The sequence below is a fragment of the Martes martes genome (assembly GCF_963455335.1).
Source record: "Martes martes genome assembly, chromosome: 5".
Classification (NCBI taxonomy): Eukaryota; Metazoa; Chordata; class Mammalia; order Carnivora; family Mustelidae; genus Martes; species Martes martes.
In genome coordinates this window covers 124870424-124937034 of record NC_137892.1, presented here as the reverse complement: position 1 = coordinate 124937034, position 66611 = coordinate 124870424, and the positions used below count along the sequence as shown (strand labels likewise).

The following is a 66611-nucleotide window of genomic DNA, read 5'->3' as shown; positions in this document are numbered from 1 at the left end:
CACAAGCCATTCCTGGAAATGGGCTGTCATGCACCACCTTTGGGGATATTTGTGTTGGCTGTTTTTATCGGGAAGAATTTTGTTCTTTGGAGTTTCTGCCATTTCTTTGTCCCTTCCTTTTCTCAGCCCCTGCTCTCTTCCTCTGCATTGTTCATTGGCAAGGGCACGAAACTGTGCTCCCAGTGACTCATTATTACTCACTATAGTAATCTACTCTCCTTTGTGAGACTAAATTTGGAAGATGCTTGAGTTGCCATTCCTGAGGAGAGTGGGTCCTAAAACACATCCTGTTAACTCTCAACTCCCCGTGCTAATGCCAGGAAGTACTGATACCGATCATAGAAAATGGCTTAGCTGCTACATTTCATCCTGGTCAAGCCCAAGGCCGCTGTTGAGCTTTTCATGATCCGTATCAGAGCATTCATTGTTACATTTATCTTGTGAGGAAGGTGAAGCTCTGGCCTTTTACCCAACACCACCAGCCTTTGAGAACCGCCCACAATCCAAACCACTGTTCTAGGATGAATGCCTATTCACTTTCACAGTTAGCATGTCGGGTCCAGACCCCAGAGTCTGCTCTGCATCTGAATAGGCAGCAACTAGCCTTAGGTACCTCAGTAGACCCACATTTGACTGAAACTGTCCCCCTCCAGCAGGTGGGCCCAGCCCATCAATAGACCTCTCAGTGTTGAAGTTCTGCAACTTGCAACTCCGGTGCTCTATCTGTGGGGTTTCTGACTTTCAGCTGAGCCTCAGCTCCCACACTTTTGCAGGCTGACACCCATCTCCTCCATGCCCAGTAGTCCCTGGCTCTCTACCTGGTGATACCTGAATTCAGCTATTTACCTCCATCCTCCTATCCCCACCAGCCATCCCTCTTAAACCACAGTTTATTTCTGCGTAATTCCTGTGTTAGTTTCTTCTGCCTCTTTCCCTTTCAGTTTCTCAAGCCAACTGATTTACTTAATCTTAGCTATCTACCAGACTTTCCAGCCCCTCCTTACTTCCTGCTGTCCCCTGAACCTGATCTGAGCTCCCATGACTGTTTCTTTTCCGTGTTCTCTATGCTAGGCAAATGATAAACCTAAGACCCTTTCTACTGAACTTCTGGCTCCTTCTAACCTACAGCAAGGTGCCCCAAGACTCAATTATTTTTATATTTTCTGTTGCTGCTTAGAATTTCGAATCCTATTGACCTTCTTAGCCTATATTTTCTCATCTCCCACTGTATCATTGATTGCCATAGCTTCTGCCCTAGTTGAAATAGGATATGTAAAAGCACTTCGTTTAAGCCATTAACCTCATACAAATATACTCTGCTGCTATAATATTAGGTAATTCAAGCCAGAGGTGACTTTTGCTAACCTTCCCTGTGGAAGGAGATGTGCTGTCAGCTGAAATAGGTACTTCACAATTCTTGTCCAAAGCCAAAAATAAGAGAAGTATAGTAATTATGGTACCACAACTGATCTTTTCATGTAGAAGATTACTTTTGACAAGGTCATCACCGGCTAAGACGTGTCACAGGAAAGAGAAATGAAATATTCTAGGCTAATCTAAGGGCCTCAGAAACTTCCTTTGAATCAACTTGAAGATACCGAGCTTTCAGATGACATCTACCCTGATTGATTTTCCAATGCTAAGATAATTAATTACTTTTAACATTTATACAGCATTTTATATAGTTGTATTCTTACCTGTATTATCTCATGACACACACAAAAAAAGACTTCACGGAGGAAATAATTTCATTGTTTTATTTTTTAAAAAGGATTTATTTATTTATTTATTTATTTATTTGAGGGGGTGGAGGGGCAGAAGGAGAGGGAGAGAGAGAATCTCAAGCACACTGACTCTTCGCTGAGCAAGGAGCCTGATGCAGGGCTCAATCTCATTACCCCAGAGATCACAACCCTGATATCAGGACCAGAGCCAAAATCAAGAGACAGATGCTTAACTGACTGTGCCACCTAGGCACCCCTTCATTGTTTCACTTTTTTTTTTTTTTAAATAAGCTCTACACCCAGCATGGGCTTGAACTAAGGACCCTGAGATCAAGAGTTGCATGTCCTACTGACTGAGGCAGCCAGTTGCCCCCAACTCTTCTAAATTTTTAGATGGGGCAGCTGAGTCAGATCTGTAAACCTGAGCTCTCAGTTAACTCGACCAAGTGCAATAAGCCAGGATGTTCCTTGCATTTGAACTCAGACTTTCCTGAGTCCAGAAAACCCTGCTTTTTTATATCTCCAGTCAATGCATCTCAGAACTTTAAAACACCCTGGGAAGGAAACTGCTTATTTATTTCCAGATTGAGAGAAGATACAAAAACAGACATTCACTTAATAGATCACAGAATAAGCCACAGAAGGGGACGGTCAAGCTGCGTCATGGTTTTCAACAGTTATACAATACTGCCACCTTGTGGATGGAGTCATTTTCTATTACTTTAGCCAACTTCTGTGGTCTAGCATAATGCATGGCCAGAATTACCCAGCAGAATCTGAACAGTCAAATGTAAAATGCCCAGGAAAGGGCTGGAATCAGGTAGCTTAGGATGACATTTGAGGGACTAGGCAAGTGTCAAGAGTTCGTGAACCTATGGTGCTTTCTGAACGAGATCAAACCCTGCATTATTATTAACTTTGTATCCTCTTCTAGTTTTATACACAGGATAGTTGTGTCCTGTTAGATGGAAGAATGACCTTGTTATTGTCTATTCAGAGACTCAGTATGGTTTAAGGAGATGCAGGTGGGTGACAAGTTGACAAGGAATGGACTTGTGACGGTTACTTTTAGGTACCAACTTGGCTGGGTCATGGTTTGACCAGAGATTGGGTCAAACGTTATTCTGAATGTTTCTGTGAAGGTGATTTTTGGATAAGATTAACTTTTAAACGGGTGAACTTTGAGCAAAGCTGAATGCCCTCCACAATGTGGGTGGTTCTCATCCAAACAACTAACGGCCTTACTAAAAAAAAGACTGATCTCCCCCAAGCAAGAAGGAATTCTGCCAGCAGACAGCCTTTGGTCTCGAACTGCAACTCTGCCCTGGGTCTCCAGCCTGCCGCCTAACCTGCAGATTTTGGACTTACTAAGCTTCCACAATCATGTAAGTCAAGTCCTTAAAATAGATGTCTCTCTCTCATTCTCTCTTTCTCCCTGTTTCCACACATACACGCACATCCCTGTTGGTTCTGTTGCTCTGGGGAACTCTAGGACACTTCCGTACTTCATTCAGATCACGGCTGAGATGTTCTCTCCTGAGAAACACTCTCTTCCTGACTAAATTATTTAAAATAACCCTTACCCACATCCCCTCAACATACCTAGCTACTTTTCAGGTCTTAACCCTGCTTTATTTTCTTCATAGCACTGATTAGCATGTGAATTTATATATTTATTGTTTTACTCTTTTGACCTGACCCCCTTCACTAGAAAATTCCCTCACTGAGACAGGAATGTTTTCTGTCTTATTCACTAGTGAATCCCCAGCTTAGTGCCTGACTCAACAGTATCACTTGAATGACTAATGGATTACATAAATGCATTATATAGATTTACCTATGTACATGTTAAGTGCATGGCTCTGAAACCTGTTTTTTTTTTCCCCGGTCGATATAAGGCATCTATAACAATATCCGTAACATGGACATCTTTACATATTGGTGGCTGTAGATAGACTTTATTCTTTTTCTTGGCTGCATAGTAGTCCATGGTGTAGACACACTGGAATTGAGTTAACTATCTCCTGCTGACAGTTATTTGGGCTATTTCTAGCTCTTTGATTTTGTTTTAAAAGTCACAATAAACAATTTTATGCATGTGTCTTTGTACACTTGTGTGTGGATTTCTATAAGATAAATGAACGGAAGTGAAATTCACAAAGGTTTTATCAACTTCCAGTCGGCCTTACAAGTTATTTACACACTTGTGCACACAATTGCAGATCCTTAAAAGGATTTTTTTTCCCTCAGGCAGTTTCCAGGGAAGCATTGCACTGACCAAGGGGACTTCCAACTAGAAAACAATGGATAAAAATCAGATATTAAAATAATTCAAACAATACTTGAATGAAAAGGTACTGGCCAAATATTTTAACTGTGGTTTGACTTGGTGGTGTGGGACCAGACTGAAGCACAAGAATCGAAAGAAATTGTTCACAAGAAGGTTTAGTAAGAGACTGGCTCACCTCCCCACTCTCTCTGCCTGCCCCTGCCCCGTCTTTTTGGCCAGCTCCCCTTCTTCTGCCTGCCCCTTGCTTGTGCTCACAGGTCTTTGCCCTTGGCCTTTTTCTCTTCACGTCCTTCCTGTTTTCCCAGGTCGACCTCATTCACTCTTACAGCTTCATGTACAGCAGGATTGCCAGTGACTTCCAAATCTGGGTTACCCATCCCAACTTTCCTCTCCCAGAACCTTATATCCATCTCCCCACTGGACACCTTCATTTGGATCTGCTCTAGGTGTCATCTAGTTTAAAAGTGATCTCATTACTTTTCCCCAAAGCTTTGTCCCAAACCTGTTCCTTCTCTAGGAATGCCCCCCCCTTTTTTTTTTTAAGATTTTATTTATTTTTTTGACTGACAGATCACAAGTAGGCAGAGAGGCAGGCAGGGGTGGGGTGGGGAAGCAGGCTCCCTGCTGAGCAGAGAGCCTAGGACTCTGGGATGATGACCTAGCCGAAGGCAGAGGCCTTAACCCACTGGGCCACCCAGGTGCCCCTAGGATGCCCTTTCTTTAGTGAAGATCCCACCATGCACCTAGTCGCCCAAGAAAAAAATCTCCGAGTTTGCCTGGACCCTCCATCCCCTTACATCCTGAAGGTCATCAGATATTCCTTCAACATTTTATTCTTATCCTTTCCTCTTCTACTTCCCTATTATTGCAGCCTTAACCTGAGGCCTTATTACCTCTCCCCTGGCTGAATACTACAATGTTCTAACTAGTCTCCCAGCCTTCATCCTTATATTGTTCTGGGATCCATTTTCTACTAGATGATGTTTTTAAAATTCAAGTAATCTCACGCAATCCCCTTTCCTCCATGACTTCCCCATTGCCTACAGAAGTGGTTTAAATTCCTTAGCGTCGTAGCTTGCGTGCCTTCCCCAATGTGGTGCCTGCCAGCAGCTGTCACAGCACAGCCCAACGTGTAGCATTCAATCCAGCTACAATGAAGTGATCGCGTTTTCTGCAAACGCAAGGTAGTTGCGTCTTGATGCGCACGTAGTCCTTTCTACCTGGCATAGCTTTCCATGCCTATCTGCTTGGTATGAATTCTCTCTTTAAAGACTCAGAAGAAACTGAGATGGCTTCCCATTTTCCCTGTAGATGGCCCACCCCCTCCTGCAGCAGACACTGGATAACAAGTGTAAGAGCTACCTCTTCTGGTTTGAGAGTTCCACTCCCACGCTGTGTTATACAGCACTTTATACAGATTCTACTCTTTAATTCTCTCTGTTCAGGGCCTACAAATTATTAGTAGACAACTGCATAATGGACATTTATCCTTTTCCCAATTACTCAGCCTCTAAATTGCCTTTATCAGTTTGGAGAACAGGCCACTGTGTGAGGCAGGGCCTGCATTTCACTTCTGGAAGCCAGAAGGCACAGGTAGCAGTTTTCCCTCATTACTGACTACTCGGGACCCAGTCAATCCCACCTGGATCGTGATCAGGAGACAGGAGCCCAGAGAAGCAGGCAATGTGCAAAAATTACCCCGGGAACGGTGGCAGGCGGTATGTGGCCGCAGCTGGGGCAGCTGGGGCAGCCACGGCCCCCATCCTCTGTATGTTGCCAGTGTCCGGCAGCAGCACTTTTCCTGTGGTGTGTTTTCCTCTGGGGGGTCTGGCCCCCCAGCCTCCCTTCATGTCTGCCTGTATTTCTAGCCTGGTTGTCTAGCCTGTCCATGGATTTTTTGAGCTCAAGACTGTTTCAATGAATTCCTTTCTTTGTTTCAGTCAATCAAAATTAGTTTTTATTGTTTGCAACCCCAAGACTCAGGCTGGTACATAATCTTTTTGGGGGGCCTCGGGGCACAAAGTCTTTAGGTAACCCTTAACTCAAGAGTCTGAGGCTGCTTTTTTTTAAAAGATTTTTTTTCAGTTTTTATTTCTTTAACTCATCTCTATACCCAACGTGGGGCTCAAACTCATGACCCTGAAGATCAAGAATTATAAGCTCTTCCAGTGGAGCCAGCCAGGTGCCCCTGATGTCACTGCTTTTAGTCCAGATCTCTAGATAAAGTCGTGGTCAAATTTGCAACTGGCCTGGGAGTTTCATCTGGGTTCCCGTGAAGTCCATACATCTCAGGCACAATGTCTGCTGCCCCATCCTAAGCCCCTTCTTCCTGTGTCTCCCACAACTTCTTAATTCACACTCACTCACCTACCCAGTCCATAAAGACGTATACAGTCCCTACTGTATACAAGGCAGGATGCTAGACACTGAGAGGAACCCAAAGGTCAATAAGCTGTAGTCCTCACAGTATATTTTAGAATTTCGAACAAGGTAAATGTATTTTCTTTTCAAAAAAGATATTTAAAAATTGATCACTCTGTGGATGGTAGAAGTGAAGAGGAACTCTATCTTTGAGTTAGTGTCACTGGGGGCAAGGGGATGTCCATTTCTTTGTACATATTCTAGAAATCAACCCTCCCCAAATAATTGGTTTGCTTTGTTACACAACGGTTTCCAGTTGAAAATAAACAAGTAGCTCTCCAGAGCATTGAGAAAAGAATGACTTTTCTGAAGTTGGCCATTAAATTGCTGCCCATCAAAGTATTTATGACTAGGATAAGAGGTGAGGCACTAGAGTGAGTACTTTAGGAATTTAATTCAAGATAACCCAGAGCCCTCAAACAGAATCTAAGAAACATCTGTTTCAAGTGAAAATACTAGCCAGCTTGTCTCCTTTTTCTTAAGTTAACAAATAAATACTTCTTGGGGCTATGGAACCCTGCTGCCTCTGGGACCCCAGGAATACAACAATCGCCCAGGGATTGTTGGCACTTGGGTCTGAAATCACAGAATACTCAACACAAGCAAGGACGAAGGGCACACATCAGTAATGTAAAGTGAAACAAGCAGAGCAGATGACTCCATACTCCAGAGAAAATGCTGGTCACCCCCCACCCCCCACAAACACATTACAGAAGCAGAACTGAGGCGCTGACGCTGAGCTCTCAAGACCCTTCCCACAAAAAGGAAGTCGATTTAGAAGTCAGCCTGGCTTTGGGATCAGGTCTTCATCCCCTAGGGGGCTTTGGATAGGTCACTTAGCCACTCTAGGATTCCATTTCTCTCTAGAATTCCTACAGAATGGGAAAGAAACCTAGAGATCTTTTTTTTTTTTTAAGATTTTATTTATTTATTTACAGACAGAGATCACAAGTAGGCAGAGAGGCAAGCAGAGAGTGGGGGGGGGGGGAAGCAGGCTCCCCGCCGAGCAGGGAGCCCAATATGGGGCTTGATCCTAGGACCCTGGGATCATGACCTGAGCTGAAGGCAGAGGCTTAACCTACTGAGCCACCCAGGCACGCCCCCCCCCTTTTTTTTAAATTTGAGATTGAGAGCATGAGTGTGAGCATACGGAGGGGTTGGCAGGAGGAGAAGCAGACTCTCTGCTGAGCAGGGAGCCGAATACGGGACCCTGAGATCATGATCTGAGCTGAAGGCAGATGCTTAACCCACTGAGCTACCCAGGAGCCCCTCTTTGAAGCATTTCTGATAAGCCTCTCTGCTTGAATGCTGACTTTAAAAAAAAATTTTTTTTTAAAGATCATTTGTTTATTTATTTATTTGTCAGAGGGAGACAGAGGGAGTACAAGCAGTGGAAGCAGCAGGCACATGGGGTAAGAAGGCTCCCCACTGAGCAAGGAGCCTGACGGGACTCCCTCCCAGAACCCTGAGATCATGACCTGAGCTGAAGGCAGTTGCTTAACTGACTGAGCATGCATCCCTTGAATGCTGACTTAAAATTTTTTTTAAAATTATTATCGATGTATAGTTGCCATACAATGTTATATTTTGGGTTTTGTTGTTGTTTGAAAGTTTATTTATCTTTTTTTGGGGGGTCATCTCAACACTCAGCGTGGGGCTCAAACTCACAACCCCGAGATCAAGAGTCACATGCTCTTCCATCTGAGCCAGCCAGGCATCCTGCAGTGTTATATTTTGAATGTTGACCTTTAGTGGTAAGATGCTCACTCTCGCACTCACTCACTGACGCCACTTTCGAAATGTTCTGTTAGAGAAGTTCTTCCTTACATGTTCCAGTGTGTGCTTATGGATTTCCCCATGCTAGTGACTTCTCAGGTCACACGCATGAAGTCTGATCCATGGATCAGAAAGCTCTCAACTTCCTTTGCTTTTCTTGTCTACAGACTAAACCACCCCTCTCCCCTTCTATTCTCATCCATCACATTCAAGACATCGCCCCATTTTGGTCTTCATGTTTTTTGTTTTGGGGTTTTTTTAAAAAAAAGATTTTATTTACTCATTAATTAGAGAGAGCACACACATGAGAGATCACAGGTGGTAGGGAGGGCCAGAGGGAGAAGCAGACTCCCCCACTCTGAGCAGGGAGCTGGAGGGGAGGCTTGATCCCAGGATCCTGGGATCATGACTGGACACAAAGGCAGACTCTTAACACACTGAACCACCCAGGCACCCCTGGTCTTCATGTTTTTGTGGGTGTAGACTAGTGTTTAAGCAACAGGAGGCCTCCTACAGTTTGAATTTGAATACTGGTCCTGTCTCTTAGTAGTTGTGTAACAGTAGGCAAATTGCTTTCATTTTTCTGGCCTCAGTTTCTCTAAAATGAAGATAGTAGTAACAGTAATGCTAAGAAGCATGCCTGTTTTATAGAGAAGTTGTGAATGATGTATGAGGAAACACAAGTAAAATGTTTAGAATAGTGCCTGGCATTTAGGAAGCCAAATTACTATTGCTATCACTAATAATAATAAACAAGAAGCCCTAATAATGAGAATAAGAATTAGAACCGAGAAGATATGGGAAAGTTAATCTAGTCGATTGCCGATCCCGCAAACAAGGTTTGCCTTCCCTGATAACGACACTTTTTCATAGCAATTTTCACTCTTCAATGTCAATGTTTTAAGTGTCTGACCAACCTCACACACCACCGCCCCGCCCCCCAAGGGGGCGGGGACCTACTTAGGGCCTAGAACAGTGTCCCATTTCACAGTAGGGAGAGAGTGGACGTACAGCTTTCTATCACAGGAGAGTAGACTGGGGTGCAGGGAGACTGGCAGATTTGTCTGAGATTGAGCTCGTGGGAGAGCTGGGTAAGAACTCAGAGGTCCTGGGCAGCGGACCCTGGGAATGAAATCGAGGTCCAGCCCTAACATCTGGTGTTTTGGGCAGAGCCACGGATACACAGATTGTCAGTGATCCAGGGGTCAACATTCCCACCGGATGGCCTAAGCACTGGCCCGTGTTTTGGGGGCGCCGAGGCCGGGCGAGCAGGCGGCTGAGCGGGAAGGCACGGGTGGGTGCTCCCGCCCTCCCCGGAGGCGCGGCGCTCAGAGCCGCGGCAGCGCTCGGCGCTGGCGGCGGGCCAGGGCCACCCCGGGCCGGGCCGGGTCCCGGGCGCGGCAAGTGGAAAACAACCTGGCCGCAAACAATTGACAAAGGCGCGCGAGCGGGCCGGCCCTCCGCCGCGCACGCACGCACGCAGCGTGGGTAGAGCCGCGCCCTCCGTGGGACCCGCGGCGCCCAGGCCCAGGTGCGGCGCGTGTCGGGGAGCCGGGCGTCCTCCCGCCTCGTTGGCGGCTGGGATGCGCCCGAGCTCCGCGCGGGGAGTGCGCCCCGCGAGAGGGTCGGGGTGGACGGGCCCGGCGCCGAGGGGCGCGGGAAAGCCGCCGCCGCTGCCAGCCGAGCGGGAAGGTGTGGGGCGCCGGGAGCCGCGACGCCCCGGTCCAGGTGGCGCGGTGGAGCTTTGTGTCCTGGGGCCGCATGGAAATGCAAGCAACCTGATCCACGTGACCTTTTACAGGTGGGCAGATAAGGCCTAGAGAGGTAAGGTGGTCTGGAAAAAAATATTATTTCTTGCGTCGGTTTATTTATCCCTGCCCACTTCAGTGTAGGATTTGGGGTGACTTTTTTAATAAGAATCGATAGGTTGAAAACAACAGAAAAATACAAACAATGTTAAAGGATCCTTGCCAAGGAAAATATAATTATGACTACAGGCGGGTGTGGGGGGAAGAGAAAGGAAATTCGAAGTCGCTGTGTTGCGCTTTCTTGGCCAAGGACACGCCGAAAAGTGCCAGAGCTGAGACCAGAAGCCTGAGTGTCAGGCTCCCCCGGGGCTACAGTGCTCTGGGCCCAGTGAGCGACCAGAACTTTCAGGGGAATAGAGAAACAGCAGCCTGCCCGCGGGCTTCACCTTCTTGGGATTCTGGACCCCTTAGACACCTGCATCCCTTCCTACAGAGGGGTTCACACATGACCTTGCACACCGTTTCAGATTTGACACGAAGCATTCTGCTGTAAGAAATGACTGGAAGGCTGGCACTCAGGCTGTGCTATCAAGAGCAATTTTTTGCTCTTTTTAAAGGGAGGCAGCCAGGGGAAAAGTGAGTACCGGCTGTCAATCCAGTGTTCTGACCCCGCTAGCTGGGTGATCTTGGACACATCGTTTAACCTCTCCAAGGCCCAGTGTTTTGCTCTCTTCATTTTTTTCTTTACAGATTTTTAAATTCAAGTTAGTTCACTTCTCTAGTGCAGTATTAGTTTCAGTCCCAAGCCCAGTTTTATCCGTAAAATAGAGATGAGATTGTCTGCCTCCTCCTTCAAGTTATTGTCCGACTTAAGAATGAATGCTGATCCCAGTGTCTGGCACGTAGGGTGTGCTCAGTGAGCGAGCAGGTGCACAGAGCCCAGTGGCTCGCAGCTGTGCCAGTTAGGAAAGATGATGACATGGAAGACATTGGGCTGTCTCTGAAATAAAATACAAAATTAAAAACATTGTAAACCTGAAACTATAAAGAGAACCCTATAATGACTCAAAGCGACAGCACAGATCTTGGCGATCATCTAAACAAAAGTACAGCAATGCACCACGTCAATATTTGGCCTAAGGTGAGAGACTGAGAGGAGAAGCCACCAGACTTTCTAACAAGGACTGTTTACTGGGCCTTGTTTGCCTCTTTTGAGTGGAACCAGCACCTGCATAGCTTGTTTCTAAATGAGAGGAAAGAGGAGGGTGATGTGGGGACCTGGGCAACACCCAGTCTTGCCAGGTAATGTGGGCTCGGCTGAGTTCTGGCCGGGGTACAGGAGTTGCTGGCAGTTGGCTCTCATCCCTCTTGGATCAGCAGCTTGTTGTGGTAAACAGAGCCTTGGTTGACTGTGTTCTAGATCAAATAAATGGCTTTTTATTTAACCGATGGGGGTGTGTGTTTGAGTGCTCCAACTGAAGCAAAATAGTGTTTGTTGAGCTCGATTGTCCAAAAGCCTATAGCTTGTTTACTGGCAGGCTAAGGAGTTTTTTTTATTATTATTGATTTATTTGATTTATGGAGAGAGAGAGCATGCATGCACACACAAGGGGAGAGGGGCAGAGGGAGAAGGAGAAGCAGATCCCCCACTGAGCTGGATAGCAGGAACCCGGGACCACCACCCAAACCCAAGGCAGATGCTTAATTGATTGAGCCATCCAGGCGCCCCAGGCTTAAGAGTTTTAAAATCTGCAGATCCAAAATTGTGAGGACAGGGCCTGGGCAGGCCTACTTGCCTATAAAAAGAACTGCTCTTACAAAAAAAAAATACTGTGTTGTTTCCCTTCTGTGCCATTTTAGGCCTCGCAAATAGAGTCAGGGAAATATGGCTTAGGGCAAATAGCTGCTATTTAATTTGGGTTGAGACACAAATTACCTGTCTGGTGGGTTACATGCCTCTCCAGGTGTTTATAAAGGAGAGTTCTTCCTCAGAAACAGAGAATGTGTGTGATGTCTCTTGCCCCCTGTCTGCCTCCCCTCGAGCCAGTCATTTCTCAACCCAGAGAAGTCCTTTTTCTGCAAGTTCAATGACTTTGGCAAGTTCCTTCCCTTCCTGGCTCTGTGGCCTGATTTTGTTTCACAGTAGCTCTGTTAGAAAGTTGTGGGGTTTTTTGTTTGTTTTTTTAAAGTAGGCTCCACACCAATGGGGAGCCCAGGACGGGCTTGAACTCACGACCCTGAGATCAGATCTGAGCTAAGATCAAGAGTCAGTCACTTAACGGACTGAGCCACCCGGGTGTCCCTGTTTTGTTTTTTTAAAGTAAGCTCTACATCGTGGGGCTTGAACTCAGGACCCCAAGATTAAGAGTTGCATGCTCTACCAACTGAGCCAGCCAGATACTCCTAGAAAGTTTTCCCTAATTTGGCCTTTAGATTCTAAACATTTGGTGCTCATAGGATGGCATAGAGCAAACATACTCTCTTAGGCCAAGGCTCTTCCTTATTTGAACGTGGCCTGTGGATCTCTTTCATGTTTCTACCTCCAGACTCACTGCCTTCATTCTTTCAACATTTCTGTAGTAGGTTGAGATTAAAAGCAGAATTTTCCTAAGAAGTGATCTACAGACTACTTGCATCAGAGTCACCTAGGGGCTAGGGCGCCTGGGCGGCTCTGTCGATTAAGCCTCTGCCTTCGGCTCAGGTCATGATCCCAAGGTCCTGGGATCAAATTCCGAATCAGGCTCCCTGCTCAGTGAGGAGTCTGCTTCTCCCTTTGCCTCTGCTGATCCCCCTGCTTGTGTGTGTGTGCGCTCTCTCTCTCTCTCTCAAATAAATAAATAAATAAAATCTTAAAAAGAAATCACCTAGGGGCTTGTGGAAATGCCCCATCCCTGACCACCTGAATCAGAATCTTCAAGCGTGCGGACAAGAATTTACACATCTGACAAGGGCTCCTGGTGATTCTTATGCACCTTTGGTTATCTGTTTGGGTGTTGGGGGTGTGGATTGGTAGTGGGGGATTATTTACTCCTTATAAATTCTGTATTTGTCTAAATTATGTAATGAGTGAGAGCCTCTTTTGTAAATTGAAGAAAACCATGATGTCCAGGGAAAACGTGAGTAGCAAGTAAGCGCTTGAGAAAATGCTCAAGATAATTCATCATTAGGGAAATGCACATCAAAACCACATTGAGATGTCACTTCCTACCTATGAAGGTGGCTAAAATTAAAAAGACTGACTGTAGCAAGCTTGATAAGGATGTGGAGGAACTAGAACTTGTATGCACTATTGGTGCGAATGTAAAATGGTACAACCACTCTTTTAAAGTTTGACATCTATCTTGTGATCCAGACACCTATCATGTGATCCAGACACATCCCTAGGTCTGGCGTTATTGAATGAGAGAAACAGAGAACAGCCAATTGTTTGTCCAGTGCATGGGTAAACAAACCGTGCTATGTCCCTACAGTTAAATATGCTCAGCATTAAAAAGTAATGAACTGGGGCTCCTGGGTGGCTCAGTGGGTTAAAGCCTCTGCCTTCGGCTCAGGTCATGATCCCGGGGTCCTGGGATCGAGCCCTGCATCGGGCTCTCTGCTCAGCAGGGAGCCTGCTTCCTCCTCTCTCTCTGCCTGCTTCTCTGCCTACTTGTGATCTCTGTCCGTCAAATGAATAAATAAAATCTTTAAAAAAAAAAAAAGTAATGAACTGCTGACACACAGATAGATCTCAAAATAATCTTGCTGAAAAGAAAAAGAAGCCAGACCAAAAAGGGTACAGATGCTACAATTCTACTTATATAAAATCCAAGGGGAGTTGCTCTCTCCCCCCGATCTTAAACATTTTGGTGGCTCTCAAGAATTGTATATGATTATATTAGTCAACCTCCACTTGTTACAGTGTCATTGGCAATTTGATCTGCCAGTGTTTCTCCATTTCATTCATCCATTCAGTTAATCGAGTACCTACCATGTGCCTGATCTAGAGTAGACACTGGGTAATGTGTTGGTGAATAAAATAGACATGATCCATAGGGACGTCTGGTGGCTCAGTGGGTTAAGCATCTGCCATTGGCTCAGGTTGTGATCCTAGGATCCTGGGATTGAGACCCGCATTGGGCTCCCTGCTCAGTGGGGAGCCTGCTTCTGCCTCTGCCTCTGCCTGCTGCTCCCCCTGCTTGTGCTCATGCTCTCTCTCTGACAAATAAGTAAAATCTTAAAAAAAAAAAAATAGACATGATCCCTTTCCTTGTGGAGTTTACCCTTTATTGAATGAACCAGTAAAACAAATAGGATAAGAAAAATAGTTATTGGGGGAAAGGAGTGCTTCTTTGGAAGGGGGATGGGAATCAGAGAAAACTTCTTTGGGTTTCAAGCACGAAGTAAAGCAGTCAGTTTCTTTCTTTCTTTCTTTCTTTTTTTTTTTTTTTAAGATTTTTATTTATTTGACAGGGAGAGACACAGCGAGAGAGGGAACGCAAGCAGGGGGAGTAGGAGAGGGAGAAGCAGGCTTCGCTGAGCAGGGAGCCCGAGGTATGGCTTGATCCCAGGATGCTGGGACAATGACCTGTGCCTCACTCCCCTCTGGTACTGTGAATCTAATCAGGATGCCATTATACTTGTCCAGGAGAAAGGTGGTAGAGGTTTAGACTCAGGTGGTCTTAGAGATGGAAAGCATTAAAGGAACTGATGGATATCCTTAAACTGGACAGATCACAGAGGTTGAAATTGATCAATGTTCTTTGAATTATGTAGTTTTTTTGTTTTTTTTTTTTTTTAAAGGGGGGGGTTTCAAGAGCAGGAGGAGGGAGAAGCAGACTCCCAGCCAAGCAGGGAGCCCAATGCAGGGCTCCATCCCAGGACACTGGGTTCATGACCCAATCCAAAGGCAGACTCTTAACTGATGGAGCCACCCAGGCGTCCCTAGTTTTATCAGTTTTTAGTTCATATTACTCTACTATGGTCCCCTCCACCCCCATCCCCCCAGCTCTCAGCCTCCATCACCCATGTCTTGCTCCTTAGAGAGACTGCTTAGAAAGACATCAGCACCTTGCCGGGCTGGTTACACTAGCATATAGCATTCCTTTGATCCACTGGCCTAGTTGCCTTTCAGTAAGAGAATGAGGATAGTCTGCAATTACCTGTTTTTCTGTTTTGTTTTGTTTTGTTTTTTTTTAATCTATCCTGGCTCCCAGTGTTCTCTGTTTCCCTTTATAAAGGCTGCGGGACCATCTCTTTTACTCAAGTGGCAGATCCCCGAATGGCTAAGGCTAAAGAGGGTGGGGAAAGAAAATATATTAGCTCCTAAGAAAATCCAAAGGCAGGGATGCCTGGGTGGCTCAGTCGGTTAAGCATCTGACTCTTGATTTTGGCTCAAGTCATGGTCTCAGGGTGGTGAGATTGAGCCCCGTGTTAGAATTAGCTCAAGAGTCTCTCTCTCCCTCTCCCCCAAATCTAATTAAAACAAACAAACAAACAAAACACCTAAAGGCAGTCAGTCTCCATCATGGCTAGACTGAGTCATGGCATCAGGGCTCAGTTTCATGGTCCCTCAATCCTTAGCTCCATTTCTTGGTGTTTGCTGCATTCTGAGTCAGGCTCTGGTGTGTCATTCCTATTACTTATTATTATCATCATGATCAGCTGTTCTCACCTTCGGCTTGAATATGATCAGCCAAGTGTCCTTAGATAATGTCTTGACCCATTGGATCCATGGTAGTGCTATCCTTTACAGTGAAACAACAATAGTAACGAAGCAACTGTTAAAATTTTTGTGAGCTTACCTTGTACCACGTACTCTGTTAGACACTTTACATGGATTATCTTTTTTTTTAAGTATTTATTTATTTATTTGACAGACAAAGATCACAAGTAGGCAGAGAAGCAGGCAGAGAGAGAGGAGGAAGCAGGCTCCCTGCTGAGAGGAGAGCCCGATGCGGGCCTCGATCCCAGGACTCTGGGATCATGACCTGAGTCAAAGGCAGAGGCTTTAACCCACTGAGCCACCCAGGCGCCCCTACATAGATTATCTTATGAAATTTTATAATCACCCTGTAAAGGAGGTTAATAATTATCCCAGGAAAGCCAGCTGACTGATTGCTGAATCAGAATTTGAAATTGGGTTTTCTGGCTCTAGAGTGTGGACTCCAAGCCTTTACAGTGCCTCTTGAAGTCCCTCTTAAGAACTAAGAAGAGGAGAGCAAAGCCATCAAATAGTGTGCCTGTATCTTACTTTTTCTGAACATCAATCTTAAAATATACACGGCAATCGTAGTAGGGGCAGAACTTTGGAAGTTATTCTCATAATTTTGTCAATCTCTGATCCTTATGGGTTGTTAGAGTTTTGGGAGCTCTTCGTACAGGACCTCTCTCCTTGACAATTCAGTATGTCTATATAAACCAGGAATGTCGGGCGGGACCCCAGTGTGGCCACTCTTCTTTCTATAAGCATTTCCTCCCTTTGTTTTTCTTTTCTTTCTCTCTCTCTTTTTTTAAAGATTTGTTTACTTTTATATGAGGTGGGGGGCAGAGGGAGAGGGAAGGAAGAGAACCCCAAGCAGACTACCTGCTGAGCACGGAGCCTGACAAGGGGCTTGATCCCACGGCCCTGAGATCATGATCTGAGCCAAAATCAAGGGCCAGACACTTAATGGACTGTGCCATCCAGTACCCGTAGTTAAGACCCGTAGTCTTAACTGAGGTGGTGGTTACACAAATCTAACATGTGATAAAATGGCATAAAAACAATCATTCACGAATAGTAGACTGATGCCAATTTCCTGGTTTTGATATTGTGCTATATTTAAATAATAGGTAACCATCAGAGGACCCTAGTGAAAGGTGCACAGAAAATCTGGTACTATCCTTGCTACTTCCTGTTGAATGAGTCTGTAAGTCTTATACCTGTCTGTAAGTATTTCAAAATAAAAAGTTAAAAAGAAAAAATTACATAGCTTAACTTATCCACTATCTTTGCAGCTGTGTATGGACAAGCACCGCCCAAAAGCCTGGGAGAGCAGACTGGGTGTCCCTGTTCCATTTCCTGGTCTGGGTCTATAAGGAGGCTTATCTCAGAGAATAAGCTTGGGAAACATGGCTTTCCTCGTAGTCCAGTCATGCTCAGTCCTGGGATCTCTTTCATGTCCCATGATAGGCAATTTTTAAAAAAAGATTTTATTTATTTATTTGTCAGAGAGTGAGCACAAGCAGGGGGAGCAGCAGGCAGAGGCAGAAGTAGGCTCCCCGCTGAGCAGGGAGCTCAATGCAGGGCTTGATCCCAAGACGCTGGGGTCATGAACTGAGCCGAAGGCAGACACCTAACCAACTGAGCCACCCAGAAGTCCCCATGATAGGCAATTTAGAACTAAAATCAGTTTAGCCCTCTGCTCTCTCTCTCAAATAAATAAATAAATATCTTAAAAAAAAAAAAAAGACACAGAATTATTCCATGACCACAAAGCTCTCCCTGGTGTTCTTTCTTTATGGTCACACCCACCTGCCCTTCACCCTCATCCCTAGCCAGGTGACCACTAATCTGTTCCCTGTCTCTATAATTTTGTACGTGACATAAATGGAATCACACATGACCTTTTAAGATTAGGTTTTTTTTTCAGGCCGTGTAATACTCTCAAACGCCATTCAGGCTATTACAATTTATTCATAGTTTCTGGGTATTCAGTTGTAATGGATCTACTTTTTCTTTCTTTTAAAGCATTCACCTCTTCTTAATTATTTTTTAAGTAGGCTCCACACCTAACATGGGGCTCGAACACATGACCCTGAGATTAAGAGTAACATGCTCTACCGACTAAACCAGCCGAGTGTCCCTAAAGCGTTCACCTGTTAAACTCACCTATTAAAACAACACTTTGATTGTTTCCAGTTTGGCAGTTACAAATAAAACTTCTGCAAGCATTTGTGAACATGTTTTTGTGTGGACGTAAGTTTTCTTTCTCTGGAATAGATGCCCCAAGCTGTGATTGCTACTAAGTGTAGGTTTCTTTTTTAAAGAAACTGGCAAGCTGTTTCCTGCAATGGCTGTACCACTTTGCATTCCCACCAGTGATGTCTGGGCGATCCATTTTCTCCCGCACCCTTGCCAGCAGTTAATACTATGTAATATTTTTCTGATTAATGGCTTTATCGAGCTATAATTCATCTCATATACTTCACCCACTGAAAGTGTACAAATCAGTGGTTTTTAGTATATTCACTGAGTTGTGCAAGCATCACTACAATAAATTTAGAACATTTTCGTCACCCCCAAGAGAAACCCTATGCCCAGTAGCCACCACACGCCATACCCTATCCCGTTAGCCTGGGAAACCGATGATCTACTTTTCTATAGATTTTCCTGTTCTGGATATTTCATATAAGTCAAATCATAAGATATGTGGTCCTTTGTGACTGACTGCTTTGACCTAGCATAATGTTTTCAAGATTCATCAGTGTTAGAGCACATATCCATAGGACTTCATTCCTTTTCATTACCAAATAATGTATAATATTTTTAAAGAAGTAAAAGTATGTTTCTTTCCATTATACAGACCATAAACTAAGAGATGGCAAAATGCTGTTACAGGGAGGTTTTGCCAGGCCAGCTTGGAGGTCCAGCTTGCAGTTAACCTAAGTGCAAATTAATGCTATTTTAAATATTTAGCAGTTCTCTGTAGAATGTGCTTTTTGTTTATTTAGCAACTGTTCTGAGTAGTGGAACCTGAGTAGCTCTCCTGAAAGCCTGTTGGGTTCTATCTAGAGAACCTATGCACAGGGGGGGTGAGTGTCAGCGACTCAGGCCAGGGACAGGTCAGCAGGCCACGGGCAGTGTTCAAGAGCTGGAACAGAGCTGTGCATCAGACAGATGGATTCCGGGATCTTTCTAGGCCCTTTGCTCTCCCCATTCAGTTTACAGATCATCTGATCCACAGGTCAGCGCTTATGGCCCAGGACAGAAACTTCTGCTGCTACTAGTCCCTCCCAAAGGATATTTACATATGCAAGTATCATCAGTATTGTGAGGAATAGGGAAGGACACCAGAAGAATGGGTGCTCCCCTGTCTCTGAGTGTGTAGGGTCTGGGCAGGAGGCTGAGGCCTGGTTCTGAATAACCCTAAATAGCCAAGTACAAGTTTGAACGGGCTGTGTGCCACTTTAAATATTAGGAAATATTTTACCCATCCAGAAAAGAACAAAGAACAGTGAAACAAATACCATGTTCTTAGCACCTCACTTTATTTAATTTTAACATTTTTTCCCTCTGTGCTTCATTATTTTTAAGCAAATAGAACTTCTCCTACTTCAGCAATAAAAAGGAAGGAACTACTGATACATGCAACAATTTATAGGAATCTCCAGGACATTATGCTGATTGAATAAAGTCAGTCCCCAGAGGTGACACACTGTAATGATTCCGCTCACATACATTCTTGAAATGACCAGATGATAGAGGTGAAGAACAGATTCCTGATGGCCAGGGGTTAAGGATGGTATGGAGCTGGAGGGAAGTGAGTGAAAAGGGAACATGAGGGATCCTTGTGATAGAAATGAGCTGCATCTTGCTTGTATCAGTGCCAGTATCCTGGCTGTGAGATTGTGTTAAGAGTTTTGCAAAATGTTATCATTGAGGAAATTGGGTAAAGGGTACATGGAACCAGTTTATTATTTATTATAACTGCATATGAATCTCTATCTCAAAATTAGAAGTGTAGCTCAAAACAAGATAGTTTCAGATCCCATTAAGTCTCTTTTGATATGCCCTCAATTCCATTTCTCTGCTTCCCTTTCCAGAGGTTGCTACCATCCTGGATTTACTGTTGAGGGGCGCCTGGGTGGCTCAGTGGGTTAAAGCCTCTGCCTTCGGCTCAGGTCATGATCCTAGAGTCCTGGGATCGAGCCTGCATCAGGCTCTCTGCTCCACGGGAAGCCTGCTTCCTCCTCTCTCTCTCTGCCTGCCTCTCTGCCTACTTGTGATCTCTGTCTGTCAAATAAATAAATAAAATCTGAATTTTCTGTTGATCATATTCACAAAATTTTTAATACATATGTATGATATATATTATATTATATATTATAATACATATTTTTATTTACAGTGTTGGTGAGGCTACCCATTAGGATATATGAATTTGTAGTTTGTTCATTTTCACTGTTGTTGAGAATTCCATGGTATGGATATATTGCAAGTTATTAACCCATTCTCCTGTTGATGGACATCTAGGTTGTTTCTAATTTCCTATCATTATCAGCAGTGCTGCAGTGAACATTCTTGTCTCCATTCCTTGTGTATAGGAGGAGAAGTTTCTTTTTTTCCTTTTTTTTTAAATGAGTTTATTTATTTAATTTGACAGAGAGATCGAAAGAGAGCACAAGCAGAGTGGCAGGCAGGGAAGAAAGAGAAGCAGGCTCACTGCTGAGCAAGGAGCCAGATGTGGGGGCTTTATCCCCGGACGCTGGAATCATGACCTGAGCGGAGCCTTCCGCTTAACAGACTGAGCCACCCAGGCGCCCCCAAGTGGACAAGTTTCTTAAAGACAGGTTATCTCCAAGAGTAGAACTGGCCTGATGGTGCAAGCATTTTTAACTTTTCTAGTTATAGCCACATTGCTCTTTGGAGTGGTTGCAACAATTTACATTACCATACCGGTACATGAGACTTCCCGGTCATCTACAGTCTCACCAACATTTTTATATTTTTCTAGTCTGATGGGAATGAAATGTTATCTCACTGTGATTTTTTTTTTAAGATTTTATTTATCTATTTGATAGAGATAGAGAAAGAGAGAGAGATCACAAGTAGGCAGAGAGGCAGGCAGAGAGAGAGAGCGGGAAGCAGGCTCCCTGCTGAGCAGAGAGCCTGATGCAGGGCTCTATCCCAGGACCCTGAGATCATGACCTGAGCCGAAGGCAGAGGCTTAACCCACTGAGCCACCCAGGCGCCCCTTATTTTTATTTTTAAAGATATATTTATTTGAGGGAGAGAGAGAGTGCATGAGCACAGGGGCAGAGAGAGGGGGAGTCTCAATAGTCCTCACACTGAGCTTGGAGCCTGACGCAGGGCTTGATCCTACGATCCTAAGGTCATGACCGGAGCCAAAACCAAGAGTCCACCCTTACCCCACTGAACCACTGAGGTGCCCCTATTGTGGTTTTACTTAATCACATTTGCCTAGTTATTAGTGAACCAAGCATCTTTTAATTTGTGTATTAGCCATTTAAACTTCTTCCTTTGTCAGTTACCTGTTCATACCTGTAACAGTCAGAGTTTAGTTGGCGAGAACACAGGTCATTCTGTTTTAACTCGAGTTGGAGCCTCAGCTAACTGCACCATGCAGGTGTCCCTCCATGTCTCTAAATAGCATAGCAGGTACTGTCGATTGAGCTTTTGGTTTATGTATTGTTCTTTGACTTTCTACCATGGAAGATTTAGTTGTTTTTTTACTCCCTCTCCACCACACATACACACTCCTCCCACGACCACATACTCCCAGTAGAGTTATACATCATATTGTTTAGGTCACTTGCATTATAGTGTGTATAAATTGCATTTATAACTGAACCAGGCAGTAATGTACAATTACTTTTATTTTTCCTGCACAACTTTTTAAATTTTTTTCATTTTATTTACTTATTTTTAAAGATTTTATTTATTTGAGAGAGAGAGTGAGTAAGTGAGAGAGAGCGTAGGAGAGTAGAAGGTCAGAGGGAGAAGAAGACTCCCTGCGGAGCTGGGAGCCCGATGCGGGACTCGATCCCAGGACTCCAGGATCATGACTTGAGCTGAAGGCAGTCTCTTAACCGACTGAGCCACCCAGGTGCCCCAGCACAACTTTTTTTTTTTTTGCTTTTAATTTTTTATTGTAAAATATGACAAACAGAAAAGTGAAGCTGAGTGAATTTTCACAAAACAAACCCCCATATAACCACCACCCGGGTCAAATAACGACCACCACCCTGGAAGCCCCCTCATGTCTTCTCCTATTATCAGTCTTCTTACCCCTTCCACAAGGGTAACTACTCCGGCACAACTTTTTTTAACAATTGTTTTGTTTGTTCGATGGTTTATCTCTTAGTTTTGTATGTATGATCTGTGTGATTATCCCTAAAGATGTACTGTATTCTTTATCGATTCAGTGAATCTATTCTCAGGACGTTCTAGCACCTTCTGAAATACCATAGACTGTTTGCCATCTGCCTGTAGCCAGGGGTCAGTCCTAGGATTTTCCTTCCCCATCTGGGGATTTCCTTGGCCCTTCTCACAGTACCTATGTCTTCCTCTTTCCTGTTTCTTTATTTTGGTGGAGGATATTTATTCTCCCATAGTTTTCTGAGAAGAGGAACATACAAGGATAAATTCTCTAGGCTTGCAAGGTTCTGCAGTTTCTCCTCATTGGATCTAGATATGGATTTTTAAAATACTTATCCTGTTAGAGACTTGTACTTCCTGGATCTAAGAATTTATATATTTTTTTAATAAATTCTGGAAAATTCTTACTCTTATCTCTTTGAATATTGCCTCTCCTTACTCTCTTTATTCTTGCCTTCTAGAATTCAGATTGATACATGAACCTTCTTATTTCAATATCCAGATTCCTTAAGCTCTCTTTCATGTTTTCCATGCTTTTCTCTCTCTTTAGCAGTCTGGATGATTTCTTCAGATCTCTGTGCCCTTTTGGTATTTCTCTTTTCTAGATGTCTATTTAATCTGCCTATTCAGTGTTTAATTTTGAAGGCTTAATGTTTAATTTCTGTAAGTTCTGTTTGGTGCTTTAAAAAATCAAAATTGCCCAGGTCTTTATTTTTTTATATTATGGGGTTCCCCCCCCCTTGCTTATTTTACAGTTTTTACCTGATACTTTGACCCTCTGGTGTTCTTGGGGTCTACTCCTGCTCATTACTGTGGAGATCTTGTAATTTTGGATTGCAAACTCATCTTCAGGACAGGGTTCACAGGTGGAGACATTTTATTTCTATGAGCACTCAGAGTATTCGTCCAGAACTGTTTTTGTCAGTTTCTCAGCTTTGGGTTACTTGGGCCACATGTGTAGTATCAATTTGAACCTAAAGCCCAGTGAGGGCAGGCCTGTTTTTATGAATTTTCAGAGGGGACTTTTTGTCTTCGTGTAGGACCCAAGCCAAGAGGACTTTATCTTCTATGTGAGTGAGGGACATTTTTTTTTTCGATCCACCATTTCACTGGAGTCTTTGGGTGTCCCAGTTCTGAGAAGAAGCTTGTCTCCTGTTCCTGCCTGAACACCTGTGCCCAAGTCCCTGGTTGCCTGAACTTGGCCATGCCCTTTTCCCTGCCCGTTCTTCTACTTGGGGCCCCAGCCATGTCCAATCAGCTGCTCCTGCTCTGCTTTCCAGTTCTCTCTGTTTGGGGGTCCTGCTATTTCCTTTCCTCTCTTACAAGCCCTGCCGGGCTGTGAGGAGGGAGTTTTATGCCGATCCAGCCTGTCTAGGATGTTTTGTAGCAGGGAGGGGTTTCAGGCCATGTTGTTCACAGTATTGCCATTTGTACCTTTAAGCCTAGAGATAAAGGGGTTGTGGGAGTGTCAGGGAGGGAAGGTCCATCTGGCTGGGAGGTTCAGGAGAGGGAAGGGAAGATGAATGTCCAAGGGTAGAGACATGGGAGGGGGCCCAGCAGGTGCAAAAGCACAGAGGCAGGAAATGACTGTGCAGGCCCGGAGGAAAGCACGTAGCTCTCTTTGGCTGGAGGATGGTCTGTGAAGGGGAAAATGAGCTTGGAGCCGGACCACAGAGCAGCAGGGAGCTGTTCAAACCCCACAGTGCAGAATGCCATGATCACAGCTTTGTTTCAGGAAGTGTAAGCTGGAAGCACCTCCAGGATGCGTGGGTGTGGGCGGCAGCCAGAGGAAGAGGGCTTTAGACTTGGAACAGTGCTCCTGGAGGCTATGGAAGAGCCCATGGGATGGACTGTGGGGCCCGAGGGGGGTAGTGGGGGTAGAGAGGAGGGAACCCCTGAGACAGAGGGTGGGAGAGACTGGGCTGAACCAAATAAAGAAATGTGGGTCAAGAGCTAGGGGAAAAATAGAAGAAAAGCTAGGCAAACACATTATCTGAATCCTGGAAAATGTCAGCAATTACGAGCCTTGTTCAGATTGCTCAGATACTGCCCACAAATGCTAATACACAGTTCATCTTTTGGTGTGCAAGCTAGAGATGTTTTTAGGCCACTTGATGAATAGTTGTCTTTGGATGAGACACAGTATGTTCCAGTAGAGCTCCCAGAAGTAAGTTGGGATGTGTTTGCCTTTCCTAGAACCTGCCGACATGGCTGAACATGGGACTGATGAGCCGTCCTCCAGGACAGGGAGTCCCGACAGAGAAGGCCGGGCCTCTGGGGACAGACTGTCGCTGCATCAGAGGCTGGCTGTCAGGGAGCTCATTGACACTGAGCTCTCCTACCTGCACCTCCTCCGGCTCTGTGCCTCTGACATCAGGAGCCGCCTACAGCAGGTACGGGGGCTGCACACAGCCTCCCTTAACAGGGGCAGACCTGGGTCCTGGCTTCTGAGACCCCACAGCTCTTCCAGGGGCAGGCCTGATGGAGGGGAAGGTGTCGTGGCCGGGAAGTCATCTGGATAGAAGGTGGGGTGCTTCCATTTACTGGGCATGCAGCCTTCAGCCAGGCCTTTCACACATCAGAGCCTCAGTGTATGCATCTGCTAAATGGAGAGAGGAGTAGTCACCCCAGAGAATTAAGTGAGCTAATGCATAAAATAACCCTTTATCAAATTTAGAACAGATTGCTTAAACTGACCTATATTCCAGTCATCTCATTTAGGAGATGGCAACAGGAAGAAGTTATCACGATGGTGGGTTTTACATCTTTTTTTTCCTCTTGATTTCAGAAATAATACAGGCTCTCTTTATAAAATATAAAGTATCCCTTAGCATGTAAGCATCATTAGGGCAATGTACCCCCAGTTCTGGACTCATAAATCAGAGACTTCCAATTAGTGTTTCTTGAATGAATGAAATACTCAAGTGGGAAATGTGGGAAGTGAAAGTTTTCTCATATTTTACTTTCCAGAAATTAGGATCTTTCTCTCTATGCATTAAGTAAACAATTACAGATTGTTACTTACTCCAACAAAAATAAGAGCATACTCTAGAAATCTTTCTGCAGTTAGCTCTTCGTACTTGATTGTGCATCCAGGAGACACACACACACACACACACACACACACACACACACACACAATCTCCTGTATACACCCATGCACATATATAGATGTCCTGCAGTAGAATTGCCAGTTCATAGTAGCTGGAGTTCAGAATAAATGTCAAGGTTATGGTGGTGGGTGCCAAGTATGTCAGAGCTGGAAGGACATCCAGCTTTCCACCCTAATCTGACAGATAGGGAAACTGAGGGAAGAAACATGATGGCTGCCAGCAGATCTAGGAGAAAACCCCAGTTCAGCTTTCATTCCATGCCGAGCCCTCCATCTCTTCCCCACTTCCTGTAGAGTAATGAAACACCTAATTGATAAGGTTTTTCAAAACCTTGCAAACATTCCACTGTGACAATATTCCTAAGAGTAATAGGACCCTGAAGGTGTGAATGTTCTGAACTGATGTCCAAAGTCTGCAAACAGTCCCTCTGCTCAACTCCCAGAGACTCCTATGGCTTTTTGTTCCTTCTAGCTGCCCCCGGGAGATCTGGATGTCCTGTTCTCAAATATCGATGATGTCATTGAGGTGAACAGCAGATTTCTTCATGATCTGCAAGAGACAACATCCAGGGAAGAGGAACAAGTGTACTTAATTGGTAAGCAAAAGACAAGGCAGTTGTTAGCCCTAGATTCCCATGGAATTGTCCTCAGCATGTGGGTATTCCTGAACTGTCTCCAGTTCCAGGGAAATGCAGCTCAATGGGAGTTTCTTTTGGGCATCTCTGAAATACAGCATGACAGAGCTGGTAGGACCCTCAAATAATATCCAGCCCAATCCCATCACTTTACAGAAGGCGAGACTGGGGCCCAGAGACAAGGAGGAACTAATTTGGTCAGTGACCTGGCTGAGCCATTAGTTATTTACTAAGCTTAGTTATATACTGAGTACTTGCCAGTTACTATGCTGTGTGCTGGGGTCACAGCATCAACAAGTGAGTCCAAGTTCCCATTCTTAAGGCTTGACAAGTTAGAGAGGCAGCAGATAAACAGACAAACAAGAGAATTTTAGAAAATAATTTAGAATTTGAAGAAAAGAAACAAATGCAATAACCCTTGGACACAATAGTAGTCCTCTTAGGAAGGGGGTATTTGAACTGAGATCTGAATATTAGGAAGGAGATGGCTATGGGATCTGGAGGGAGAGCAGAAAGAATGGCTGTGCAAAGGCCCTGAGGCAGGGATAAGCCTAGAATGTTTGAAGGACAGAGAGAAAGAAGCCTAGTATTACTCCAGGGAATTTTATGAGGGGAGTATGTTTGGAGATGAGATAGAAGAGGTGGAGAAGGACTGAATCATATAGGGCCTTCTAGGCCATAGTAAGGAGTTTGGATTTTATTCTGAATGTGATGAGAAACTATTAGACGGTTTTGAGCAGGAAAGCGATATGGTCCTATTTATCTTTTTGATGACCTCTTTGGCTGTTGCGGACAGTGGGTGTGAGGGAGTGGCAAGTATGGAAGCATGAGACCAGTGGGGGCCTCACTGTCACCCAGGTGAGAGATGGTGGGAGTGTCCTCACTCTGCAATGGTCAGGAGGACCCTTTGGAGCGTAAAGGAGGTGGGATGAGTGGGGATAAACCTCACACCTGTGTCCCACATTCTCTTCTCATCTGTTGCCCGAGCTCACACCACAGAACCCCAAGGTCAGGGGTTTTGAGTGGAGTCAGGCGGGGAAGGTGAAAGGGTACCAAGTAGAGAAGGGGGGCAGGGAGGGCACCCAGCACAGGGCCCACCCAAGTTCCCTGGCCTTTACATCACCAATCTACCCTTTCTGAGACATGAATGACAATGGAGATTAAAAATAACAAGTACACACATTTTTTAGAAAGCCCATTTTCTGAGTGCTTAGCACTGTTCCGGAGTCATGTATTAACTCATTTCATCCTCACAACAACCTGGAAAGGTAGACGCTGCTACCTCATTTTACAGTTGAGGACACGGAGGCACAGACTGGGGAAGTAACCGTTGAGGTCACGCAGCTAGTGGCAGAGCCAGGATTTGAACTCGGTAGTTGGTCTCCGGAGCCAGTGCTCTCTTAACTGTGGCACTGAGCAGCTTCCATGTAGTAGAGAATGGTAGCAAAGCCTGTGAATGTGTTTATTATTCCCTTGAGAATAGAGTTCCTTATTGAAACAGCAATGCGAATGAGTTACCATTTCCTATAAAAGACAGATGAACACAAAATGAAAGAACAAGATTTTTTTTAAGTAGCTGGGTAGATATTCTCAACATTTACCATTTTATCCTTATTTCTATTACAAATTACCATTTATTTGAGTGGGAATCAGTATAACCTCAGGCTGAGGACACGCTAGAGTCCAGGGACTCAGAATCAGGTTCTCCTGTTGCTGTGGTTTGAGGTTTGATGTGGTTCCTTGTGCGAGGGGCCTTGCTTGCCAGTCTCTGCCTTCCTGGTTGACCTGCAGCGAAGAGTCAGGATGTCACTTTGTTTTCCAAGCACACCTGGTGATCACTCTGCTCCCTGCCTTCCTGGTAGAGCTGCCAGATAAAATACAGGTCCCAATTAAATTTAAACTTCAGATAAACAATGAATAATTTTTTAAAAGATTGTATTTATTTATTTGAGAAAGAGAGAGAGAGAGAATGTGCACAAGCAGGGGGAGGGTCAAGCAGACTCCCCGCTGGGCGCGGAGCCTGATGCAGGGCTCCATCCCAGGACCCTGAGCCAAGGTCAGACACTTAACTGCCTGAGCCACCTGGGCACCCCATCAATGAATAATTTTTTAGTATCAGGATGTCCCATGCAACATTTGGAGCATACTTATACTAAAAATGTGTTCATTATTTAGCTGAAATTTAGTCCTGTATTTTTTCCCCTCTGATTTGGCAGTCCTATTTCCTATTTCCTTTACAGAGTCTACAGAAAATAGAAAACCCCTGCCCCTTGTGGTTAGCCGAAAAAAGGCACAGAGAATCCACATGGCTCTTCTCTTTGGTGCCCTATGTGCTGGGTCAAGACTGCCCTGGCTTCTGCCAGCTCTCTATTCCTGATCTTGCCAGCCCCCACGCCTTCCTGCCTACGGAAAGCCCTTCTCCCAATCCTGCAGCCACAGCATTTTAAAAGATTTTTAGATCTCAGACATAGCGTCTTTAACAGGCTTTTTTCCCCCAGATGACTTAGGTCCCCTGTCCTTTTCGAATGAGTCCATTACAACTCTGACATTCACAGGCGTCTCTGCCCCGGGTTATCTCACCAGAAGGTGCCCTGGTGTAGCTCAGTGCAGTCCAATAGAAATGTAATTCAAGCCACACACGTCATTGAAAATTTTTGAGTAGCTCCATTTGGAAAGTTAAAGAAGGAGATAAAGTTAATTTTAATATATTTGATTTATCCCAGTATGTCCAAACTCATATTTTAACATGTGACCAATATAAAAGTTATTCGTGAGACATTTTGCTTCTTTTTTTGTACTAAGTCTTTGAAATCCAGTGTCTTTTATACCGACAGCACATCGCAGTCAAGTTTCTCCATATTTCTAGTCCCCAAAGGCCACGTGTAGCCGGTGACCTCTGCCTCTGGGCCGTACGGGTCTAATGGTTTGGAGTCTGACGGGCAAGGCTCTGCTGCCCACCAGTTCCTGTGGGTCTCTGAGCCTCAGTTTCTGCCTCTTTGAAATGTGCCAGCCATGACGCTGAGTAATACGGACTAGTTCTTTCATTCTCACAATACTCTGACTAGTTGATCACTATTATTACTGTCTCCATCTTACTAAAGAAAAGCCTGAAGCTCAGAAAAGTTCAGTAATTTCCTCAAGGTCATACAGCTTGGCCAGGCAGAGTCAAGAGCCATAACCCTTGACCATCTTGACTCTCTTTCTTGTCGTTCTGATTCATCCCAGCTATAGGTATACTTTTTTTTTTTTTTTAGAAAGATTTTATTTATTTATGACAGAGAGAGACACAGTGAGAGAGGGAACACAAGCAGGGGAGTGGGAGAGGGAGAAGCAGACTCTCTATTGAGCAGGGAGCCGGATGTGAGGGCTCGATCCCAGGACCCGGGGATCATGACTGGAGCTAAAGGCAGACGCTTACCCACTGAGCCACCCAGACACCCGATAGGTATTCTTTTGATGCTGGGAGTAACTTTTCCACTGGAGTGATTTGTTTACAGTCTGTGGCCATAAGGCAAGACGAAAAGAAGTTAGGTCTTTACTTTTGCATTCCTGGTGTTCCTGCCCCTTTGGATAGCCGTACTTCCTGGGAGTTTGCCTTCCTCTACTGCTGGCCACGCTAAGCTATAGTTCCTTTGCCATCAGTCACATTAGTGCTGACTCGTTCCGGGTTAAGAAGAATGTGGGAACCGCCCTACATTTCAGGGCTGCCCCCAGGCTGTCTCTTAGCTGGGATGGTCTCTGCAGTTGGCTGATCTCCTGGCATGCACATTCTCCCTAGCTACAGTTTTGTGTCCTCTTCTCTCTGTTCTCCCTCCTTCTGGGGGCTTCTCCTGAGGCATTCTCTCTGAGGATCGGCTGGGCCAGAACTGGGAAGAGGACTGGTCCTGTGTGGCTGTCTGGGTGGCTGAAAGCTAGACCACGCCGGGCTAGGCACTCTCCCATGTGTCTGATGGGGTCTGGTCCAGGTCAGAGGCCCAGCCTGTAGCTTCAGCAGGTAGTGGGGTCTGCTGGGCTTCCTGTGGTCCACAGCCCCCGACTCCCGTTCTTGGCTAACACATTTCTCTTCACCCTTACCACTTCCCTGTGGATGGATGACCATAGGCTCTTGTGGATGGGTGAGGTAGTTTTCTAACTGCCATTCCTGTAACCACTTTTGACCCCTAGTATAGTCTCAACATAGTATAGATCTTTTTTTTTTTTTTTAATTAGTAGACTTTTTAGAGTGCTTTTAGGAATACAGACAAAATAAGTAGAACGTACAGGGAACTCTCATATGGTCCCACTCTCCGTAACTCATAGAAGTGGAATCACAGTATTTGTCCTCTCGTGTTTGGCTCTCACTTGGTATATTGTCTTCAAAGTTCTTTTTAAACTTTCTAAATCTTGGGCATCTGGGTGGCTCAGTGGGTTAAGCCTCTGCCTTCAGCTCTGTTCCTGGTCTCAGGGTCCTGGGATCAAGCCCCGTGTTGGGCTCTCTGCTTGGCTGGGAGCCTGCTTCTTCCTCTCTCTGCCTGCCTCTCTGCCTACTTGTGATCTCTCTCTCTCTCTGTCAAATAAATAAATAAAATCTTAAAAAAAACTTTCTAAATCTTAAAATAATTTTAGATTTACAGAAAAGTGGCAAAAATAGTACAGAGGTCCTAAACAACCCTCAAACTAGCTTTTTCTTATTTTAACATCTCAGATATCCATAGTATATTTTTGATACCAGAAATTAGCATTATTGCAAAGCTATTAACTCTACAGACCTTATTCTCATTTTGCCTGCTTTCCTACAGATGTCTTTTTTCTGGCCCAGGATCCAATCTAGGTTACCACAGTTCATTTTATTGACATGTTCTCTTGGCGTTCTTTAGTCTCTCTGTCTTTTGTGACCATACACTTCTGAAGAGTCTGAGCCAGGTTTGTAGTATATCTGTCACTTTGAAGTTTTCAGTTATTAAAATTAAAATGATATTATAGATTGTATAAAAGCTTAGGTATGTATAATCTATATTTTATAAATTATAAAAGTACATATTTATGAACATTTTAGGTATTTATAAAATTAAAATTATTTTTGGGACACCTGGGTGGCTCAGTTGGTTAAGCCACTGCCTTTGGTTCAGGCCATGATCCCAGGGTCCTGGGATTGAGTCCCACATCAGGCTCCTTGCTCAGCAGGGAACCTGCTTCTCTCTCTGCCTCTGCCTGCCACTCTGCCTGCTTGTGCGCTCTCTCTCTCACTCTCTCTCTCTCTCTCTCTGACAAATAAATAAAATCTTTTTAAAAAATTAAAATTATTTTTATTCTTAAATTGACATTATACATTTTTGGCAGTAATATCCTGGCCAATGTCCTGTCCTCCTTAGTGTGTCAGAACAGGGGCACTTGCTGTTCCCATATGTTATTACTTAGAATAATGTTAACTTTGATCACATGGTTAATAGAAGGTAATATCTGTTGTGTTTTTCCACTAGAAATATTATTCCACAATAAGTACTATAAGTAATATATATAATTTCCCCCTTGTTATTAATAAATAGCTTACGGAGAAAAACTTTGATAGTATCCAAATGTCCTATTTCATCTCAAACTTTCACCCATTAGTTGTTGTTTTTTTTAAGATTTTATTTATTTATTTGAGAGGGAGAGAATGAGAGAGAGCATGAGCAGGGGGAGAAGCAGAGGGAGAATTCTGCAGTTCACTGAGCAAGGAGCCCGATGCGGGACTGGACCCCAGGACCCTGGGATCATCACCTGAGCAGAAGGCAGACACTTAACCAACTGAGCCACCCAGGTGCCCCACCCATTAGTTTTAACATCCATCAGTGGTTCTTGCCTGCAAGAACTATTACTGGTGTTCTCGTGGTAATTTCTATTTTGCTTATCCCTTCGACATTTATTAATTGCAATTTTTCTATAAGCAAGAACTGCCCCTTCATGGGCATTCATTTGTTCAGTTATTTATTTATGACAGTATGGCCTCTTGAATGTTTACTTTATTCCGTGAGTCAGAATCCAGTACTATCGTTATTTATTTTCTTGTTCAGATTGTACCAGTGTTGGCCATTGAGAGCTCCTTCCAGTTGGCTCCCTTGTACAAGTGTCCTTGTAGCATGCCTCTGACAATTTTTGGGAACATCCTTATTTTCTGACACCACAAGGTGTTCCAGGCTCATCTTGTGTTTCCCTGCCCTGTCTTTGGAATCAACCATTTCTCCTAGGATCCCTGGTTCCTATTTGGGGAGAATAGTATTTAGACACCAAGCTCTAGGCTGTAGGTGTGCTCATTGCCCCTGGGATGTCAACTAATAGAGCTGGGAAATATATGTATATATACTAATGTATGCATATACACTACATTTCTTTCTATATCTATCTGTCTGTACTTATATATTGAAACCGTGAACTCATACTGATACCTACAATTCCAGTCCATCCAATCCATGCTCACCTCTCATCCCTGCTACCCTATCCCATTCCCTCATTCTTTCCACCCCAATCCATCCACCTGCTGCAGGTAACCAATCTCATAAATTTCTGATTTAAAAATATGGAGTGGGGGGCACCTGGGTGACTCAGTCCGTTAAGCATCTGCCTTCCACTCAGGTCATGATCCCACGGTCCTGGGATCAAGCCCCACGTCCTGACTCCCTGCTCAGCGCAGAGTCTGCTTCCTCTCTTTCTCTGCAGCTGCCCCTGCTTGTGTGCACGCTCTCTCTCTCTCTCAAATAAATCTTTAAAAAATAAATAAAAATAAAAAATAAAAATATTGAATGCTTCATAGATTTGCCTGTTATTCTTGTGTAGGGACCACACTCATCTTCTCCATATTGTTCCAACTTCCGTGTATGCGCTGCTGAAACCGAGCTCTAGAGTGGTCTTTTTAACACAGAAAGCAGATCATCCCTGCTCGAATCCCTGCCTCTATTAGAAAAAAACACAAACACTTTACTCCATCTTACCTACCTACTTGCGGCCCTGTGTGATCTGGCTGCAGCTGCTGGATTATTTTCTCTGCTTTGTGCCCTTGTTTACTCTGCTTCAGCTATTCTTGCCTTTTTGCTTTTGCCCATATGCCCAGTGCTCTCCTGCCTAAGGCTTGAAGCCCTCTGCATTTTCTTTCCGAAAGCCTGGAGTGCTGCTCCCACTCCACGTTCCCAGGGCCCGGGTGCTTCTGGTCTCTGATAAACATGCACGTCCTCCTGGAGGCCTTCCTTATGGAGATCTTCTACTGCTTTCTAACGCTTTGTTATGCTTCTTCGTATCATCGCATTGTGACACGTGTAACGTATTTACTTACTGCCTGTCTTCACCACGGGGACACAGGCTCCATGAGGCAGGGACTTTGTTTTGCTCGCGGGCGCAGAAGGGGGCATGACGTCTAATCCATAGATAAGCAGTTGGTAAATATTGTGGGAGTCAAGTTTGCATCAGATGTTTTTACACGCTGTGTTTGATTTAGTTCTAACAACAACAACAACAAAACACTTGGGGGTGAAGACTCTTATTCCAATCTGTGGGTGAGAAAATGGAGGGTCCAGGAGGTCAAGGGCTCACCCTAGGTCATGCCCCAGGGGAAGGGTTGGCTGGAGAGCTGTTCCTGGTCCTCTCTGACTGCAGAGCCCATGCAGGTGACAACCTGTGCTCTGCTTGAGCGTGTCTTTGTAGAATGGGGGTTTGAAGTTGTCCTTGGCACACACGTGATTGTAAAGGTGTGACACGAGTATGTTCTGGGACCTGTAAAGCACCTCACTAATAATATTACTGCTGTAATGATAGCTGTGCTTTAGTAAGACTCCCTGGATGCCAGCCTGAGCAGCGTTCTGTCACGTAATCCTTACAGCAGCCTTTTGAAAGCAAGATGGAAACTCAGGAAGAAGAGGTAATTTGCCTAAAGTGGCCCAACAGGTCAGGCCTGGCGGTCTCAGTCCCCAGTGGAGGGCTCAGCTCTCTAACTCACCACCTCCGTGTCCCAAGTGAGGGGACAGAGAGAAATGCCTTTAGAGGCCCCTGTTGCTTTTTCACCATCAGGCAACTTATTCCTGGAATTCCAAGAGGAGCTGGAGCGAGTCTACAGGGTCTACTGTGCCAGCTACGACCAGGCCTTGCTGCTAGTGGAGACCTACCGGAAGGAGCCGGAGCTGCAGCGAGAGATCCAGAGCGTCATCGAGGCCGTGGTGTGAGTAGCACGACTAGTGCATGTGCGCTCCTGCTGCCGTTGGCCCTGGGAGCGGGAGCCGTCCGGGTCTCACCCCTCCTCGGTACTGCCCATGCTGCTGTAGGGACACAATCCCCAACTCTCGGTGGCTTCGAGTAACAAAGGTTTATGCCTTCCTGATGCTCCACTGCGGGTCACCTGAGGCTCTTCTCTGGGCCATCCTCGCTTTGGGGCCCACGCTGACAGCAGCCGCTCTCTGGGTTATTGCCAGTAACTGCGGCAAAGGGCAAGGGAGCTCTGGAGGGCCTGATGCTGGTAATTAAGTGCTCCAGGCCAGGGGCGCCTGAGTGGCTCAGTGGGGGGATTAAGTGCTCCAGGCCAGAAATGATATGCATCCCTTTCTCATAATTCATGACCCAGACCTAATCCTGTGGCTTTGTCCACCTGCCAGGAAGCCAGGGTATGCCACCCTGCCTGGGGGTCCAGAGGTGGAAAAGCAGAAACATTTGGTGAACAGCACTCCTGTCTCCCACCGGAAGCACATGGTTCTGTAGGCAGCATGGCATGAGGTGGGTTTGGATCACCCCGGAAGGCCTCTCCACACACAGTTGAAATAGGATCCAAACTGCCCTGGGTGGCCTCACCACCCAGAGCTGGCACCAGTGGGTAGAAGCTCTAGATAGAAGTTTGGAGAGAGCAGGGATTCCTGGGTGGCTCTGTCAGTTAAGTGTCTGCCTTCGGCTCAGGTCATGATCCCACGGTCCTGGGATCGAGTCCCGTATCCGGCTCCCTGCTCAGTGGGGAGTCTGCTCCTCCCTCTGCCTGCTGCTCCCCCTGCCTGTGCTCTCTCTCACTCCCCTTTCTTTCTGACAAATAAATAAATAAAATATTAAAAAAAGAAACATGTAGAAAACAGATACTTTTTAAGTTAAAATTTTGAGTGGAGAACAGTTACATAGTTCAGAAGCTTTTTTTTAAATTAATGCCCCAGAAGCTTTAAAAAATCCAAATTTATGCAACACAAAAAATCCTGTCCTGTCCTGTCCAATTCTGTCCGTTCATCTACCTAAATACTACTCCCAGCCCTAAAGTCATGCTAACCACTTGTGAATTGCTTGTGGATCTTTGTAGAGCTCCTTTATGCATATAGAAGCAAATCAAATATATGCTGTCATTTCACTGCCTTTCTAAAGAAAGTTTGTATTTTCTCCTCTCACCATGTATCGTGGACACCTTCCTATTTCAGTGCACACATGTATGAGCCTTTGAACGGCGTGTTCTTCCACCACATGGCTGTTCCCCAGTTCATTTAACTGGTTTCTATTAATGGACATTAATTTGCTTCTTTTCTTTTGCTATTGCAGATAGCGTTCAGTGATTATTCGTGAGTGTATGTCATTTTACTCAGGTGCATATAGTTCTCTTTTTTTTTTAAAGATCTATTTTAGAGAGTATGTGCATGGGTGGGGGGATGGGTGGAGCAAGAGGGAGAGAGAGGATCTCACGCAGACTCTTCGCTGAGTGCGGAGCTCAATGCAGGGCTTGATCTCAGGACCCTGAAGCTGAGCCAAAACAAAAAATCAGACACAACTAACTGAGCCACCCAGGTTTCCCACAGGTGCAGTTGTTTCTGTAAGGTGAATGTCCAGAGGTGGACTTTCTAGGTCAAAGAAAGCATGTATGGATAATTTTGCTAAGATTGCAAACTTTCCTTCTATAAAGGCTATACTGTGAGCAAGGTGTGGGTGTCTGTTTCCTCATAGCCTCATCAGGGTGTGTCATTAAACTTTAGAGTAATGCCACTGAGAGAGGTGACAAATGGTGTCTCAGTGTAGTTTCATTTTGCATTTACTTCTCATGATTAAAATTGGTCATTTCTTTGTATATTTAAGATCATTTATATTTCCTTGTCTGGGATTGTCCTGCTTCTTTTCTGTTTCAAAAAGGCTTCTACCTTCCCTAGGACAAGCTCCCCAAATGGAGATAGATGAAGGTCATTTTCTGGAAATCAGAATAGTGCAGGAGGATGAGAGGCGGTTGTTATTATCTTACTTAGACATTCCCTTTACACCCAAGAAAAGGACTGTGCAGAGTTAGATCTTTGAAGATGATGTTATCTCCTGTGGAAGCTCCTGCTTCCTCCCCTGCTCCTCTCCCTTGCCTATCCCCCCAACCCCCTGAAGCCTCCTTTTCAATTACCCATGTCCTGGCCCCTCACTAACCCCCGAAAACTATATTCACTTCCCCCTTCGATTCATCCTTTCATGGGTCTTAGAAAGTTAGGTTTTAGGGTGCCTGGGTGGCTCAGTGGGTTAAGCCACTGCCTTTGGCTCGGGTCATGATCTCAGGGTCCTGGGATCGAGCCCCGCATTGGGCTCTTTGCTCAGGGAGAAGCCAGCTTCTCTCTCTCTCTCTCTGCCTGCTTCTCTGTCTACTTGTGATCTTTCTCTGTCAAATAAATAAATAAAATCTTTAAAAAAAAAAAAAAGAAACTTAGGTTTTTGTGAGGGTCACTAAATACATTTCAATAGGAGAGAGACAGATAACAAAAACAAGGGTGGCACATGTGGGGCATAAGGGAGCAGTGGAGACTGTGGCCAACCAGAGCCAACAGACCCCATGTAGAGAGCAGCTGCAGCCCTGTTAACATTCCCTGTGTAACAGAGCACCCAGAACAGAATGGCTTAAGACAGACACGTGTTTGATTCACTCTGCTGCTTGTTAGCAATATGGCTGGGCTCCATAAACAATTCTTCTAGCCCCGCCTGAGCACCTTCACATGCCCATGCTCACCTGCAGGTCAGCATGCTGATCTCAGCTGGGCTCTCTTGTATGTCTGAGACACCGAGCTGACTCAGCTCTGGCTATACAGTCTCCCATCACCTGGCAGGTGGCCCAGGTTTGTTCACATGGTGGTCACAGGGTTGAGACAGGGGGAGAGCGGGAGGGAAGGGAAAAGGGAGGTGGGGGGCAGGGGAGGGTAAGGCCTTAGGAGGTCTTGGCTGGGAATTGGTGTTGTGTGACAGACCAAAGGGGTGGAAAAATTGATACTACTTCTCAAGGGGAAGAGTTTCAGGGTCGTACTCAAAGTGGGTACAACAGCAGCCGCCACAACGAAGGGTGTGCATGCAGGGAGTAGACTAATCACAGCCCTACTTTACAAACCACCCACCTCAGTTGCCATATAGGACTGTGAGTCCACTGTGGCCAGACCCTTCAACTTCTCAAAAGAAGTCAGAAACTATGATAGAACATCTCCCAGGTGCCAAATACTAGCATCGAGCTCAGACAGGTTAGAAGCACCGCCGGGGGGCCCTGGTTGGCTCAGAGGCTGCGGTTTCTTATGCCTCCCACACTCCAGTCTTTCCCAGCCAGACCAGTCCAGGCTTTTCTCATGGGCTCCAGTGCCACGCTGCCCAGTGGTGGATCTGGCTCCACCCCAGCTCACCTTGGCAGAGCCATTTCATGTCTCCGAACCTGGTTTCTTTACATGTGAAGGAGGAGTAATAACTGTACCTCATGGGAGTTTGGACTCACTTGTACCCAAGTGACACTGTAAACCCCAGCTATTACCCTTGTCCCGACCGGGCAGGGTTTGTAGTTCTCTGAAACCACACTGTGGTTCTCAGTGCTAGTGGTTCCAATGCTCCTTTTTTTTTTTTCCTTTTTTAAGGAATTTATTTATTTGAGGGAGAGGGAGAGAGCACAAGCAGGGGGAGCAGCAGAGGGAGAAACAAGCTCCCTGCTGAGTAGGGAACCCAACGCAGGGCTCAATTCCAGGACCCCAGGATCATGACCTGAGCCGAAGACAGACATTTAACCAACTGTGCCCCCCAGGTGCCCCCCACTTTTTTTTAAGAGAGTGAGGTAGAGGTAGGGGAGAGGGGCAGAATGAGAGGGAGAGAGAAAATCCTAAGGAGGTTCCACACCCATCACAGATCCCAACACAGGACTCGATCTCATGACCCAGAGATCATGACCTGAGCCAAAATCAAGGGCCTGACATTCAACCAACTGAGCCACCCAGGTGCCCCTCAATGCTCCTTTTTTGTAAAAACTTTAAATTAATATCCTGACATATATTCTTGAAATAGATCGGCAGGTAGATAGATAGATAGAGAGATACCCTGCCTGTATACATAACTGGAAAGAAAAGATAATGGCTTAAAAGTAATAAAAAGAAGTAAAAGGAAAATAATGTCTAATAAAATAATATGTATTTCAGTTTGGAACTGCCTGGGCACCACTACCCTAGAAATCTAATGAAAGAATCAGATGCTGGCACCTACTTGTAATAAACAAGTTTGGATTCAAGGAAAGAAAAGTCAGAAGCCATTCCACATAAGAAGTATCGAGAAAGGAAAGAGCAGAGAAGGCACATGCTGTAGAATGACAAGTAGCAATGAGAGCAAATTTGACCTCCCTGTGTATGATAAGAAGAAGCAAATGACATAAATGACACAGGGATAACATTATGCTCTGGGGGCAGAGGAAGTGAAGAAGTAGGACGTATGATATTCTCGCAGATGATCTGGGTCTTATTTATGAAAGGTAGCATCATAAAAATTTCTAGTGCTTGCGGTGCTTGGGTGGCTCAGTTGTTAGGCGTCTGCCTTTGGCTCAGGTCCTGATCCCAGGATCCTGGGTTTGAGCCCCACATCAGGCTCCCTGCTCAGCAGGAAGCCTGCTGATCCCTCTTCCACTCCCCCTGCTTGTGTTCCCTCTCTCACTGTCTCTGTCAAATGGTCACAGTAGAAGGAGAGGGAGAACCAGGCTCTCAGCTCAGCAGGGAGCCTGGTTCTCCCTCTCCTTCTAATGTTCTCCCTGCCTGTGCTTATGCTGTCTTGCTCTCTCTGTCAAATAAATAAGTAAAATCTTAAAAAAAAAAAAAAAAAGACTTCTAGTGCTATGATCAGTGACTGGATGGAGTTGAATAGTCACAAGAACACCTCCGTTCTTGAACTTGGAGCACATTTTGAGGCATTCATGCAGCCTGTGCATGTTCAGAGGGCCTAGGAGACATGGCACCCTGCTCCACAGTGCAGGGCTGTCCTTGTAGATGGCCTGATGCCCTGGACCCTCCTGCTAAGTGCCTGGAGCAGCCCAGTGCCTGCAAGTTTCCACCATGCCCTCTATGAGAGCCCCTGGTCCAGTGTTGCCCCAGGAAGGCCATTCTTCCTGCCAGCATTGCTTTCCACCTCCTCTCTCTTGAGACAGTAGTCCTGGCTTTCTTGTGCGTATGATCATGGGACTGTTTCTGGAGCTTAGCCGACTAGAATCACCACACCAAGCAGTAAGGGGTTCTTTCTCATTCATCTAATCCAATTCTTTGTGATTCCAAAATGCATGCTTGTGCTCCCCTTTTATTTGGGTGGGTGAGCAGGCAGGCTCTTCAGTTTGTCCTGTCTCTTAATGCAGCTCCCACCTGAGGGCCAGGGGATCAAAGGCTTGTCCTTGCACTGGGCAGGAAGCTCTGCAGCTGGGGGTGGGGGGTAAAGCTGCCCTGCAGAGGCTGATCAGTCCAGCACAGAGCGCCCACTCTCAATATGACAGCCAAGGCAGTGTTTAGGGAAGGCAAATAATCTCTCTTTTCCTTTATTGACAGTCTTCCTTCATTTTATTTTTTAAAAATTTTAAAAACTTATTTGAGACATAAGCAGGGGGAAGGGGCAGAGAGAGAGGGAGAAGCAGACTCTCCACCAAGCAGGGAGCCGGACACGGGGTTCGATCCCAGGATCATGCCCTGAGCTGAAGGCAGAGGCTTAACTTTATGTGCCACCCAGGTGCCCTTCTTTTTTCATTTTAAATATAAAAGTAACGAATGCTTACTGAGAAAAAGGAATATTTAAACAAAACACGGGGAAATAAAGAGTAAAAGTCCTTTGTCCTTTGATCTCACGTTTCTCCATCCCTCCACCTGCTGGTTAACTTTTCCATCCAAACTTTCTTCTGTTCATTTATTATTTTTTTAAAAGATTTTATTTATTTATTTATTTATTTGACAGAGATCACAAGTAGGCAGAGAGAGAGGGGGAAGCAGGCTCCCTGCCGAACAGAGAGCCTGATGTAGGGCTCGATCCCAGGACCCTGAAATCATGACCCCAGCCGAAGGCAGAGGCTTAGTCCACTGAGCCACCCAGGTACCCCAGCATCTGACTCTTGATCTCAGCTCAGGTCTTGAACTCAGGGTCATGAGTTCTAGCCCCATGTTGGGCCTACTTTAAAAAAAATTTTTTTTTCCTCCAGATTACCTTAGAAAAGCTGTAATCATAAAAGGCTGCTATGATTCTGTCATGACCCCTTGCTAATTGTGGAGAAGAGCTGTGATCCTCTCTTTGAAGACCCCATGTACTCTTATTTGTGGACAGCTGTCCGCATGAGGCAGTTGGGCCCTTTCCCATGGAAAGTAAGCCCAGAGGACAGAGTTTTGCAAATATCTCGTGACTTTTCCATCTCCCCTGCCTGTGTTTGGCCAAATGCTAGGAAACCCATGGTGAGAGCAGATGGTCAGCATAGGCATGTCTTGACAGATATTCCTACCCCTGCCTCCCCCACAACCCCCCGCGGCGAATGAGGGAGCACCCACCTGCTCTGCCTGTTCTTAGCCTCAGGACTGATACTTCCTGGACATTTGGTCTGGAAATATTTCCTTAGGAGGAAGAGCAAGAGGCCTGGGTACCATGGAGAGGGGCTGGAGAATGGCTTTGAGCAGCATCTGTGAGTCCTCTTGGAGGAGGCGTGCTAGACACAGGTTTGAAACCCTCATAGGCTTCTTGAAAGGCAGGTCTGAGGGCTCCTGGTTATGATCAAGGAGGACTGTGGGAGCCTCTTCCCAGATACCACTGACAGGTATTTTTTCCTGCTAATCCCTGAAATCAGCAAGAAAGGGACTAGAAAAAGTCATCCAGCATCAAATAGTGCATCTGGAAGGGGTCTTGACACTACTCATTCATAGAATGTAATAAACATATACCACTACCTAAAACTAACCAGTGTTAACATTTTGCTGCTTTTTTTATGCTGAACTGTTTAAAGACAAATAATAGACATCATGACTGTTTACCATTAAATAAGTTTTTTTTTCCCTAAAAATTTAATTTGAAAGAGAGAGAGAGATTGTGAGAACAGGTGGGAGGAGGGACAGAAGGACAGGCAGACTCTCTGGAGAACCGGGAGCCTGACCCAGGACTCGCCATGACCCGATCTAAAGGCAGAGGCTTAACCCACTGAGCTACCCAGGCACCCCTACCCTTAAATACTTTAAATGCATCTCTATAAACACAAAGTTCCTGTGATTTTTTTTTCTTTGAACTTTCAACTTTTAAAGCCACAGAACCATTTTATTTCATGAAATGTCAAATGGGTGCCCAGCATACAGAGTTGAGCTTGGGACATAGCCAGGTGGACGTGTCATGCAGGCAGTTGACCGTGTGAGTCTAGAGCTCGGGACAGAAGCAGGAAAGCAGAGGTCTGGGTTGGGGCTGTGTTTAAAGCCATCAGACTAAATGAAGTCAGTAAGAGAGGGAGTGGAGGGGAGGGAAGGCCCGAGGGCACTCTGGCATTAGAGGGAGGCCAGCAGAGGAGGCCAAGAGAATGTTCCACGGAGCAGGGAAAGCAGGACCAAGGGCATCTCTGGGGCCAAAAGAAGAAAGTGTTTCAAGAGCAGGGACTAGTCGGCTGTGTCTGCTGCTGAGAGGCCAAGGAAGTGGAGGACCGAGAATTGACCGTTGCATTTAGTACAGATGGGAAACCAGGGCCCAGAAACGGGTACATTGAGAACTAGCAGTGCCTCTGTAGCATCTAGACCTCACGCATTATAGATGTGGAAACTGAGAACCACATAAGGAGGATGGCTTGCCTGAGATCACACAGTGAGTTAAAATGCAGAGCTGGGCCTAGAGCCCAGGGCTCCTGTTGCCCGAAACAGTGGGTTTCCCCTACCTAATGCCAGCCTTCTCCCTCAGGCCACAAGCTGGGCGCTCAGGCCTCAGTTTCTTACTGGTGATCCCTCTGCAGAGGATTACAAAGTACCCACTGCTGCTGCAGAAAATCCTGGAGAACACAGTCCCTGATGCCAATGCCTACCCTGTGCTTCAGAGGGCTGTCTCTGCCCTCCAGGACGTGAACACAAACATCAATGAGTACAAGAGGCGCAAGGAAGTGGGTAAGGACTTGGGGGATTTAGGGGTTATATCAGTGAGAATGCTTCCAGCTACAAAAATACTCATTTCAAACCATCTTCATTAATAAAGGAACTGTAGTGGCTCATGTAACCACAAGTACAGAGGTAATATGGACTTTAGGTAGGGTTTGATCAGGGTGCTGGCTCCATTTCCCTAAAATTCTCTCATCTCTGATCTTTACTGTATGTTACTTCGTCTTCAGGCTGGCCTCCCTCATAGTAGTAAATGGCTATTGCTGTTCCAAGACTCACATCTGACTCCACACCCTGCAGGATAAGACAGAGTCTTTCATCCCTTAGTCATAAATTAGATTGGAGTGTCACTCTGATAGGACCCATTTGGGTCCTGTGCTCACCCTAAACCAGTTACCATGGTTAGGGGAATGCCATGAGCTGATTAGCTTGGGCCTGGCTTGTGTATCATTCTTGGAACCAATCACTGTGGTCAGGAGTTTGAGATTATATGAACTGGCTTATCCCAGCTAGCACCCACCCCTTGAACCAAAGCAAGATTAGTCCCATGCAAACCACATTGCATATACCATGGAGGAGAAATTAACATGGAGGAGGCCAAGAGCTCTGTGTGTGTGTGTGTGTGTGTGTGTGTACACACATACCTTGGGAAGGCCAGCTAGTGCACGGGAAACTGTCTCTTAGGTTGTTAAAACAAAAAGGTTTGGGAAACGAGGCAGTGTCCCAGGTAGAGAGCAAACTCCACTGTACCATCTGGATGGTATGATAGTGATAATCCAGCTGCTATGACACGTCTTCCATTCCTTATCTGGTTTGATCCTTTCTGTTGCTCTTGGAGGCTGGCCCTGGTAGCCCCATCTCACGGTTGGGTCAAATGAAAGCTCTAATCGTTCCCTCCAGATGCCAGAGCTGGTGAGAGGCAGAGCCAGCTTTCAGACTCAGGCCCGGGGTAGAAAGCCCTGCACCGGGAATGGGGCTTCATGGTTCCCAGCCTGGCCTGGCTGACACGGGCCCAGGGGGCTCAGGCAACTCACCTTTCCCTTGAGTCCTCCTTTAGAAAGACCATTCAGACCCACTGTCTTCTTGATCCGCCAAGCAAGCACAGGAGGTGGCCGGTCTCCTTTACAAATGAGGAAGCAGGCCCAGCAAGGGGCGCCTTGCCCAAGTCAGGCTGCTCAGCCAGCCTCACACCTTGCAGCCAGCCTGGGGCTTGCCCTCTGTGCGCTGCTGTTGGAGTGGGCATGCCACTGGTGTTTGAGTAAAGGGCCCAAGTGGGTGCCTAGCCAGGTGTGTCCGGGATGCCTGCTCTGCTGGGTCAGCTCTGGTCCCCGTGCCTTCCCTCTCCTCTGTTGCTGTAGCCTCCAAGTACGCCAGGGTGGAGCAGCTGACCCTCCGGGAGCGGCTGGCCCGCCTCAACACGCACACCCTCTCCAAGAAGACCACTCGGCTGAGCCAGCTGCTGAAGCAGGAGGCCGGACTCGTGCCCAGGGTGAGCCCGGGCGGAGGAAGGGTAGCATCCCAGCCCTTCCAGAGGGGCAAGACGGTGCCATGGATGGGGCAGGTGGCTTAGACTCCTGTCAGAGGTGGCGGCTGAGGGGCTGCAGGGACCTCTCCGCGTGCGTTGCCGGAAGGGGCTGAGCTGGCACCCTCACGTGATTCCGAAGAGCCGGCTGGGGCTCTCTCCAGGGCACCCGGTGCTGTCCTTTTCCGAGCATCACTGTCTGCAGATAGGAGAGCTAACCTCTGGGCACGGGCAAGGGACCCGCTTGGAATAGCTCCCAGGAGTAGCTCAGGTTGCGGGGGGTACTTATTCTAGACCAGGCATTATTTGATCAACACAATGAAGTAGGTGTTTTTATTACCCCATTTGTAGCTGAAGAAAACAGGCTCAGGGAGGGTAACGCTTGCCCCAGGTCACACAGCCAGGGACCCAGGACTCCTGCGTTTGCGTATCTGATTCCGTGATCTGAGTACTAAACCACTAAGCAGCACTCACTGCCTCTAACCGTCCCTCTCAGCTTTGGGGCTGAAGGACCTGGCTCTGGTGGGCAGGGCTGTGGAGAGGGGGCCCCAGTGAGAGCTTGGGACGCGGATGGGCCCACGCCGTTCCCCCGACTCCTCCCTGCATGGATATTCTCAGCATTCACAGACCTCACTCTCCTCTCAGACGGAAGACAAGGAATTTGACGATTTAGAGGAGAGGTTCCACTGGGTGTCACTGTGTGTGACTGAGATGAAGAACAATGTGGCTGTTTACCTGGATAATCTGGAGGTGAGGATCGTGCCGGTTACGATGGCTGGGCTCGGCTGGGTCCCCGAGGCAGGACGCCCAGGGTCCATCCGACAAGCTGGCAAAGGCACCAGCCGCAGGAACCCAAATGGAAGAGGTCACTGGGTGGCTGGCCGCAGGTCAGAGGAAGGGCCACAGGCGAGTGCTCCCCAACCCACAGCCTCCAAGCCCATTGAGCTCTCGGGGGTGAGGTTCCCACTGAGCAGGGTTAAAATTCACTGGGTTTGGAGCCCTCTGGAGGGGCCCCACCAGTCTGGCACCTAGAGCAGGTGACACAGGTGCCTACAAAAGTAAGGCAGGTAATATTATCGCACGAAATGTGCATGTGTCCGAGGCTTAGTGTCTAATAGGCTGTTGACGAGACTTTTCAGTAGAGTTAAATGCATAATAATACTTAGAATTTGACCGTATGGATGAACAAAGCCTAAAGGGGCAGCAGTTACTTGACTTGGAGAAGCCGTTGCTGTTTTGGAATGTGGACCCGGCGGTAGCCAGTTCTGGTTTTAGGGGGAAAAAAACTTTCGGATGATATCTCATGATGTGTCCACGTGAGCAACAAATTTAATGAAAACTTAAGTGCTCTGTAGGCCCAAGAAAATGTATTTCTACAGGCTGAATTCAGCCCACAGGAACACCAGTTTGCATGCCAACAGGCACGTTATTTTCCTTGTCCCAAAACTCTCCTTCACTGTTGTCATCGACGCTGACTCATTCCATCCACTCCGTCCCTTTGTGGTTTTGTCCTCAGTCATGGCCATTTGCACAAAGCGGCTTGGTCAGAGAATAATGGGCTCTTTGGATAATGGGATTTGGGGTGTCCTTTCGGGAAGTGTGGGAAGCGAGGGAGGTCATAGTTGCAGGCCCCTCTGTGTGGGGCAGATCCCCCTGCCTGTTCCCGCTCCATCCTGGGCCCCCTGGGCAGAAGGCAGCAGGAGCCCGTCGCAGTGCAGGGCGATGGGAGGGGACAGCTCCCAGAAAGGATGGAGAAGCAGGGTCACATGGGAGACCCGTCCAGCTTTGCCGGGTAGGACAGATATTTGGAAGCATTAGGCTGTGTTCCCCCAGTGGCAGGCTTACATGACATAGAGTCCCCCAGCAAGCTCAGGACCTCTCCTTTAATCCCCTGAGTGAGGGAAAAGCTGCTTTGGCTGGTGTGTCTTTAACACTGGCGAAGTGCGTCTCGGGCCAGGAGCCTTCTGCCGGCGGGGCTGTCCAGACAGAACTTAATGACGTTGTTTGCTTTTACAGCAGTTACTCTTACATGCCTGTTTGTGGCAGTTACTGCTGGTTTTCCCGTTATGGTAGTGTCATAAGGTGATTGAAAAAAAAATACACCGATATGGAAAGGAACGGTTAGTTGATTTCAAGTATCCATCGAATATGTGGAATGTGGACGTGGTGGTGAAATCAGAGGTGCCATGCGGACACACAAGGTCGGGGCAGCGCTGGATTAGGGAGAAAGGGCTGGTTCTGTCCCAGGAAGATTCACTAATCACCCGAGCTGTGCAAGGATGGAGTAGGCTGTGTGCTTCCCTGTCACAGTGGGTGTGTGGAGGGCCGGACCGCCTCTCCAGGGGTAGGGCGGGGGTGGGGAGTGCAGGCATGGGATGGCAACGATAGGTCCTCATTGGTTGTTTCTCGTCTTCTCCGGGTCCAGACTTTCCTCCGCTTCCGGCCCCAGGAATATGACCTGGACATCGCTGGGGGGCCCGTGCCGGAGTACTGCAGCCTCATGCGAGAGCTCCAGCTCCAGGCCTTCCCACGCTTCGTGAGTCCAGCTTCTCCTTTCCCCTTCCTTTGTGAGGCAGGTCGTAGAGCCTAGTGAGAATAGTATTTAGGGGCCTCCTGGCTGGCTCGGTCAGTAGAGCATGCAACTCTTGATCTCAGGGTTGTGAGTTCAAGCCCCCAAATGGGTGCAGAGATGACTTAAAGCCAGGCCCTTTATACGATTGTTGCATCCATAACCATTCAGAACAGTAAGCAGGGCGGAAATTATTATTATTAATGCATTTTACCGATAAAAATAGCCTCAGCTAATGATTGCTGTGCCTTACTATCCGCCAGGCAGATAAGCTGCTCAACGCTTTATAGTCTCCATTAATCCTCACAACACGGCTTACAGGGTAGATGCTGCTAAGAGCATCACTCTGCAGGGGAGAGCTGGAGGCTCAGGGAGGGTGACTTCCCAGCTTATTCACATGGTCAGTGTCAAGATGGGATCTGAGCCCCAAAGACTGTGTTTGTGGTCACCCCTCTCTACAAAAGCTCCTAAGATCTGTGCACAGATGTTAGGAAGGGCCAGGCCCTCTGCTAAGCTCATACATGCACTGTCCCCATTGTTCAGATGGGCACACTGAGGCCCAGAAACGTTAGATAACATGCAAGAGGTCACTGCGAGTTGGCGGGGGTGGGACTACCGCCGGGTCCTACCTCCCTCCAAAACCCCTTCTCCCCAGTGCCTACCCTCTGCCACTCCCTTTCCCAGCCCCAAGCTCCCCTGTCCCCACAGAAGCAGCGGCTGGAAGTCCTGGTGTGGCAGCCATTGTGCACCCTGGCCAAAGCCCTGGCCGGCCCTCAGAACCTGGTCAGGAAGCGTCTGGACAAACTCCTGGACTTCGAGAGGGTGGAAGAGAAGCTGTTGGAGGCGGGCAGCGTGACGTACGAGGAGCAGGAGGCCCGGCACACGTACCAGGCCCTCAACTCCCTGCTTGTGGCTGAGCTCCCGCAGCTGAACCAGCTGGCCATGCGCTGGCTGGGCCAGATCCTGTGCACGTTCGTGGGCCTCCAGAGGGACCTCGCACAGCAGGTGCTGCAGAGGGCAGAGGGCAGCTTGGCCCAGGTAAGGCCTCTGGGACTGGGTCGCCTCTGCTGAGTGGCCAGGGCCTCATAGCCCTACAGCCAGCGGTTCAAGGGGGCTGGCATGGAAGGAGATTAGGCCGTCGATGCTTAGCAGGTGGCCACGGGGACCTCCTGGACCTCTCTTATGTCAGTTACCCATTACTGGAATCCGATCTTGTAAACCAGAATAGAACTGGGACTCCAGGTGATTCCTGGGCTCTGGGATTCAGAAGCAGAGGAGGCTCTGCTGGGAAAATAGCACACCTTGGGGCCCGTCCTTGGAATATATTAGAAGTCGGTGACAGAGGCCAGGCCCTTCCCCGCAGTCAGGAGTCTGTGTCTCTGGTTGGCGTTTCCACTGCTGTGACTACTTCGAGCAGCTGCGTCCTTGTGAGCACGTGGTGTGTCCCTTCCATGCGTTATCCCAGCTTATCCTCACACTGACCGTAGAGAGTAGGTACCATCATCATCCGGGTTCCAAAAGGAAGCCGAGGCACACAGGGGTTAGGCAGCATGCCCGAGGCCACACAGCCGATAGCAAGAGTTCACCCTGGCGCTCAACTCCGAAGCCTGGGCTCTGAACACTGCTTGGCACCCTAGTAGAAAAGTTGTCTGCTGAAAGCATAAATAGATCACAAAGAAGTTTGGACAAACTTCCAAGGACAGACTTTGAATTCAGAGCTTTGAGGACCAGGGCTGTTGCAGGGAAGAAAACCGAGCTGCTTTCGGGTATGTCTCTGATGTCAGCGTCAGAGCTGAGGGGATGTGGGCCTGGCCCCCAGGACGGTCCAGCACTCCTCATAGCACACACTGTCTCCTGGGCTTCATGGTCCGTGGCTCAGCTGCCCCCTTGCACTGTGTTGCATGAAACTTCCTCTGAAAGGCGCATGCCCCCCAGCTGCTTGTCCCAGTCCACCCTGTGGTCCCACTTCCTGCACACCACTTCTGAGTGTGACCATGTCCCTTCGCACAGACCCCTTGCTTGGCCAGAAATGCCCCCAGCCCAGGGCCCCCTATGCCTTTCACAGTGCCTGGTGCATGGTAGGAACTCCCCAAATATGTGACAGAAGAATGAATCTTTCCATGAGGCTCTCAAAGTCCCCTCTTGCAGCTGGGAGAGCCCATCTCCCCATCGCAAATACTCCAACAGCCCTTAGGGTGACCTATGCTAAGCGCTTCGCAGAGCCTGCCTTCAGCTGGGGCACTGATGAAGCTGTCTCTCCTCATTGAGGAGGGCTGGGACGATAGGCTCTTGTTCTTTTGGGCCTTCAAAGCATTTAGTACAGAGTTCTGTCTTAGACATGCTTTTTGAATTTAATTAAGGCTGAACCATCTGCCAAAAGAAGCATTTCTCTTTCCCAAAGCCAGAGGGTCAGTGTGATTAGATGAGCGTCATTCTCTTCCCACCCTCCAGTTCTGTCTGCAGGGCTGCCAGGCCTCTTGTGTTTAGACTAGGATGTGCGGGTTTGGGCCTGTCTTTTTGAATGTTCGGACCTGTCAGTGGCTGGTGCCAGCTTCCTTGTCTGTGTCCCATGGCCCATCGCCCTGGACCAGTCCCGTGGAGCCCGGGAAAGGCCTACACGGTAGAACCTCAATCTGTCTGTATCCTGGGGGCAGGGAAAAGGCTCTAAGTCAGACCCAAGAGCAGTGAGCTTGGTGACAAGCAGAGAGGGCATGTCTCCGTTAGCTGTGGATCTTACTCGTTCCTTGGTTGTTGGTAAGAATACAGGAGATGGCTAGCTGGGCCAAGGTCTCAGGATGGAGCATTACTCAGAACTCCTTGGGTTCCAAACCAGCTGAGGCATAAAGAAGGATGTCCTGACTTGCATAACTGGGAGACCTAGGAGGCGATTGAACCCACGGCAGGTGCATTCAGCACAAACAATGTCAGGGCTCTGACTTTCTCTCCATCTCCTTGCTCTGTTTCCCTGTCTGAGTGGGCTTCATTCTCAGGCCAACCTTTTTCTGCATGGTGGGAGAGACAGCTTTTACATCTCAGCATCTAAAAGAGAAGTTTTCCTCTCGTTCTCAGCCTTCATATTCTAAATGTGATGGGAGGATTCTGCCTGGCCTTGCTTGGGTTCGTTGTCTAGTCCGTGGGCTGCTCATAGCAGATGGGAGAAGGGAGGCTGTGCCTGCCAGCCCCATGGCCACAGCTCCATGGTGGGCAATATTCCTAGATTCCCACAGAAGGACGCTTTCTTGAAGGACACTGAGTGGGGCAGTCAGCAGACACACACGACAGCCGATGAAGACATTAAAATCCCTCTTCACACACCTGGGGCTGGAATGTAGACTACCAGAATCTTTCTGTCCCCTTCCTCCCAGAGAATGCTCTGATGGCAGTGTTTGTCCCACAGCTGCCCCACTACCACCTCTCTGAGCCAGCCTTCCGGAAGCTGGTGGAGGACACCCTGGGCCAGAATGGTCACCAGCTTCGCTCCTTTCAAGAGAACTTTGAGAAAGTGCTGCCACCTCCCACCGTACAAGTAAGTGTCCCTCCTTGCCCTGCAGACTGTCCAGTCCTTTACCTGCCAGTGGGGGAAGGCCCGATCCCGTTTCCTTTTCTTAACCCAGGTTTCCTGTACCCTTCCCCTCTCTTCTTTCTGTCTGTGAGCCAGAGGAGGTGATAGGATTCACACCACCTACACACATGCTCCTCGTGGCCAATAAACATCAGAGAAGAACAGTGGAATATTAAGTGCAATTAGACATAATAACAGACAAATGACAGCAGCCTCCCCAAACCTGGAATTTCACATTTTTAAAAAAAACCTTACTCTGTTTCCTTACCATCCCACTGAACCAGCTTCAGATATCAGCATTCAGGGTGAATAAAAAGTGGGAATAATAAATCATTTACGTTTTCATTTTGCTATGGCATTTTCAATTGCAAAACACAGCATTTCAGCTGCATTATGGTTTATAGACTTTGGCTGGCCAGATGCTTTTCTTGGGTAAAGTAATTTTCTCTAAAATAGAAGGAAAGGGTATGTTTCCGGTGCACTTGAAGGATGTATGCAGGTAGCATACATCGGAAGTGGAGCTGAAGTAGCCGAAGGGAGAACGGGGCCCCACAGGGGACAGACCTGGACGAGAGGCTCCTGAAGCTGTGTGTTCAGTCCCATGTGAAATGTGAAGTCAAGAGTGGGGAGATAGGGCCAGGATTCCCTGGAAGGGAGGAAGGGGCCCCAGAGACCCAGAGAGACAAGTAAAGGAGCGCATCCCACAAGGGCTGGCCCGTAGAGGTGGCCTGCGCACCTGACTGGGATGCAGAGAAGGCCAAAGGCCATCAGGGATGCAGGCCCTCTAGGAGGAGAGCGGACTCTTCCTTGGGCCACAGCCGTGCCCCTCTCCTTCCCCACACCAAGGCTGTCCCAGCCAGAGGTCCCACGGAGGTTGGGGTGGCATGGGCCCCACAGTGTGGGGGGAGGACAGGTACAGAAAGTAAAGAGCAGAGCAGCCACTCAGATGAGTCATGGGAAACTCCTCCCTCTCTCTACTTGAGATAATAATATTTTTCTTATTAGAAAAGCGTTCCATGCTGATTGTAGGAAAAAAGAGAAAACACAGAAAAACAAGAGAAAGGAATGGAAACATCATGATCCCAATGTGTGTTGCAAACTGGCAGGAAGAGAGGAGATGCCCCCTCTTTTCCACCTTTGTTCCCACCCAGCCCCCCATACCCCTACGCATTCCTGACTTCTTTGGCTCGGGGTTCAGAACCACAGAAGTGAGGTGGTCGCCCAGGACAGAAGCAGTCCTCGTGATATTCTCCCACGTGTCCCCTTGGTCCCTCCAGGGAATGAGGCTCTTCTCTGCCCGGGGCCTCTCGGACTTGAGAAAGAAGGCAAACGTTTCTACACGGCTAGCTTTTACACTCAGGGTAACACCTCCACTCTGGGAAAAAAAAAGCTCCCCTGTCTCCACATCCACCTAAGGGCCTGTTTAGAAACATCAAGTTCTGCTAGTTCTTGAGCCTGACTAGTGAACCCACTGGAGTAGGGGTGATGGCAGAATGGCAGAGTCTGTGCCCAAACGTCCCTGAAGGGCACTTCTGTTTGCTTTCCCTACACCAAGCACCTCCTCCCCCCAGAAATTACCACATAGAATATGACCGCTGTATATATACACACACATATATAGTCAGAGAATCTATAGTAAATCTGTATTCAATGTTTTTAGTTTCTTCTTTGTTTTGCAAAAAGGGGACCGTCACCCCTGAGTCTTTTCTTGGTGATACTTTTGCTGGAAGAAATGAACAAGAAATCAAAGGCAGTGCCAGGAGATTTTTGGATGCCTGGAAAGCACCCCTGAGTCATTCTTCCCAGCTAGCTGGCCATTTCCATCAGGGCAGAACTGTCTTCTGCGTTTCTGTTACCCCATTCAGAAGGCTTACTGTGCCTTGTAAACAGCAGGTGCTCGATAAATACTTGTGGAATAGAAGATAGCACTCATTTTCCGTCACACGTGAGGGAGGGTCTGCACGCGTCACCCCGTGCCGGCTGTCAGAGCAGCTGCATGAGTCAGGCCTGGTGCCCGTGTGAAGCTCACGGTCTTGCTCATTCAGGCTGGAAGACCTATGCCAGGCTTTTTCCTGTGGGGTTATTTAGCTTGATGCCATGGCCAGAATTTAGGGCCCCATCCTAGAGTTCTGTAACTGAGAACTTCTGGAAGCTGAATTAGAATTTTAGAAAATTCCAGAAGTTTAGACCTAGGAGGGATTTTTTTAGAGGTTAAATTGAGGGTTTTTTTTGAGATCCCTTCGGAGCCCAAGAGTGTGTGTCCTTCCTCTAATCTGTTAGTGAGGCGACTATTGCCCATTGGCAGCAGAGGAGGCATCGGCGCAGGGCTCCTGGCTGTCAGCATGTGGGCAGCCAGCTTTGACACACCAACTCAGGCACCTGTGTCTCTCTTTGTCCCTCCCCCACCCCCAGCCACTCCTTCCAGGGGCTGAACGCCAGGTGCAGGTTCTCCTGAGCAGGTACGGCCCAGAAAAGCTGTACCAGGTGACAAGCAATGTCAGCGGAGCTGGGACTCTGGACCTGACGCTGCTTCGGGGCCAGGTTGTGGCTCTCCTTCAAAACAAGGACACCAAAGGCAACAGCAGCCGCTGGCTGGTGGACACCGGGGGTAAGTGGGGCTTCAGGGGCTCTTCCGCTCCCTCTGGGAAGCCCCCCAACAGGAACCAGTGGGGAGATCCGGCTGTGGGCAGGGGTCTGGCTGTGCAGATTCACAGTGGGAATTGATCCAGGTGAAAACTCAGGGCTTGGGGCTCAGCCAGCTTAGCTTGGCCCATGGCATGCCACAGAGAGGAAGTGAGTCTTACGTTGCTACATCTGTTATGAAGCACCTATTATGTGCCTTGTGGACCTCACAGACTTTTGGGGTAGACAGAGATGTGCAGAGAGAGCTCCAGCATCTCCCTCAAAGATGTAGATATGCAGAGGAGGCACGCTTGGATCCCAGCTAAAGGGAGGACATCTGGCATCCAGAACAAGGGACGTGTGGTCCTGCCTGTCCCCCGTGCACTGGTCCCAGCCTTGGATTGCTGCTCAGGTCTGGGTGCACCAGTGTAACTGGGAAGGAGGCAAGTGGCACCTTGAAACCAAGAGGAGATGGCCCAGCAGTGTCTTCCAGAAAGGGGCCTGTGACCCACAAGATGAGGGTCACACAGGCTCACTGGGAAGGGATCCACAGACAGTTTTTCCCCTTCAGAAAGTGTATTGTAATTGTCACTGAAATATTTCTCTGCGTATGAGAAAAACGATAGCCGGTTCATAAACCCGTAATTTTATTCATATTACTGGTAGAACAAGTCTAAGTTTTTAAAAATGAGTCTATCAAAAAATTAAGTGTGTGACTCTTGATCTCAGCTCAGGTCTTGATCTCAGGGTCGTGAGTTCAAGCCCATGTTAGGCTTCACACTGGGCACAGAGCCTACTTTAGAAAAAAAATTTAAGAAAATGGTACAAATCCAGCAGAAACTGTGAAAGGGCAGTCTCATGACTCAAGTTGACAAACAGCTGAATTGGATTCAAGCCGGCCACTGGGGTCAAGGGGACTGAGTTTGGATCCCAAGTCAGCCACTTTACTAACTGCGTGATCTCAGAGAAGTTAGCAGAGCCTCTCTGAGCTCCGCTGGCCCAGCCGTTAGATGGAGACAACAGTACTGACCTGGAGGCTTGGCGTGAAGACTGGACAGTCAAATGCCAGTCCCACCACCCAGCAAGCTCTCAGGCAGTGCTGGCTGTGCACGGTGGTAGGGAGCAGAACAGCACTGGAGCAGGAACTGGGGGGCACTCAGCGAAGAGAAAGGCAGTTTCTGCCTCCTGGAAAAGGCTGTGCTGAGTGAGGAAGCAGCCCCACTCTAGGTCTCCGCTTGAGGGGAAGGGGACCAGTGGGCCCAGCACCAGGAAAGCAGTATTCATACCAGCCCGAGGGAGAACGTCTTATCCCTGTCAAAGCTGTTCAAAGCAGAGTGGGTTGCCTTGGTAGGGAATGAGCTCCCTGTCACTGGGGGTGTGCAAGTAGAAGCTGGAAACAGTGAGTGTGGGCGGGTTTGGAATGGGTCTGTGAGGTTCCTAGATGACCTTTTCAGGTCCTCTTTCATGTTGGGAAATTGTGCTGGAGGCATTCACATCCATGAATGGTGCTGACTTCCTCTACCACTAAAAGGGATGGGAAGTGCGGTCTGCAGCCAGATAACATTGTGCGTGTCCTGTAGGACATCGAGGGTATGCACCAGCTGGGAAACTGGAGCTGTACCATGTCATCTCCGGTCAGGAGGAAATCAAAGGGCAGGAGGGGCCTCACCAGGACTCCCGTCACCTGGCACCAGAGCCCATCCCAGCCCCTGTCCCCTCTCTCCCAACGGTGACCCAGGTGAGTCTGGGAGAGGGGTGGGGTTTGCCCTCCCATAGCCACCTGGAGTGGGGCTTTGATCTTCTTCCTTTTGGAAGAGGCTACCGTCCCTTGAGGCCAGGGTCTTGGTCAGTGGCCACACTGGTGTCCTGGTCAGGACTGGACCTGGAAAAAGGAGGATTTCATCCCTGCCACATAAACAACCCCTTGCTCCCTATCAGGGGGATGAGTGGAATTCATTCATTCATTCATTCATTCATTCACTATTTGCCAGGCATTGTGCTAGATAAGAGATGTAATCATGAGCAAAAGTAAATCTTGGTCCTTGCCTTCCTCAGATTTATAACCTGTGGGTGGGGAAAACAGCAATTAATAAAATAATCATGGGAATCATTGTAAAGTTAGAGCAGTGATAAGTGCCGGAGCCTAGGTCTAGTGGGAGAGGTGCAGGAAAGGCTTTTCTAAGAAGAATGATGCTTTTTCTCAGATTTGAAGGGTGAGCAGGGATTAACTGGATAAAGGGAGTGTGCCGGGGTTTGGATGGGAAGAGCTCCCCAGAAAGTGTGCATAGTGAAGGCAGAGGCCCAGCGTGTTTCTGTGTGTGCACGTGCACATGTGCGTGTCTGTGTGTGGACAAAGGAGGGACACATGGTGGGGAGGAGAAGGTAGGGGTGAGGTGCTGCTAGAGAGGTCGGCAGGGCCAGCGGGGCCTTGTGGCCTTGGCGAGGGTGTCCGCCTCGGCTTCAGAACAGTGGGGAACCCAGATGCGTGTTCACAGTGGCATTAGTCGTAACTGCCAGAAAGTAGAAACAAGACAATTGTCCATCAGCAGACAAGTGGGGGTAAGTGAGATGCAGCATAGCCACACAATGGAGTATTACTCAGCCGTGAAAAAGAAGGAAGGGCCAGTACGTGCCATCACATGCAGCTCTGTGCAGAAGGCCTCGTGCTGTATGACTTTATATGAAACGTCCAAACCAGGCAAATGGCTGGAGACGGGAAGTGTGACGGTGGTTGGCCTGGACCGGGGTTGGGGGCAGTTGGGAAGGGACTGCTATCTCGAATGGGGGTTCTTTTTGAGGGGATGGAAATGTTCTGGAATTAGAAACGCTGATTGCACGGCCTTTGAACCTATTAAAAACTACTGAATTGTACACTGTTAGAGGATGACTGCTACAGTATTTGAATTCTACCTCAAAACCAAAAAAGCGATGGGAAGCAATTAAAGGGTTTGGCTTTGCTGGGACGGAGTCGTCGAGGGAGGAGAAGCTCTGTGGGTTCGCTGTGAGGGCCGGAGGATCTAGGAAGGGCAGGCCAGGCATACGTGCGCCTCAGTAGACAGCAGCCTCACTCCCCGGTAGAAGAGAGCTTCACCTGTGACAGGTGGGCAGTAGAAAGGGCAGGAGCAGTGACAGGGAGCAGTGGTGGGAAACCAGAGATTGGCGGTGAACAGTCCAGGAGGCCTCAGGCCAGAGAGGAGCCTCAGGTGGGCTGTCGGGGGGCAGCGGAGAAGCGTGTGTGATGTGAGGCGTGCAGCGTGGGGCACATCCCAGGAGGGCTCCGAGGGCCAATGCCTCCTGCCGGGCATTCCCGCCCATCAGCCAAGAACCCACAAGGAGCCCCCCAGAGGGCCTGGCCGGGCCCCAGCTCCACCCAATGTGGGCAGCATCTCTAGGAACGCTGCTCTAGGTGAGCCCAGCCGTCCACCTTCCCAGACACATCAGCCGCTTCCTCTGTTCATGGGTCCACACTTGTGGGATCGTCCCCGTCCTCCCCTGCTTCTGACTGTTCCTAAGGGTTGGCCGCAGTAACAGTAGGAATGGTAAACAGAGTCAGAGCAGCCCACATGTACTGAGCCCTGAGCGTGTACTGGGCACAGACGTACATCATTCATTGAACTCCCACAATTACCTGAAGGGGAGGATGCTATTACTTCCATTTCACGGATGATGAAACTGAGGCCAGGGAGGTAAAATAGTAGCCTAATAACTACCCTCCCCTCCAGCTCCCCCCTCCCCAGTTCAATGCCTTTCCTTAAAAATTAACCGATCCCCTGATCCCCAGTCTCTACTCCAAGCTGGGAAGCGGGCCTGGACAGGTGACACCCTCAGATCCAGGGAAGGTTTTGGGGGAGAGGCTGCTCAGTGGGGTGACAGCACTGGACCAAGGGCACCCGTACTGACAGGCCTGGCTTCATTGCTGTGTGATTTTGAATGAGCTCTTTCACTTCTCTGAGTCTCCATTCCCTTATCTGAAAAATGGGGCAGATAGAATTATAGAACTGTGAGAGTCAAGCCCAGGGAACACGCTGGAACAGAGCCTGGCACACAGTGGGTATTGCTGGTGGAAGTGGCAGCAGTAGCCTTCCTCTTTAGCATAGAGGACGTCCTTGGGAGGTGGTGACTGCCCCATAGGCACTGAGTGGGGTGGGACGGAGCAAGACGAGAATGGCATCTCTGGGTTGGGTGTGTCTGTCCCCTGCTCCACTGTTTCTGTGTCACTCCCCATGTGTTTCAGGCGGTGGCGGTGTACCCCTTTGTGGCCAGAAGCAGCCATGAAGTGAGTCTGCAGGCGGGCCAGCTGGTGACTGTCCTAGAGGCCCAGGACAAGAAGGGGAACCCAGAATGGAGCCTCGTGGAAGTAAACGAGCAAAAGGGATATGTGCCTTCCAGCTTCTTGGCCAGGGCCCCGAGCCCAGCTCCTTGGGGCTGGAGTCTGCCCTCCTAGGGTGCCCGCTGTGGTGCCTGTGCTGCCAAGGGACAGGGAGGCTTGGATGCTAGGACCCTGTGAGAGGAAGGAAGCCAAGAGAAGGCGGGGGTGAGAGGGGAGATCAGGCCTAGGTGGGGTGAAGGGCAGCCAGTAGAGGTGGGTGGGCCTTGCAGGCATGCCTGGCATGGGTGAGCGGGAAAGGCTCCAGCCAGAGCCGCTCATCAGGTCTGCAGAAAATGGGGTTCCCATCTGAAGTCACAACAGCCTGGATGGCAGGTCAAGTTGATGAGGACTTGCTGTCACTTATGGCCTGTCTTACCTGCGCTCCCATCCAGCCTTGCCCACCGAGTGGGTCACGCAGGTGAATGTTACCTGTGTGCGTGGGGTTGCAGGGCACTGGAGAGGTCCAGAGCTGCCTGGCCTGACAGTTCACTCCCTGCATGTGGCATCAGGAGACACCGCAGCCGACCCATGCTGGCAGCTGAGTTGTCTTGGACTGTGAACCTCCCCTGCCCAGCCCTCTCTTGCGGAGGAGCAAGGGCTTGTGAGGGCAATGGAAAGGTTCTCCTTGGCGGAGCCTCGGAGTGGGTGTGCCCAGGTCACCGTTCTGGAATGTGTTTAGGCAAATTCAGAGGCTGTTCCTGGAAACCGGAGATTTTGAGGGTGTGGAGTGGCAGGGTGGGCACATGAGGCTGTGTAGCTACTGGGCTTGTGTTCTCTGCACTAGGGAACAAAGGGCATGCAAATTGCTTAGGCAACTCCGTGTAGCAGGTGATGGAAAGCCTGGTGGGTGGGGGAGCTTGGGTGATGGCTTGCTTTCCTGTTTCTGGAAGTCGGGAGCCAGGGGGAGCACCTGGTGGTTTCAGGGCCTGGAGGTAGCAGGTGCATGTGGTGTCGGTTGGCGGAAGGGCCTTAGACGTAGGACACAACCTCAGTTTTCTCATCCACAAAGACCTAACTCACAGGGTTGTGGTGAGAATGGCCTGAGGCTAAGGACGGAAGCGCCTTGTAAATTGTGAAGTGTGATAAAAATGTCAATTGTCATGGTAGCAGGATGCAACCCAGAAATGGTCTCAGGATGGCCCCGGCACCCTCACGTGCAGCTGCAGAGTGCGAGCCTCTTCGGGCCCTGCCCAGCCGTGGCAGACACTCGGACTCAGCATGGGGCCCTCTCCCCTCAGCCCAGGGGCTACCTCAGGGCCCTTCTCCACAGCGCTTTCTAAGTAGCCAGTCTCTTGAACCTGGTGAGGTCAAACCCATTGCCATCCTTTTCTAGGACCTGGAAATGGGAAAAACAGTCCCTGTTCAAGGCAAACCGACCCGCTGGGACCATTCTGGGAGCAGCCACCGTTGAATCACCCTCAGGATTCATGGAAGGGGGGAAAGGGAGTCTGGCCTGACCTATAATACAAATTATACATTTGGGGGCCGACCCAACCTAGAGGCTGGGGGAAAATACAGTGGTAGCTTAGACTTACCTCCAAGAACCTCTCCATGGTATTGTAACTGTAGTGCCTAAAGCAGTTAGCTCTGGCTTTGGGAGGGCTTTTAAGAAATGTATACAGGCCCGCGTGAGATCTGCACCTCACTCCTCGGTTCAGGAAAGCGGGAAGATGGATTGTGCAAGAGAAACTCAGTCCCCACTGACCCCGTGCTGGCACCAAATTCACTCTGTAAGATGCTCTTGACTCATTTTCCTTTCTCTTTCCCACTCAGATTTCTAATACAACTAGGAGGCATAAGGGAGCATTTACAAGACAGGAAATCCACCTGTGGGTCCCTCAGTGCTTACTGAGACTCTCCTGTGGGCTAGATCCCCAGCTCAGGTTCTCAACCTGGCTGCTTGCTGCAGGGCCGGTGACTGATGCCAGGATCCCGCCTCCCCCCACCGCCCCGCCCGCAGAGGTTGTAATGGAGTTGGTCTAGGCTGGGGCCAGGCCCTCAGGAACTCAGAAAGCTCCCCAGGTGCTTCCGGTGTGTCCCCGGGACTGGGGACCTCGGCCCGAGACACGCAGTAGTGGACAAGACAGGTCTGCAGTCAGAAGCGGCCGCCAGCTGTAAGCTGGGATGTGCCCCCTCTGAGTTCTGTCCTTGCTCAGATGTTTTGAACAGGCAGCTTTAGAGATGTTTTGAAAGAGGACAGCCTGTTCTGTCAGGTCCCAGAATGTATATTTATTAAGTGCCATTAAGAGGGACCTGAACAAAACTGTGGATGTTCTTGAAAGCAGAAGGCAGAAACCTGGAATACATGTGGAACCACATCTGTCTCATGAGGGGAGAACGAAAATGTCTTTGGGGGCACACGGGTTGTGGTTTCTTGTGGACCAGGGGCGGAGATCCAGAGTCAGTGACAACTGAGAAAATGCATATTGAGAGGCAGAGAATTGCCTGGATTTTGTGCAGAGGCCTCTGTGTAATGTGCCTTGCCCCTGCCCCCTCCAGAGACCTAGAACCCTGCGCTGCGTCCTCCGTCCTATGTATCGCCCTGTGGGGCCGCCTCTCCCTGAACTTGCCAGGGTGTTTGCCCGGGAACCAGACAAGGCTGATGCCGAGGGCGGCCCTTGCTCCCTGCCGCGGAGTGTGACCTCTTTAACCTTTTCGGCCCAAACCCAGGTCTGAATGTGAGGGCAAGGTTACAATATGGAAGGAAGATGAATGGAGTCCCGCTCACTGTGGGGAACTCTAACTTGGTGAAACGGTGACGGGAACTGCTGAGAATAAAGGACTTCAAAGAGGAAAACGTCTCTGGAGTTTGCGGGACTCTAACTGTTGGAGAGTCAGATGCCCCAATGGGACAGGTGTTCATAAAAACAGGACCTCGTTCGTTCATGTGTTTATTTTCCTCTTTTTTTAGAGATTTTATTTACTTGAGAGCGAGCATGCACACAGAAGTGGAGGAGTGGCTAGGAGAGGCAGAGGGAGCAGCAGACTCCCCACGAGGCAGGGAGCACAACCCGGATCTCAATCCCAGGACCCGGAGATCATGACCTGAGCCGAAGGCAGACACTTAACCGACTGATCCCCCCAAGTGCCCCTCATGTGTTCATTTGATAAGGGTCTACCACACATCTCTAGGAGTTGGCCTTGGCTGCTGGGATACAGTGAGAAGTCAGATGGTGGCCCTGTCCTCCCAAAGCCCACTGTCTGGGGAGGGAGACAGACAAGTCAATGGTCCGTTACATGCAGTGTAAGTGTTTGCACAGGGCAGTAACAGGTGCCACTGGAGCCCAGTGGAGGGGTCAGTGTCCGTAACCAACACTGGGCCACTAAGGAAGGCTTCCTTAAAGAAGTAACATCCAAGCTGAGGCTTAAAAGGTAACTTGGGTTGGGTGAAGGTGGGATAGAGGGCACATGCAAAGGCCCAGAGGTAGGCGTAAGCATGTTTCATCAGGGAACCAAAATGCTGTAGAACTAGAACATAGGGTGTGTGGAGGAGTACTAGGTGCAGGGAGAGATGGCTTTGAGATGTCCACATGGGAAGGAGCTCTGGGTTGTGTTCTGAGGGCGGTGGAAAGCCACTGAAAGGATTGAAGTAGAGAAGTGACATACCCAGGGTCGCATTTTAGGATGCAAGCTCCAGTTCATTCTAGAATTTTCCCAGGGTCCTTCACATGGCTCAAGGAATAAACTGTCAATGCACATTGCTTACATAAACATCCCAGAGGGGACAGGAAGCCCTGCCTCCCAGGAATCTCCCTCCAGCTGGAGAGGCAGGACATACACGCATCAGGCAATTACCTGCTACCACAGGGTAGGATGCTGTCAGCCCCAGAAGGGGACTATGGACCAGGCTTATAGGTGCTCAAGTGAGAGGGAGTTTGGGGCGCTGAAGTGATCAGGGAGGTTTCCTGGAGGAGGCAGGGCAGGTGCCAGGCCCTTTGGGATAAGTGGGATTGGGGAAAGCAAAAGGGAAAGAGGCCTTCTCAGGCCTAGGGAGGCAGCATGGTGGTGTGGAAAATTGCCCCACTCTTGGCCTTAGAAATCCTGAGCTCAAGGCCTACTTGACCATAGATGAGTAGCAACGCACTTACAGTTTCTGCATGTGAAGAAGAGGGATGAGGGTCCCCAGCCTGCCCTGTCCTCTTAAAGTACTCATTGTAGCATCCTGGTTTATCCCAAGGAGGCCCAGGCTATCTCACCGGGACCTAGCGTCCAGCGTGAAAGTCATTGTAGGGCCTATTGAGCAGGACAGAGCCTAAAGTGTCCTGGGCTGGGGTTATGGAAAGAATAGGATTCCACTTCCGGCAATATCAGGAAGAACAGGTAGTCTGAACCCTCCATTCACTTAACCTTGCTCATCTGTTTTCTTAGCGGTAATTTCCGTATTTACCTTTCCTGTTTTCTCATCTGTAAGATGGGTGCGATTCCCATTCTCACGGGAGTGGGGGATGAGAAGATTAAATGGAACAGTCCGTGTGAACGGTCACTGATAACAAGTCAGGAACCTCCCTGCCTAGCCATGATGGAAAGTGTGGGCTGTGGCCACCAGGTGGCAGCAGGGCTCTACCAGTCTGCTGAGGGGCCGCCTGAAATGCCCGTGGGGTGGGGCAGGGGGCGCAGTTGAGCTGAAGGACCAGGTGAAAGACATTAGGGAGTGGTGGGGACTGCGATGGACCAGAGCCCTCACCCACAGTCCAAAGCTGCTAGCAGCTTCCTGGCTCTAACCAACATTCCACATCAGAATGAGGGCTCAGTGGTGCCAAACATTCTGATTTTTTTTTTTTTTTTTTTTAATGAGAGAGAGAGAGAATGAGAGGGAAGGCCAGAGGGAGAAGCAGACTCCCTGCTGAGCAGGGAGCCCCAATGTGGGACTCAATCCTGGGACTCCAGGATCATGACCTGAGCTGAAGGCAGTCGCCTAACCAACTGAGTCACCCAGGTGCCCAGACATTCTGATTTTTCAAGAGAAGCCAGAAACCAGGGTTTTGTCTGTTTTTAGTTATCTTTTTAAGATTGTATTTACTTGGGGGCGCCTGGGTGGCTCAGTGGATTAAAGCCTCTGCCTTCAGCTTGGGTCATGATCCCAGGGTCCTGGGATCAAGCCCCACATCAGGCTCTCTGCTTCGTGGGGAGCCTGCCTTGCCCCGTCTCTCTGCCTGCCTCTCTGCCTACTTGTGATTTCTGTCTGTCAAATAAGTAAATACAATCTTTTTTAAAAAGATTGTATTTACTTATTTGAGAGGGGAGGGGCACGGGGAGAGGGAGAAGCAGACTCTCTACTGAGTAGGGAGCCCAATGTGGGCAGACACTCAATCGACTGAGCCACCCAGGTGCCCCTGTTTTTATTTTTTGATGTGCAATCTATGTGGGGATTGTGTGGGCCACGACAGGCTTCCTCTTTGTATTTTGTGCCTGAGAGTGGGTGGACTGTTGTGGGTGGAGAATCTCCTCTGAAGAATTCATTTCATATCTTTCTATTTCCTGTGAAATGCCTTCATGTTTCTCTGCTTTACTCAGACACGAATCCCCCTTCCTTGGGTCTCTGGGAGTGCTGCTTCCTTTTGTGCTAATGTTACCATGGCCGTCTTCAAACTTTTATTGGACTGTGGGCCGTATTTTCTGACCTACCCATGAGAATCTCCATGGTACCTATCCCACAAAGTTCTTTTAAGAATAAATGAGATACTGATAGAAAATCACTTACCCCAGCACAAGGCACATTAGAGCTCAATAAACAGTTCTTATGGGGACCGTAGCAGAGATGGCATGACATCTGGAGGAAGGTTCATAGGGCCTTTCTCCCTGTATGTGGGAGGGTGACAAGGCCTGCTACTCCCCTCTGGAGGGGAAGACCCCGACCCTGGCTCTTGAGGGCCTGGCTGCAGTTGGGCACAGCCCTTCCCTCAGAAGCTGCTGTCACACCCCAGAGGCCCTGCTGGAACTGCCTGAGCTCCGCCATCCGCGGTGCTGCCAGCCTGGCTCAGGTGTACAGCCTTCCCATCCAGGGTGATGCTCACGGGCACGGGTGGCCCGGATTCTCCCGCCTCTTGGACGACAGGGCTCTCTGCTGTCTGCTGCACCCAGACAGGTCAGACGGTCACTCAGGCCATAACCAGGCCCCCTGCTACAAGAGCAGCGACTCTGGTCCTAGGCGCAGGGCCGTCTACACCCAGGAGCACTCTCTCAGGGTGTTGCCAGGGGACCCCGCGGCTCAGGGACAAAGCTTGCCGGAGGCTCCAGCAGCAGACTAGGGAACAAAGATCTGCCCCCCCACCTTAATTAAGTTCATTAAGCTTGAACTTAATGCTGGGCTCAGGAGCCCTGGCTGCTGCTATTCCATTACTACGGATGCCCCAGGCAGTCCCCGGCTTTCCAGCACCTCTCCCGGGGGTTCTGGGTTCCCCATCTTGGACCCATCTGCCTGTCCTCGGGGGTCTGGGCATACGCGGAGCCTGTGAGTGCAAAGAGAGCTCTATACAGCGGCCACAGGTTTGGGACACCCCCAGGCCCCAGGAGGGTTAGGTCAGACAGAGCAGGTGTGGGGGTTGCGGCCATCCCTTCTGGGCAGCTCCCGTCTCCAGAGGTTGGTTATGCACTTGCCTGCCCTCATAGGCAATCCCCCGCCCCACTCTGCTCTGTCCTGTGGGGAGAACATTTCCCAGGGCCCCGTCGTCTGGTGTCCTGGCAGGAGATAGGAAGGGAGAGCCCAAGGTATTTCTCTTTTTCTCCTTTTCAGGCAGCCTCTCTCCTTGTGGCGGCCTCCATGGTCCCAGCCCCCACTGACAGCCTCATGGTCCCCTGTCCCCCTGGACAGGCCTGGCTGTGCTGCCACTTCCTGTCAGGTAGCTCCCGATCCCAGACACTCGAAAAACGGCCTCTCCCTGGCGTCTCTCCTGCCTGAGGACTGGAGGGTCTGTTTGTTGTGGCATATCTCTGGGCTACTTCTTACATCTTCTGGCACCTGTGTAGTCTCCTCCCTATAGTAGATTTTTCGGTTCAAAATCCACTCCCTGACCAGCTAGTGACAGATATGTTGCTCAGTAGCTAGGCACTGGGCAGTGGAAATATGGGGCTCCCAGCTGCCCCTGCCCCTCAGAGAGGAGGGGGACCATCGCCAGGCCTCAGGGGGCTGTCCAGCCTTCGGACCTGGAGCCCTCGGGACTGTCCTCCAGCAGCTAGCAGCTGAGTAGGTGATGCTACAGGGTCAGCGTCGGTGAGGGTCTGCTGGGCTGCCCCTAGTCCTAGCCAACTGGGGCTGTTCCTGCAGGGCCAAAGCAAACAGAGACCCAAAGGCAGCTAGCTGCATGAGAGCAAAGCCAGGCTACAGGCGGGCGAGGGTCCCCTCCCTCCAGCCATGTTGCCTGGAGTCCTGGCCTGTCTCAGGAGGGGCAGTGAGCCCCAAGTCAGGGAGGTAGGAAGTGCAGGTGGGGCCCGTGGTCGGGGAAGAGGCTGCTTATCTTGATTCTGGGGACCCAGGGCTTCGGGTGTCTCAGCAGAGCCTCTGGCCTGGGGAAAGATCAGGGCCTGAAGAGAATCCCAGCAGCCTCTATCCACAACTCACATGGCTGCTTGAGGGCTCCACGAGGGAGTCCATTGGACATGATTAATTCCGTGCCTGGCACATAGCAAGGTCTCACGCGCTGCACGCTAAAAACATACAAACAAACACAAACAGATCTCACCAGCAGCCAGCACAGAAGAACTCATTCTGGAGGCATTTCACGAGGCATGCTGGTGTCCTAGTTAGCATTGAGCCCCGAGCTGCTCCCCTGGGACAGAGCCAGGCTGGGAGCACAGATCCAGCTGCCAGGGCAAGGAAGAGGGTTAAGTCAGCTGAAGGAGTTGTGAGGTTGGGGGGGTGGGGCACACTCCCAGGGGGTGGGAGGGGAGAGCCGCAGGTGCTCCCAGCCTCCATGGGGCACTTGAGGACAGCGATCTCCTAGCGTCCTGGCAGGAAAGAGATCAAGTTCAGGTCAGAAACAGGGGCAGTAGGGGTGCAGGCTTTGGGTTAAGGTTCAAGTCCCAGGCCGTGGGGACTCAGGGATCAGGCCCGATAAGGATACAGAGATCCCGGCAGGAGACAGGACTAAGAGCTGGGCTCAAGGTCAGAAGCTTGCAGCACCCGGGACTGGATGTTGAACCCTGGGGTCTGGCCGAGAGCTGCTTGAAACTCCCCTGTCTGAGGGCAGAATTGGATCTAGCGAGCACAGTGGACTGGACTGAGGAGAAGGAGGTGGTGGCCATCAGGGGCCCAGGCTTCCTGTTGCAAAATGCCTGAGTTCAAATCCCTGCTCGACACTTAGCTGCTGTGTGACCTCCACGAACAAGTTACTCCATCCCTCCAAAACCTCACTTCCCTCTTTGTGGGCAAATAAGGAAATGGTCCTACCTCAAACAGTTGTTGGGATGTTGACATGGGAAAAGGCATGGAAGCATTGAGGTATGTGTTGTCTTGAGCGTTTAATGAGTGATTGATCCCTAAGCATACCAGCCCCCCGCCATGGGATCCCTTCCAAACTGGCAGGCAGTGACCCGGCACTCAAGTTTTCTTTGCTCTGGGCTCACACTCCCTATGCCTTCACCTCTTCTCTAATTCTGTGTTCCTGACCCTTCGCCACCTCAAACTCTAAAAAATACCCCTTCACTGTGTGAGCTCTTTCAAAACTGAAAATAAGTGGATATCTTAAGAGGCCAAAGGTTGTTCCCCTGTGAAGGTAACTGGGACCACGTCCTCAGATAATCTGTGGTGATTGGAGGCAGCCATCTTGAATTACTTCACACTCTGGGGAGGCTTCCCCAGCAGCCATGGGAGCTGTGGCAGATAGCCTTGCTGATTTAGCCAGCACTGGCGAGTGTGCCTTCCCCTGAGCTTTTTTTCAAATTCCTAAATTTTTTACCTCAAATTCTTTTCCACACTCCTCCCCCCAGACCCCCACACTCCTCCTCTCACCCCCCAAAAAAGCTGTGGGACAGAACATCAAGCATAAAATAAAAATACAAGCACAGTGATACACACACACACACACACACACACACACGAACGCACAGCTGGGAAAAATCTCAACATCCATCTTCTTCTCTTTTACACCACACCCGTGGCCACCTCTCAGGACAGAGATTCCAAGCAATGGCACCCCCCTTGGGAGTCATGCGCTCCCACCCCCACCTGGAGAGTCACAGCCACCAGCCAAAAACTCTTGGTACAAATGTCCTTTCTGCAGTCGTATTGCCATGATAATGAGCTTTTTGTTAATGTATCACCATATGCAGGTACCATGTTATATTTAATAAAATTGAATATGGAGTTTGAATTATATCACTTTCTCGCCCAGAAACTGTCATACTTCTTTGCCTCCTTATGAGGTACAGAAGCAACACATATCTAGCCTGCAACCGCCAACCCAAAGCCCACAGCCTTGTCCTCTCAGTAAACAGCACCACCATCCATTGGGTTGTTCATGCCCAACCCCTGGTGTTCCCTCTGCTCCCCTCTTCCTCTCCACCCCTCATGTTCCACTGTGGTCCACCCCTCTCGCAGGGCCAGTCAGCCCTCCTGCTGTCTCTCCTCTTCCAGTCTCCACCACACTCCAGGTGACACAGCAGCCGCCAGACCCTTGCAGGAGCCTCCTAGTGGCCACTCTGTTCCCTTGTCCTTTGCCCTCAGCCCACTCTCCACAGAGCAGCCAGTGGGATTTTTCAAAAAAGAAAACAAGAGAATGGCATATTCCCCTGCTTAAAATGGAACAAAGTCCCAACTCCTTACTCTGAGCTACAAGGCTGGGTGTGATGGGCCCCTGTCTGCTTCCCAGCGCATCTTGGATCGCCCTCCCCTTCACTCGCTGTACAAGGCCGCCCTTGCCTTCCCTCTTTCTGTTCCTCAATTA

General features: G+C 48.5%; 1 protein-coding gene across 1 annotated transcript; it reads left to right on the top strand.

Annotated features, from left to right (window-relative positions):
• Positions 1-9236: 9236 nt before the first annotated feature.
• ARHGEF37 (Rho guanine nucleotide exchange factor 37) lies at positions 9237-56805 on the top strand (the record flags this gene model as incomplete). The annotated part of the gene is made up of 13 exons (XM_080804809.1): positions 9237-9302; positions 24238-24434; positions 25626-25749; positions 33805-33952; positions 41896-42095; positions 43445-43575; positions 44254-44358; positions 46034-46144; positions 46886-47215; positions 49575-49703; positions 52152-52347; positions 53942-54099; positions 56596-56805. Exons 2-13 carry the CDS (start codon positions 24249-24251, stop codon positions 56803-56805), a joined length of 2028 nt encoding a protein of 675 aa, XP_080660935.1. The 5' UTR covers positions 9237-9302; positions 24238-24248.
• Positions 56806-66611: the final 9806 nt, after the last annotated feature.